General features: G+C 43.4%; 1 protein-coding gene across 2 annotated transcripts; it reads right to left on the bottom strand.

The window, feature by feature from the left end:
* Positions 1-18,040: 18,040 nt before the first annotated feature.
* On the bottom strand, positions 18,041-56,456 carry LOC139561340 (calsequestrin-1-like). 2 transcript variants are annotated; one of them, XM_071378364.1, is made up of 12 exons: positions 55,947-56,456; positions 36,309-36,341; positions 34,497-34,590; positions 29,811-29,911; positions 29,434-29,545; positions 29,080-29,153; positions 28,646-28,776; positions 28,354-28,399; positions 28,183-28,237; positions 26,254-26,354; positions 19,440-19,514; positions 18,041-19,148 (listed from the first exon to the last, which is right to left on the bottom strand). In XM_071378364.1, the coding sequence occupies exons 1-12, from the start codon at positions 56,181-56,183 to the stop codon at positions 18,900-18,902; spliced, it is 1,308 nt and encodes a 435-aa protein (XP_071234465.1). In that variant the 5' UTR covers positions 56,184-56,456; the 3' UTR covers positions 18,041-18,899. The 2 variants fall into 2 exon arrangements, with proteins under 2 accessions (XP_071234465.1, XP_071234466.1); XM_071378365.1 differs by lacking the exon at positions 36,309-36,341.
* Between the last annotated feature and the right edge of the window lie 9,878 nt (positions 56,457-66,334).

Consider the following 66,334-nt stretch of genomic DNA (forward strand, 5'->3'; position numbering starts at 1 on the left):
CCTGTTAAACATGAACTAATGAAAACGAAACCCAAACTCATTGACAGTCAAACGAAAACAATCCCGCACAAAATCCAAAAGGAAATGTCGAGATAAATACCCCCCCTAATTAACCAAAATGAAACCAGGTGAAACACAAAACAGACATAACCAAAAGAAAAGGAAAAAGGCTCGGTAGCTGCTAGTAGACCTGCAACGACGACCGCCGAGCGCCGCCCGAACAGGGAGAGGAGCCACCTTCGGTGGAAGTCGTGACAGTTATAAAAAAAAAAAAATCATAGAATCGCTTCATATAACAGACTGAATAAACTAAAATGTTGGTAGAAATATCTGTAATGATATGGTCTAACTAGATGTTGCACTGGACAAGTAGCTACAGGCGTCACTGGGTCAATATACATATTGTGTCAAGTATCTGTGTAACGATATTCCTCTTCGTCTGATGAAGAGTAGTCAAGATCGGACAAAAACGCAGCGTGGTATGTGTCCATGTTAAATTTATTTAACTCAGAACACTAAATAACAAAAACAACAAAAAGACGAACGAAACCGAAACAGTTCTGTCCCACAAAACACAGGTGGGATGAGGCTACCTAAGTATGGTTCTCAATCAGAGACAACGATAGACAGCTGCCTCTGATTGGGAACCATACCAGGCCAAGAAATACAAAACACATAGAAATACAAAACATAGAACAACACAGAACACCAGACATAGAATGCCCACCCAAACTCACGCCCTGACCAATCAAAATAGAGACATAAAAAGGATCTCTAAGGTCAGGGCGTGACAATCTGGCTAACCAGATTGCATTGTTGGTCATTGTTTAGATAATCAAGGTTTATGTGATGGATGATTACCAAACTTCTCAAAACAACTATATACAAGCCAGTAGATGGTAGTTGTTTCTTTCAATCCTAGTCATCAATAGATCTACAACCAGATACCAAATAAGAACTTGTATTTTTCACAAATCAACAAAAATGCATGTTTAATGTCACACACAAGACACTACTGAAATAATGAATGTCTAATATATTAATAAAGAAGATGAAACACAACGTTGATGCCTGGTTTGATGACAGCAAAGGATCATATGAATTAATCCACAATTCTTTATATTACTTAATCGAAAAGGATTCACATAGCTATATACCACAATAAGCTATTGACAAATAGGGTATGTGATGAATTATGTTTTTCTATGTTGCCGAGATGGGCAAAATTGTGATTGCATCTGCATCGTTGTTCCAGGGTGAGAAAAGTGGGCGGACATCATCCTGATAACTTGGTCCATTAATAAATGAGTAGATGAGTGAACCTTCTTCTCCACTAAAAAAAGTCACCTTCCTTTCCTGATAATCCAGATAGATACCAACTTTATCTGGAATACCTTTGTCAAGAACACATTCTTCATCCTCCATGGCTTTAAGTCTTTGCCCATTGGATAGTCTGATTACCCAGAATCCATTAGTTGGAGTGAAAGCCAACGGCCCCTTCCTGTTAGCCGTTGCCTTGGCAACGCCAAGCACCCAGTCATCCTTCTCCTTCACATTCACCTCCCAGTACGTCTTCAAAGGACTGCCCATTTTGCCCAACACAAAAGGCTCTTCATTAAAACAGTTCTCAATGTTAATGTTTCTCTGCTGTGATTCATTAGTCCACTGTAGTGATTTCCCATCTATCTTCAGTTTAGGGTGAGCTGTGTCCACATCCAGAGTAACATCCACTGTGGAGAATACGAAAACAAAATATTTATTTACTTACTATTTTCATTGTAATTTCATCTTCAGTGATTTAAAGCTTAGTTATACACGACAGAGAAAGTATTTTATTTTATTAGTTATTTAAATGAGTTGAAAAACAGATTCTGGTGTCACAGCCCATTACCTTCATGTGAGCGTGCCTGATTTATATCTGGAAAAAAATACATTTAAAAAAGTATAGCAATGAGAAATTCAATGTCTCACATGTCATATGAATATTTTCTGAAATTATATTGTATTTAAACGAGACGCATTACCGAACTTTGCTGTCTTCTTGCTGGATCTTGCTGATGCATCTACAATTGCAATGATAAACCAGAATGAGGTATGGAACACAAAGCTAATAACTGGGAAAGATAATGTGTAACTAACAAAAATATACTGACTTAATCTTGCGTAAGATGGTGCACTAGGGTAAGTTGGTGCAAAGTTGGTGCAAAGTTGGTGCATACCCAGAAGTTATACAGCATCCTCTGTATTAATGCACAATATCTCTCACCTTTCTTAGGAGATAGTTTGAGATGAGCATCTGTCTGTAAAGGGTTTTCTTGCTCTGCAGTTGAGTTATAACCTTCATATCACCAAAACAATAGAATAAAGTAAATTAACACTCTTCATGTGAAATAGTTTGTCAGACCCTATAACTGCACATGCTCCAAACCCCACCCCACCCCCACCCCACACAAACACTGCCTCCACTATTTATAACATCAAACACTAAAATATTAAGTCCTGAAGAGTCAGAGATCATGTCTTTAAATATACCAACTAATGATTGTCTTCTTTTGTAATAAGTATCCACTTAAAGTATTTACATGAAGAGATAAAAAGCTTATGTAACGGCTGTCGTAGTCGTTCTCCTCCTCAGACGAGGAGGAGCATGGATCGGACCAAGATGCAGAGTGGTTAGTGTTCATTATTGAATGAAAAATCAACAAAACACTTCAAAATACAAAACCAACAAACGTGACAAACCCGAAACAGTCCTGTGTGGCCCAAACACAGACACAGGAACATGACAGAACCTCCCCCTTAAGGTGCGAACTCCGGGCGCACCAGCACAAAGTCTAGGGGAGGGTATGGGTGGGCGTCTGTCCACGGTGGCGGCTCTGGTGCTGGTCGTGGTCCCCACCCCACCATAGTCAACCCCCGCTTCCGTGGCCTCCTCCCAATTGTAACGGCTGTCAATGTCGTTCTCCTCCTCAGACGAGGAGGAGCATGGATCGGACCAAGATGCGGAGTAGGAGGTATTCATGATTTTAATGGCAAACCAACAAACACTACAAATAAACAAAACAACAAACGTGACTAACCTGCAACAGTCCTGTGTGGCCCAAACGCTAACACAGGAAACAAACACCCACAAAACACCAGTGAAACCCTGGCTGCCTTAGTATGACTCTCAATCAGAGACAAACGATACACACCTGTCTCTAATTGAGAATCATACCAGGCCGAACACAAAACCCAACATAGAAATAGAAAACATAGACTGCCCACCCAACACTCACGCCCTGACCAATAAATACATATAAAACAAGAGAAAACAGGTCAGGAACGTGACACCAATATCCACCCTCCATGTCAATCCCACTATTCCAAAGGGCAGTAACGGACTGAGGGGCAGCACCTGACTGAGGGGTGGATCCTGGCTGGCTGGCTCTGGCGGATCCTGGCTGGCTGGCTCTGGCGGATCCTGGCTGGCTGGCTCTGGCGGATCCTGGCTGGCTGGCTCTGGCGGATCCTGGCTGGCTGGCTCTGGCGGATCCTGGCTGGCTGGCTCTGGCGGATCCTGGCTTGCGGAAGGCTCTGGCGGATCCTGGCTGGCGGAAGACTCTGGCGGATCCTGGCTGGCGGAAGGCTCTGGCGGATCCTGGCTGGCGGAAGGCTCTGGCGGATCCTGGCTGGCGGAAGGCTCTGGCGGATCCTGGCTGACGGCTGGCTCTGGCGGATCCTGGCTGGCTGGCTCTGGCGGATCCTGGCTGGCTGGCTCCGGCAGCTCCTGGCTGGCTGGCAGCTCCTGGCTGGCTGGCTCTGGCAGGTCCTGGCTGGACGGCTCTGGCTGGTCCTGGCTGGACGGCTCTGGCTGGTCCTGGCTGGACGGCTCTGGCTGGTACTGTCTGGTTGGCGGCTCTGGCAGATCCTGTCTGGTTGGCGGCTCTGGCAGATCCTGTCTGGTTGGCGGAACTGGCAGATCCTGACTGACGAACGGCTCTCACGGCTCGGGACAGACGGGCGGCTCTAATGGCTCGGGACAGACGGATGGCTCGATTGCGCTTGGTAGACAGATGGCTCAGATGGCGCTGGGTAGACGGATGGCTCAGATGGCGCTGGGTAGACGGATGGCTCAGATGGCACTGGGCAGACGGATGGCTCAGATGGCGCTGGGTAGACGGATGGCTCAGATGGCACTGGGTAGACGGATGGCTCAGATGGCGCTTGGCAGACGGGCAGCTCTGGCCGGATGAGGCGCACTGTAGGCCTGGTGCGTGGTGCCGGAACTGGAGGTACCGGGCTAAGGACACGCACCTTCAGGCTAGTGCGGGGAGCAGCAACAGGACACACTGGACTCTCAAGGCGTACTATAAGCCTGGTGCGTGGTACCGGCACTGAGGGCACGCACATCAGGGCGAGTACGGGGAGAAGGAACAGTGCGTACAGGACTCTGGAGACACACAGGAGGCTTGATGCGTGGTGCCGGAACTGGAGGCACTGGACTGGAGACACGCACCACAGGGAGAGTGCGTGGAGGAGGAACAGGGCTCTGGAGACGCACTGGAAGCCTGGTGCGTGGTGTAGGCACTGGTGGTACTGGGCTGGGGCGGGGAGGTGGCGCCGGAAATACCGGACCGTGCAGGCGTACTGGCTCCCTTGAGCACTGAGCCTGCCCAACCTTACCTGGTTGTATGCTCCCCGTCGCCCGACCAGTGCGGGGAGGTGGAATAACCCGCACCGGCCTATGTAGGCGAACCGGGGACACCATGCGTAAGGCTGGTGCCATGTAAGCCGGGCCCGAGGAGACGCACTGGTGGCCAGATGCGTTGGGCCGGCTTCATGACATCCGGCTCAACGCTCAATCTAGCCCGGCCGATACGTGGAGCTGGAATGTACCGAACCGGGCTATGCACGCGTACAGGAGACACCATGCGCTCTACTGCGTAACACGGTGTCTGCCCGTACTCTCGCTCTCCACGGTAAGTACAGGCAGTTGGAGCAGGTCTCCTACCTGACTTCGCCCCCCCCCCCCCCCCAAGAACATTTTGGGTTGTACTCGCGGGCTTCCAGCCTTGCTTCCGTGCTGCCTCCTCATATCGCCGCCTCTCTGCTTTCGCTGCCTCCAGCTCAGCTTTGGGGCGGCGATATTCTCCTGGTTGAGCCCAAGGTCCCTTACCATCCAATTCGTCCTCCCATGTCCAGAAATCCTGTGTAGGTGGGTCCTGTTGCCGCTTGACACGCCGCTTGGTCCGATTCTGGTGGGTAATTCTGTCACGGCTGTCGTAGTCGTTCTCCTCCTCAGACGAGGAGGAGCATGGATCGGACCAAGATGCAGAGTGGCTAGTGTTCATTATTGAATGAAAAATCAACAAAACACTTCAAAATACAAAACCAACAAACGTGACAAACCCGAAACAGTCCTGTGTGGCCCAAACACAGACACAGGAACATGACAGCTTACCCTTCTTTGTTGAATACGCTGGGATCTGTACTGTATAAAGTAACATGTCATTGAATAATACATTTTCTTCTTTTGAAAGACAAATATCCATATTTTTATGGCAAGGACAAGAAAACAAACTTACTCTGGTCTTCTGGTTTTGATCCAAAACATCCTGTAAAAGAAAGAAAGAGTTGTGGCTTATTTTGATCCAGTGGAATATGTACTATAGCTGTACTGAATATAGTAGTCAGGGGTAAATTCATGTATTTAGGGTAGTGATTTAGGTTTGTATGTGCAAGCAACTTTACCCATGGTGATGGTGGCTATTGCCATGGTGATGGTGGCTAAATGGTAACAGCTAACAATAAAATATTCCCCAGTACATCACATCATGTATTTAGGGTAATGATTTAGGTTTGTATATCCGAGCAGCTTTACCCATGGTGATGGTGGCTATTGCCATGGTGATGGTGGCTAAATGGTAACAGCTAACAGTCAAATATTCCCCAGTACATCACATCATGTATTTAGGGCTAATGATTGAGGGCTGGATTCAATCCATATTGCAGAAGTATTGCGGATCGGCATTATGGCTTGACTGAAATTTAACTGCAATGTTCCAGAATTTGTGGCGACTGCATTCACGGTAAATGTTGCATACCGTATGTTGGCTCAATCGGAAATTTGCTTTAAAATTTGACCGCGTATGGATTGAATCGAGCCGTTAAATATCTATATCCGGGCAGGTTTACCCATGGTGATGGTGGCTAAATGGTAATAGTTAACAGTCAATTAGTCCCAGAACACCTCTGTGTCTTGTCCTTCTCCAATACTCAGCCTCGGCACCTATAAAGAAATGATCAGCCTTATTTCACGTCTGCTAGACCTGATTCACATTGTTAACAAAAACTAAGAGACAAGTGTAAAGGAAACATGATGCCACCTTAACTTCTTAATTGGAGAAAGTAACTTGCAATGCCTCTGGCCAGTCTCGAATACAGACTTGTCATTGTGTTACCACCAAAAGAAGTTGGTGATGCTGAACGGTTTTGTGATACGCTCAACCCTGTGGTATTAAGTACATTCATAACTGTTTTATAGCACCTCAAATTAATGTCACTTTATTTAAAGTGTCTGTGCACACTCCATAACGGCATGTGACATGGCTATGACACCCATCATTCCAGTAATAATGTGACACAGAGTTTGGTCAATTAAATAACGCCGAATTACAACATCTGGTACGTAGACACTTATGTAGCATGTAATAACATATGAAATAAGTTGTCATGCAGACTGTGTAATAGCAGTTGTTATTAAAAGGTGACATAAGCGCATATGACAACAGGATGAACAGTCCTTTATAACACCCATTGTAACTTATAAAATCTTCTGCCCTTACTCATAACAATTTAAAACTACTCATTACAGTTTATGACAAATGTTATAATGTGTTATATAGCTGTTGTAAAGGCTTTTCTGAATGTATCAATAAGGACACCTACAGTAAACTGTTACCTTTGGGACTCATTGGATCAAGCACTAAAAAGCATTTGGTATCAGGTAGTTACCAATTGGGTACAATTATTTGAAATAAATACCAGAAAGTACCCATTGATACCATATAATGTCCTAGCAAATGTGTAATTTCTATACTGTAAAATAGAGTACTACCCATATCACTTCCTACTATGCTAGTTCAAATCCAGAGACATTTCAATAAAGCATAACATTCTAAAAGGGATTAGTTAGTTTTGTCTTTCAGGGATATTTCAAGATGTCTCAGATCAAAAGGATTATTGTTTAACCCACTAGCATAAAAGTTCAAAGATACAGTAATAAAACACTAACGCTGAATTGTTAGTCAGTGAGGTACAGAGAGAGAGAGAGAGAGAGAGAGAGAGAGAGAGAGAGAGAGAGAGAGAGAGAGAGAGAGACAGAGAGTGTGTCAAAGAAGATTGATTTCAGGACATTATGGTGAATATTTTCAGACACTTACCTTGTGTATAAATTAATGTTTTGTTATGTTGTATGTGTACCACTTATAGTCTCAAATATGATTCATACCAAGTACCCATTTACCAAATTGCTTATGCTAAATGCTAGAGAGTGGCCATAATTACGAGAACAGAAAGATGTGATAATGAGACAGCATGCTCCAGCTCCTTTGGTTAATGTGTAAGCAGTCAGTTGAACCTTCCAGCAAGTATCACGTAGGGAAACTGGGAGGGTCCAGGTTTTATCAAGACATCAATATCTTATTGGCTTCCTCATTACAGTACTTTGTAGGAAGCTGCCCCTCCCCATGGCCAGTTTAGTTACTGCAAGCATTATATTTACCAGGGGTTCCCAAACTTTTTTGTCCCACGACCCCATTATAGATACAGTGGGGCAAAAAAGTATTTAGTCAGCCACCAATTGTGCAAGTTCTCCCACTTAAAAAGATGAGAGAGGCCTGTAATTTTCAGCATAGGTACACTTCAACTATGACAGACAAAATGAGAAAAAAAATCCGAAAATCACATTGTAGGATTTTTTATGAATTTATTTGCAAATTATGGTGGAAAATAAGTATTTGGTCAATAACAAAAGTTTATCTCAATACTTTGTTATATACCCTTTGTTGGCAATGACAGAGGTCAAACGTTTTCTGTAAGTCTTCACAAGGTTTTCACACACTGTTGCTGGTATTTTGGCCCATTCCTCCATGCAGATCTCCTCTAGAGCAGTGATGTTTTGGGGCTGTTGCTGGGCAACACGGACTTTCAACTCCCTCCAAAGATTTTCTATGGGGTTGAGATCTGGAGACTGGCTAGGCCACTCCAGGACCTTGAAATGCTTCTTAGAAAGCCACTCCTTCGTTGCCCGGGCGGTGTGTTTGGGATCATTGTCATGCTGAAAGACCCAGCCACTTTCATCTTCAATGCCCTTGCTGATGGAAGGAGGTTTTCACTCAAAATCTCACGATACATGGCCCCATTCATTCTTTCCTTTACACGGATCAGTCATCCTGGTCCCTTTGCAGAAAAACAGCCCCAAAGCATGATGTTTCCAACCGCATGCTTCACAGTAGGTATGGTGTTCTTTGGATGCAACTCAGCATTCTTTGTCCTCCAAACACGACGAGTTGACTTTTTACCAAAAAGTTCTATTTTGGTTTCATCTGACCATATGACATTCTCCCAATCTTCTTCTGGATCATCCAAATGCTCTCTAGCAAACTTCAGACGGGCCTGGACATGTACTGGCTTAAGCAGGGGGACACGTCTGGCACTGCAGGATTTGAGTCCCTGGCGGCGTAGTGTGTTACTGATGGTAGGCTTTGTTACTTTGGTCCCAGCTCTCTGCAGGTCATTCACTAGGTCCCCCCGTGTGGTTCTGGGATTTTTGCTCACCGTTCTTGTGATCATTTTGACCCCACGGGGTGAGATCTTGCGTGGAGCCCCAGATCGAGGGAGATTATCAGTGGTCTTGTATGTCTTCCATTTCCTAATAATTGCTCCCACAGTTGATTTCTTCAAACCAAGCTGCTTACCTATTGCAGATTCAGTCTTCCCAGCCTGGTGCAGGTCTACAATTTTGTTTCTGGTGTCCTTTGACAGCTCTTTGGTCTTGGCCATAGTGGAGTTTGGAGTGTGACTGTTTGAGGTTGTGGACAGGTGTCTTTTATACTGATAACAAGTTCAAACAGGTGCCATTAATACAGGTAACGAGTGGAGGACAGAGGAGCCTCTTAAAGAAGAAGTTACAGGTCTGTGAGAGCCAGAAATCTTGCTTTTTTATAGGTGACCAAATACTTATTTTCCACCATAATTTGCAAATAAATTCATAAAAAATCCTACAATGTGATTTTCTGGATTTTTTCCCCTCATTTTGTCTGTCATAGTTGAAGTGTACCTGTGATGAAAGTTACAGGCCTCTCATCTTTTTAAGTGGGATAACTTGCACAATTGGTGGCTGACTAAATACTTTTTTGCCCCACTGTATCTGAAAATTGCAAATTAGTCTGACATGATGTATCTCTCCAACACTAATGAGATGGGTGTGTTTTATGCATGTTGCGCTGGAGCTTCTCAAAATCAGGAGGTGTGTTCGACAGTGCGGACCTCATCTCTGCTGTCACATCCAACCTGGATCGATATTTGGTTTTAATGCAGATGAGAGCACTGAATCAAGCATCACACAGATATGAACTGGCAAAGTGTACCATGTATTTTATTGTCCTTTCAAGACAACATGGACCTCGATACAGTAAGTTTAAAGATACAGTAATAAAACAATAACGCTAAATGGTTAGTCAGCGAGGAGAGAGAGAGAGAGAGAGAGAGAGAGAGAGAGAGAGAGAGAGAGAGAGAGAGAGAGAGAGAGAGAGAGAGAGAGAGAGAGAGAGAGAGAGAGAGAGAGAGAGAGAGAGAGAGAGAGAGAGAGAGGGAATTAAGGAAGATTCATTTCAGGACACTATGGTGATTAGTTTTCAGACACTTACCTTCTGTATATATGAATGGCCTGTTTTGTTGTATATGTACCACCTATAGTCTCAAATATGATTCATACCAAGTTCCCATTTACCAACTTACTCATGCTAAATACTAATGAGTGGCCATATGAGAACAGAAAGTTTTGATAAGGAGACAACATACTGCAGCTCCTCTTCTTAATGTGTAAGCAGTCAGTTGAACTTTCCGGCAAGAATCACGTAGGGAAACTGGGAGGGTCCAGGTTAAATCAACACAACAGCATCTTACTAGACTTTCTCAGTACAGTGCTTTATAGGAAAGCTGCCCCCCTACCTTCCAGGCCACTGCAAGCCACATATGTACTCTATCCAGTGATCCCCATGACCTCATTTTGATATCTAAAAATTATCATGACCCTAACCATGTAAATAATAATAATCATTAACAGCCATTGTTTACTTTTTTATTTGGGGCTATGACAGTCAAATGAAAAACATTCTAAAAGTGTTTCTGATTGTCTTCTCACTCACCATGATGTATCCCACCAGCACTAATGAGATGGGTGTGCTTGATGCATGTCGCGTTGGAGCTTCTCAAAATCAGGGGGTGTGGTCGACAGTGCGCACCTCATCTCAGCTGTCACATCCAACCTGAATCGATATTTGGTTTTAATGCAGACGAGAGCACTGAATCTAGCTTCACACAGATATGGGCTGGCGATGGGTACCATGAGTTTTATGGTGCTTTTAAGACAATATGGAACTCGAGGTCAAATCATATAAGGTCAAATCATGACGTCAGTGATTTTCAGGTCAGAAAGTCGGAGCTCTAGAAAGAGGACCGACTTCCTGAGTTGGAATTCCGAGTTGGATGACCATTCAAAACAATTTTTGAAGTTGGAGATTTCCAGTTCCAAGTTCCCAGCTGTTTTGAGCTCTCTATTAATGCTCAGAGGGAGACTGCAGGGTATTCCCTTTGAATCAAGTACCAAAACTCCTTCGTAGTGACCTGTGAATGCAGTCGGTCACATGAAAGCTCAATCAGCTGTTCAATTTCACTTACCAGCATGTTAACTGAGCCAGGATCGCAGTCAAATGGATTGGGAGGTAGGTCTCTCTCCAATTATAATGATTATTTCTGAATCCACTGATTCGTTCACTCATCTGTAGAATGTTTTTGTATTTCCCCTGCGTGCTTGCGTTCAATTCATTCAGTTTCCCAAATATGTCTGTTACATAGGCAAGGAGACACATTTTCTTTTCATTACACAGAAAATCAACCAAGTCAACCAAACAGTTCCTCTCTCAATGTGAAAAATCTTTCCAACACTCCCCTTCGAAAACCATCAAGCCTCGGTGTGTATTAGAACATCGTCATGCTCTGATCCCATATCTCCACATAGTTTTGCGAACAGGTGTGCGCACAGTGGATGTGGTTTGATGTAGTTTACAATCAAAGTTACCTGCTGCAGTATATCTCCGAGTTCTGTGCTCAGCTCTTTTGCCACCAGTTGCTCTTGGTGTATCATATAATGTGTCCATATGGCAGAGTGAGACACATTCATAACTAGAGTGCAGAGGCCTGCCTGCCGTCCCACCTTAGATGGAGCCCCATCTGTGCAAAAGCCCACCATTCGATCCCATGGAATCTGATTTTCATCAATATAGCCATGCAGCTGAACATACACTGAACACACACTGAACATCCACTGTGCTGTTTCATCCTCGGGAACCGTGAGACACAACAATATGTCCTCGTGAATACCATCCCTCGACATGTATAGTGAACAAACGTCAACGCATGGGCATCTCGGCCCTCAAAGCTAACGTCCATTTGGAGAGCATCAGGTGGGGAGTTGTTGAGTCGTTCAGGCAGTTTCCTCTTTCTTGCTAGCAACAGCATAAATGATTTGTTTAACAGTGTTACCTGACAAAGGTATTGATGTGAGTTTCTGTGCCTCTGCCTCCCCACACATTGTTTTTACCTTAGCATTTGCGGCCGGTAATATAAAAGTCTGTGCAGTAGTGTGTGGTTTCACAGTGTTGCGGACCTAGCCATTCACTGTGGGAATGATCCAAGTGTGGCCTTTTCCCATGATCTAAGGATGCTCTCTGTTTGAATTTGATCTTTTTGATTAGAATTATTTTCATTTAGATTTTTAAGGTTGACCACATTAAAATGATTTTGAGATACAAAGACGATATTATAATATACAGTTGAAGTCGGAAGTTTACATACACCTTAGCCAAATACATTTAAACTCAGTTTTTCACAATTCCTGACATTAAATCCTAGTAAAAATTCCGTCTTAGGTCAGTTAGCATCAACAATATATTTTAAGAATGTGAAAAGTCAGAATAATAGTAGAGAGAATTATTTATATCAGCTTTTATTTCTTTCATCACATTCCCAGTGGGTCAGAAGTTTACATACACGCAATTAGTATTTGGTAGCATTGCCTTTAAATTGTTTAACTTGGGTCAAACGTTTTGGGCTTCCACAAGCTTCCCACAATAAGTTGGGTGAATTTTGAGCAGTGGCTTATTCCTTGCTGAGCTGCCTTTCAGGTTATGTCGATATAGGACTCGTTTTACTGTGGAAATAGATACTTTTGTACTTTTTTCCTCCAGTATCTTCACAATATCCATTGCTGTTGTTCTGGAATTGATTTGCACTTTTCGCAACAAAGTACGTTCATCTCTAGGAGACAGAACGCGTCTCCTTCCTGAGCAGTATGACGGCTGCGTGGTCCCATGGAGTTTATACTTGCATACTATTGTTTGCACAGATGAACGTGGTACCTTCAGGTGTTTGGAAATTGCTCTCAAGGACGAACCAGACTTGTGGAGGTATTCAATTTGTTTTCTGAGGTCTTGGCTGATTTATTTTGATTTTCCCATGATGTCAAGCAAAGATGCACTGCGTTTGAAGGTAGGCCTTGAAATACATCCACAGGTACACCTCCAATTGACTCAAATGATGTCAATTTGCCTATCAGAAGCTTCTAAAGCCATGACATCATTTTCTGGAATTTCCCAAGCTGTTTAACGTCACAGTCAACATAGTGTATGTAACCTTCTGACACACTGGATTTGTGATACAGTGAATTATAAGTGAAATAAATTGTTGGAAAAATTACTTGTGTCATGCACAAAGTAGATGTCCTAACCGACTTGCCAAAACTATAGTTTGTTAACAAGAAATTTGTGGAGTGGTTGAAAAACGAGTTTTAATGACTTCAACCTAAGTGTATATAAACTTCCAACTTCAACTGTATATTTTGTTCTATATTTTGTTCTTCTGGATTTTGGACTTTCTCACGCAACACCATTTTAATATGGGGTTGCGACCCCTAGTTGGGGAACCACTTACTTAATGACGATTCAGGTATGCAGCTGAATGAGAAACAGTGTAAAATTTGGCTGGGTTGACTGCTTAATCAGCATGGCTACCACAGCATTCTATAGTGATACGCCATCCCATCTGGTTTGCGCGTAGTGAGACTATAATTTATATTTCAACAGGACAATGACCCAAAACTCACCTCCAGGATGTGTAAGGGCTATTTGACCAAGGAGAGTGATGGAGTCCTGCATTGGATGACCTGGCCTCCACAATCACCTGACCTCAACCCAATTGAGATAGTGTGGGATGAGTTTGACTGCGGAGTGAAGGAAATGCAGCCAACAAGTGATCAGTATTTGTGGGAACTCCTTCAAAACTGTTGGAAAAGCATTCCAGGTGAAGCTGATTGAGAGGAGTGTGCAAAGCTGTCATCAAGGCAAATGGTGGCTACTTTGAAGAATATATTTTGATTTGTTTAACGCTTTTTTGGTTGCTACATCATTCCATATGTGTTATTTCATAGATTTGATGTCTTCACTATTATTCTAGAATATAGAAAATAGTACAAATTAAGAAAAACCCTTGAATGAGTAGGTGTGTCCAAACTTTTGACTGGTACTGTATATATACAGTGGGGAGAACAAGTATTTGATACACTGCCGATTTTGAAGGTTTTCCTACTTACAAAGCATGTAGAGGTCTGTAATTTTTATCATAGGTACACTTCAACTGTGAGAGACGGAATCTAAAACAAAAATCCAAAAAATCACATTGTATGATTTTTAAGTAATTAATTCGCATTTTATTGCATGACATAAGTATTTGATCACCTACCAACCAGTAAGAATTCCGGCTCTCACAGACCTTATATATATATATATATATATATATATATATATATATATATACACTGCTCAAAAAATAAAGGGAACACTAAAATAACACATCCTAGATCTGAATGAATGAAATATTCTTATTAAATATTTTTTTCTTTAAATAGTTGAATGTGCTGACAACAAAATCACACAAAAATTATCATTGGAAATCAAATTTATCAACCCATGGAGGTCTGGATTTGGAGTCACACTCAAAATGAAAGTGGAAAACCACACTACAGGCTGATCCAACTTTGATGTAATGTCCTTAGAACAAGTCAAAATGAGGCTCAGTAGTGTGTGGCCTCCACGTGCCTGTATGACCTCCCTACAACGCCTGGGCATGCTCCTGGTGAGGTGGCGGATGGTCTCCTGAGGGATTTCCTCCCAGACCTGGACTAAAGCATCCGCCAACTCCTGGACAGTCTGTGGTGCAACGTGGCGTTGGTGGATGGAGCGAGACATGATGTCCCAGATGTGCTCAATTGGATTCAGGTCTGGGGAACGGGCGGGCCAGTCCATAGCATCAATGCCTTCCTCTTGCAGGAACTGCTGACACACTCCAGCCACATGAGGTCTAGCATTGTCTTGCATTAGGAGGAACCCAGGGCCAACCGCACCAGCATATGGTCTCACAAGGGGTCTGAGGATCTCATCTCGGTACCTAACGGCAGTCAGGCTACCTCTGGCGAGCACATGGAGGGCTGTGCGGCCCCCCAAAGAAATGCCACCCCACACCATGACTGACCCACCGCCAAACCGGTCATGCTGGAGGATGTTGCAGGCAGCAGAACGTTCTCCACGGCGTCTCCAGACTCTGTCACGTCTGTCACATGTGCGCGTGAATCTGCTTTCATCTGTGAAGAGCACAGTGGCGAATTTGCCAATCTTGGTGTTCTCTGGCAAATGCCAAACGTCCTGCACGGTGTTGGGCTGTAAGCACAACCCCCACCTGTGGACGTCGGGCCCTCATACCACCCTCATGGAGTCTGTTTCTGACCGTTTGAGCAGACACATGCACATTTGTGGCCTGCTGGAGGTCATTTTGCAGGGCTCTGGCAGTGCTCCTCCTTGCACAAAGGCGGAGGTAGCGGTCCTGCTGCTGGGTTGTTGCCCTCCTACGGCCTCCTCCACGTCTCCTGATGTACTGGCCTGTCTCCTGGTAGCGCTTCCATGCTCTGGACACTACGCTGACAGACACAGCAAACCTTCTTGCCACAGCTCGCATTGATGTGCCATCCTGGATGAGCTGCACTACCTGAGCCACTTGTGTGGGTTGTAGACTCCGTCTCATGCTACCACTAGAGTGAAAGCACCGCCAGCATTCAAAAGTGACCAAAACATCAGCCAGGAAGCATAGGAACTGAGAAGTGGTCTGTGGTCACCACCTGCAGAACCACTCCTTTATTGGGGGTGTCTTGCTAATTGCCTATAATTTCCACCTTTTGTCTATTCCATTTGCACAGCAGCATGTGAAATTTATTGTCAATCAGTGTTGCTTCCTAAGTGGACAGTTTGATTTCACAGAAGTGTGATTGACTTGGAGTTACATTGTGTTGTTTAAGTGTTCCCTTTATGTTTTTGAGCAGTGTATATATATATATATATTTATACAATTTGCTCTTTACTTGTCAGTGTTCCAAACTAGACATGATTTGTCTTTTTACCTACACAAGCAAACACCATCAGATGGAATTCATAGCAAGCAGTGGTTATGAAACAGAACAGAACAGATGAACTGGAATGATATTCACTCTCATGGGATGGGTTGCCAAAAATAACTTGTTGAAAGCCACACCCCCAATAAGCCACGAATATGACTGCATTGAGGCATAGAGTGCCGTCAGAAAGTATTCACACCCCTTGACCTTTTATAAATATTGTTGTGTTACAAAGTGTGATAAAAAAATGCTCTACTGTCAAAGTGGAAGAATATTATACATATTTTTTTAATTAATGGAAAACAAAACATTTATTTTGATTAGATTGGATAAGTATTCAACCCCCTGAGTCAATACATGTTAGAATCACCTTTGGCAGCCATTACAGCTGTGAGTCTTTCAGGGTAAGTCTCTAAGAGGTTTGCAGGCCTGGATTGTGCAATATTTGCCCATTATTCTTTTAAAAAATGTTAAAGCTCTGTCAAGTTGGTTGTTGATCATTGCTAGACAGCCATTTTCAAGTCTTGCCATAGATTTTCAAGCAGATATTGTCAAAATCGTAACCATGTAACTATTGAATATTTGGTGTTGTCTTGGTAAGCAACTCCAGTGTAGATTTGGCTTTGGGTTTTAGGGTATTTTCCAGCTGTAAGGTGAATTTGTCTTTTGGAGAACAGACTGAACCACTATTATGCTGTCTGTGCTTAGCTCCTTTCCATATATTTTTAACCTAAAAAAAGCATCTGGGGGCGGCAGGTAGCCTAGTGGTTAGAGCGTTGGGCCAGTAACTGAAAGGTTGCTAGATCGAATCCCTGAGCTGACAAGGTAAAAATCTGTTGTTCATTGGGTTAACTACAAGGTAGTTAACCCAATGTTCCTAGGCCGTCATTGTAAATGAGAATTTGTTCTTAAATGACTTGCCTAGGTAAATAAAGGTTAAATAAAAGAAAGCTGGTACTAGCCAATGAAAAGCATACCCATAACATGATGCAGACACCACCGTGCTTGAAAATATGAAGAGCGGTACTCAGTCATGTGTTGTGTTGAATTTGCCCCAAACATAATGCTTTTTATTCCAAACTAAAATGTAATTTCTTTACGACAGTTTTGCAGTATTAATTTAGTGCCTTTTTACAAATAGAATGCATGTTTGGAATATATTTATTCTGTCCAGCCTTCCGTCTTATCAATCTGCCATTTAAGGCAAGGGTTCTCAAACCTCTGCTCGGGGAGCCCAAGCCGTTCCAGGTATTTGAACTGTTCCACAGCTAGCACACCTGATTCAAATTGTTAAAAATCCTCAAGCCCTTGACTAGGTGAATCAGGCGAGTTAGTTCAGGGCTACTACAAAATTATGAAATGTTCTTGATCCATCCTGTTTTTTCCTATCATAGCCATTAAACTCTGTAAGTGTTTTAAAGTCACCTTTCTCTCCAGCAACTGCCTTAGGAAGGATGCCTGTGTCTTTGTAGTGACTGGGTGTATTGATACACCATCCAAAGTGTAATTAATAACTTTGTCATGCTCAAAGGGATGGATATTCATCAATCGGTGCCCTCCTTTGCGAGGCATTGAAAAACCTCCCTGGTCTTTGTAGTCAAATATGTGCTTGAAATGTACTACTCGACTGTGGGACCTCACAGATCATTGTATTTGTGGGGTCCAGAGATGGAGTAGTCATTGAAAAATCATGTTAACCTCTGTTATTGCACACAAAGTCCATGCAAAGTATTATGTGATTTGTTAATTACATTTGTAATCCTGAACTTATTTAGGCTGGCCATAACAAAGGGGTTGAATACTCAAGATATTCCAGCTTTTTCTTTTTTTCCATTTGTAAACCTTTCTTTAAAAAAAAAAAATTCTACTTTGAAGTTATGAGTAGATCAGTGACACAAACTGTAACAAAACAAAATGTGTCAAAAGTGAACAGTTATGAATACTTTCTGAAGGCACTGTATATCATGTTTTTTATGCCCCCTGTCATCAAGGCAGTAAAATACTCTCTGAGACAGATTTACGAAATGTTTGCTCCTGTGAGAATTTTGCACCTTATAGTTTTGCAGAACCATGAAGGTTGATGCAGTCTTGTCTCTGACATTCTCAAGAGTCTTGAATTAGATTATATTTGATGTGTAAAGCTTCACCATCGTCAAAATATGTACTGGTTCTTATAGGTTTCACAATTATATAGCTTTAGTTTGTAAAAATTGTGTCGTGTCACATACACACAAAGACACTTCCACATTCATATAGAAATTATGACAAACAACAACATTACATTTTTAAATGTTTTTTTTTCTATTTTTTTCCAATATCGGACCAGAAACAATCAAATTCTGTTGTCTTTTTGTGAATTCCAAGATATTCATAATCACTCTTTGAAACTGTTTTTCTTAAGACATTTCTTAAGACATTTCAGTGAGGTTAAGTTTCCTTCTCTTTAAAAAATAACACAATATAGTACAATATAGTACAATATAGTACAATGTTTCTTCTCTTTACCAGTAGAAAACATGTAGATGTTACAGAGTACAGAAAAATGGAACAAATGAGATAGGGGAAAGGGAGCATCCCTGATTGTGCAAAACGAGATTAAACTAGGTCAAACATACTAGTTTTCCTCAGATTTGTCCTCACATACACTCACAGTTACAACCCCATGAAGAGAGAGACAAACGTTTCATACTGAACAAGGAACACTGATCTTACATTTGAGCCGCAACCCATTTTCTTTTCACAGACAAAACTTTTCCCCTGCTTCCATGCATTTTCTTACCCAGTGAAATCAGTGGAGGCTGCTGAGGGGTGGGTGGCTCATAATAACAGCTGGAACGGAGCAAATGGAATGGCATCAAACCATGTGTTTGATGTATTTGATACTATTCCACCTAATCCGCTCCAGCAATTACCATGAGCCCGTCCTCCCCAATTAAGGTGAGTCAATTTGATTTAGGTGTTGCCCTTTGGGCATATTACCGGACTATCTGATCAGGGCTTTGAGAAAGAGATGCAGGAAGCAAACAGGAAGGGACACAACATGTGTTTGACGAGATGTTAGGAAACTGATGATTGGTGCCAGCTTTCGGCCACTGTTGGCTAAAGCCGAGCCAACCCAAGGATGGCAAGTAAGCTTTTATTCGTCATCATCATCATCGTCGTCATCTTCGTCGTCATCATCGTCATCATCATCGTCATCGTCATCATCATCATCATCATCATCATCATCGTCGTCGTCGTCGTCGTCGTCGTCGTCGTCGTCATCGTCGTCGTCATCATCATCTGGATCGATCTTTCCGGACAGCACATCCTCGATCCAGTCCTCAAGCTCATCAGCAGTGGGCATGTCCTCATCATCATCCATCTCCATCCACACACTGTCGGCCTATGAGGGAACACACACACAGTGAGATCTCGATTTGATGGTCACGAAACAAGATGGAGACTAAGTCGGCACAAGACAGAAAGACACTGAGATTCAAGAGAAGCTTGGATGAGAAGACAGTGAGAGTAGACCATCAAAAACCTGAGGTTCCCAGAGAAGATGGATGGATGGATGGATGGATGGACGGATGGATGGATGGGATGATAGATAGATAGATGGATGGATAGAAGAGAGAAGAGGATGACACAAAGGAGACGACAGAGACAAAGTAGGTGGGAAGATCAGACTTACATCTTCCACATCCACAACACCGATCTGAGGGGAACCGAGGTCAATGCCGAAGGTCTTCTCCCAGTAGGGCACAAGCTAAAAAGAGAGAGGGAGGTAGAGAGTGGGGAGATAGAGAGAGAAAATAAAAATATAAAAATACTACATCTAGGCTTAATCTGAGTCTTGGAAATCACAATTTAAAGTTCTGCTTTTCAAGTCCTAAGTGTATCTGTTGGACATTTCTAATATTCACTTGTTAGACTAGTCGATACACATACAGGTGCAGAATTAATCATCTTGATCACATAATGAGTAGTTATTTGGGATTACAACGTGATTGCAGGTGTCACGCCCTGGCCTTAGTATTCTTTGTTTTCTTTATTATTTTAGTTAGGTCAGGGTGTGACATGGGGAATGTTTGTGTTTTGTCTCGTTTTGGGTGGTTATATGGTAAAGGGGGTGTTGGGTTTAGTGTACAGCGCATTCGGAAAGTATTCAGACCCCTTGACTTTTCTCACACTTTGTTACGTTACAGCCTCATTCTAAAATGTATAAATAGTTTTCCCCCCTCAATCTACACACAATACCACATAATGACAAAGCAAAAACAGGTTTTTAGAGATTTTTTTAAATGTATAAAAAAAAATGAAATATCGTATTTACATAAGTATTCAGACCCTTTACTCAGTACTTTGTTGAAGCACCTTTGGCAGCGATTACAGCCTTGAGTATTCTTGGGTATACCTCCAGAGTGGCGCAGTGGTCTAAGGCACTGCATTGCAGTGCTAGATGCATCACTACAGAACCTGGTTCGTTCCCAAGCTGTGTCACAACCGGATGTGATTTGGAGTACCATAGGGTGGCGACAATTGGCCCAGCGTCATCCGGGTTAGGGGAGAGAATGGCCGTGGGTGTAGGCAGTCATTGTAAATAAGAATTTGTTCTTAACTGACTTGCCTAGTTAAAGAAATTATACTACAAGCTTGGCACACCTGTATTTGGGGAGTTTATCCCATTCTTCTCTGCAGATCCTCTCAAACTCTGTCAGGTTGGATGGGGAGTGTTGCCGCACAGCTATTTTCAGGTCTCTCCAGAGATGTTCGATCGGGTTCAAGTCCGGGCTCTGGCTGGGCCACTCAAGGACATTCAGAGACTTGTCCCGAAGCCACTCCTGTGTTGTCTTGGCTGTGTGTTTAGGGTTCTTATCCTTTTGGAAGGTGAAGCTTTGCCCCAGCCTGAGGTCCTTTGCGCTCTGGAGCAGGTTTTCATCAAGGATCTCTCTGTACTTTGCTCCGTTCATCTTTCCCTTGATCCTGACTAGTCTCCCAGTCCCTGCCGCTGAAAAACATCCCCACAGCATGATGTTCCCACCACCATGTATCATTGTAGGGATGGCGCCAGGTTTCCTTCAGACGTGACGCTTGGCATTGAGGCCAAAGGGTTGAATCTTGGTTTCATCAGACCAGAGAATCTTGTTTCTCATGGTCTGAAAGTCCTTTCGGTTCCTTTTGGCAAACTCCAAGTGGGCTGTCATGTGTCTTTTACTGTGGATTACCTTCCGTCCAGCCACTCTACCTTAAAGGCCTGATTGGTGGAGTGCTAAAGAGATGCTTGTCCTTCTGGAAGGGTCTCCCATCTCCATAGAGGAACTCTGGAGCTCTGTCAGAGTGACCATCGGGTTCTTGTTCACCTCCCTGACCAAGGCCCTTCTCTCCCGATTGCTCAGTTTGGCCGGGTGACCAGCTCTAGGAAGTGTCTTGGTGCTTCCAAACTTCTTTGATTTAAGAATGAGGGAGGCCACTGTGTTCTTGGGGATCTTCAACGCTGCAGACATTTTTTGGTACCCTTCCCAAAATCTGTGCCTCGACACAATCCTGTTTCGGAGCTCTATGGACAATTCCTTCGACCTCATGGCTTGGTTTTTGTACTGACATGCACTGTCAACTGTGGGAACTTATATAGACAGGTGTGTGCCTTTCCAAATCATGTCAAATCAATTGAATTTAACACAGGTGGACTCCAATAAAGTTGTAGAAACATCTCAAAGATAATCAATGGCAACAGGATGCACCAGAGCTCAATTTCGAGTCTGGGAGGAGGAGATGGGGGCTAGGGAGGAGATGGGGGCTATGGAGGAGATGGGGCTAGGGAAGGGATGGGGGCTAGAGAAGGGATGGGCTAGAGAAGGGATGGGGCTAGGAAAGGGATGGGGCTAGGTAAGAGATCGGGCTAGGGGCTTGGGAAGGGATGGGCTAGGGAAGGGGTGGGGTGGGGCTAGGGACGGGGTGGGGGCTAGGGAAGGGATGGGGCTAGGGAAGGGATGGGGATAAGGAAGGGATGGGGCTAGGGAAGGGGTGGGGATAGGGAAAGGATGGGGCTAGGTATAGGTAAGGGATGAGGCTAGGGAAGGGATGGGGCTAGGGAAGGGATGGGGCTAGGGAAGGGATGGGGCTAGGGAAGGGATGGGGCTAGGGAAGGGATGGGGATAAGGAAGGGATGGGGCTAGGGAAGGGATGGGGATAAGGAAGGGATGGGGCTAGGGAAGGGGTGGGGCTAGGGAAGGGATGGGGATAAGGAAGGGATTGGGCTAGGGAAAGGATGGGGCTAGGTATAGGTAAGGGATGAGGCTAGGGAAGGGATGAGGCTAGGGAAGGGATGGGGCTAGGGAAGGGGTGGGGCTAGGTATAGGTAAGGGATGGGGCTAGGGAAAGGATGGGGCTAGGTATAGGTAAGGGATGAGGCTAGGGAAGGGATGGGGCAGGTTAGAGACTCTGGGGACTAGGGTTTAGAGGACAGGTTAGGAACTCTACTTAGGGTTTAGGGGACATGCTAGGAACTCTGGTTAGGGGTTATGGTTTGGGGACAGGTTAGAAAATATACTTAGGTTCGAGGATTTAGGGGGACAGGTTAGAGACTCTGGCTAGGGGCTAGGGGCTAGGAGATAGGGGCTAGGAGATAGGGGCTAGGAGATAGGGGCTAGGGAAGGGATGGGCAAGTAAGTTGGTAACAAGACATTGTTCTCACCTGTAAAATAATGTATTATTTTATCTACACAGTATGAACATAAAGTGAGTTACTCCCTCTTGAAGTAGAATGCTTTAGTTGTTAAATTGCATCCCGGTGACTGACCCACTTAGACATTTTTTCCCCAGGGCAGTGACAGTACAAGATAAGGATAAGATCGGTATCAGATAGAGGGAGCTGCAAGTCAGTTAGAAAATGAAAGTATGAAATAATCAGATCTCCGCAAAGGAATGTTTTTTCAGTTAGAAACTGGGTGTGAAACTTATATCTCTGCAAGGAATGTTGTTGGACAACTACAGCTCTCTGGTGCCTGAATGATCTACTGAGGGTGCTACTGAAGCTTGTATGTGTCTAGACTGTAGAGCCCTGACTTCTTGCTGAACATGTAACATGACCATAATCTTTCCTAACCAGAACTAGGGCCATCAACTGGGGGCCAGATTTTATTCCTTGTTTGGAAAAACCCTTCCCTTCCCATATAATATGTTCCGTGTTACAAAGATATCTTACACAGCTACTAGATTGGGTCCAGAGTTATGCCCTACTGTAAATGCAATGGTTGTCTTTAGTTTAGCTCAGTGTTTCTTCAAGCCTGGTCCTGGGAAGACAAAGGAGTACAATGATATAGTTTTTGGCCCATCAGCAAACCTTTGATTAGTGGAATCAGGTGTGGAGGGACAGCATTTTAGACATGTATTTGTTCAAGGCAGTGACAGTATGAGATAAGGATAAGATTTATTGGACAATAAATATTACATGGTATTATAAGGACAAAGCTACAGAGAGCTGCAAGTCATGTAGAAACTGAAAGTGAGAGACTCAGATCTCTCTGTGAGGAATGTTTGTTGACCACTACAGCTCTCTGGTGGCTGAATGATGTACTGAGGGGGATACTGAAGCAATAAGGCCCGGGGGGGTGTGCTATATGGCCAATATACGACTGCTAGGGGCTGTTGTTAGGCACAATGCAAAGTGGGGTGCCAGGACACAGTCCTTAGCCATGGTATATTGGCCATATATCACAAACCCCCGAACTGTCGTATTGCTATTATAAACTTGTAACCAATGGAATTAGAGCAGTAAAAATACATGTTTTGTCATACCCGTGGTATACGATATGATATACCACGGCGGTCAGCCAATTGGCATTCAGGGCTCGAACCACCCAGTTTATAACGAAGCTTTTATGTGTCTGTAGGTCTACTACTGTAGGTATATTACTGTAAGTCTACTACTGTAAGTCTACTACTGTAGGTCTACTACTGTAGGTCTGCTTCTGTAAGTCTACTACTGTAGGTCTACTACTGTAGGTCTGCTACTGTAAGTCTACTATTGTAGGTCTGCTACTGTAAGTCTACTACTGTAAGTCTACTACTGTAGGTCTGATACTGTAGGTCTACTACTGTAGGTATATCACTGTAGGCTCTCTTCAGGTCATTGACCAGGTCCTGCCGTGTAGTTCTGGGCTGATCCCTCACCTTCCTCATGATCATTGATGCCCCACGAGGTGAGATCTTGCATGGAGCCCCAGACCGAGGGTGATTGACTGTCATCTTTAACTTCTTCCATTTTCTAATAATTGCGCCAACAGTTGTTGCCTTCTCACCAAGCTGCTTGCCTATTGTTCTGTAGCCCATCCTAGCCTTGTGCAGGTCTACAATTTTATCCCTGATGTCTTTACACAGCTCTCTGGTCTTGGCCATTGTGGAGAGGTTGGAGTCTGTTTGATTGAGTGTGTGGACAGGTGTCTTTTATACAGGTAATGAGTTCAAACAGGTGCAGTTAATACACGTAATGAGTGGAGAACAGGAGGGCTTCTTAAAGAAAAACTAACAGGTCTGTGAGAGCCGGAATTCTTACTGGTTGGTAGGTGATCAAATACTTATGTCATGCAATAAAATGCAAATGAATTACTTAAAAATCATACAACGTGATTTTCTGGATTTTTGTTTTAGATTCCGTCTCTCATAGTTGAAGTGTACCTATGATAAAAATTACAGACCTCTACATGCTTTGTAAGTAGGAAAACCTGCAAAATCGGCAGTGTATCAAATACTTGTTCTCCCCACTGTATATTTCTGTAGGTCTACTACTGTAGGTATATTACTGTAGGTCTGCTACTGTAAGTCTACTATTGTAGGTCTGCTACTGTAAGTCTACTACTGTAGGTCTGCTACTGTAGGTATATTACTGTAGGTATATCACTGTAGGTATATTTCTGTAGGTCTACTACTGTAGGTATATTACTGTAGGTCTACTACTGTAGGTATATTACTGTAGGTCTGCTACTGTAAGTCTACTATTGTAGGTCTGCTACTGTAAGTCTACTACTGTAGGTCTGCTACTGTAAGTCTACTACTGTAGGTCTACTACTGTAGGTCTACTACTGAAGGTCTACTACTGTAGGTATATTACTGTAGGTATATTTCTGTAGGTCTACTACTGTAGGTATATTACTGTAGGTCTGCTACTGTAGGTATTCTTGGGTATACCTCCAGAGTGGCACAGTGGTCTAAGGCACTGCATTGCATTGCAGCTATTTTCAGGTCTCTCCAGAGATGTTCGATCGGGTTCAAGTCCGGGCTCTGGCTGGGCCACTCAAGGACATTCAGAGACTTGTCCCGAAGCCACTCCTGTGTTGTCTTGGCTGTGTGTTTAGGGTTCTTATCCTTTTGGAAGGTGAAGCTTTGCCCCAGCCTGAGGTCCTTTGCGCTCTGGAGCAGGTTTTCATCAAGGATCTCTCTGTACTTTGCTCCGTTCATCTTTCCCTTGATCCTGACTAGTCTCCCAGTCCCTGCCGCTGAAAAACATCCCCACAGCATGATGTTCCCACCACCATGTATCATTGTAGGGATGGCGCCAGGTTTCCTTCAGACGTGACGCTTGGCATTGAGGCCAAAGGGTTGAATCTTGGTTTCATCAGACCAGAGAATCTTGTTTCTCATGGTCTGAAAGTCCTTTCGGTTCCTTTTGGCAAACTCCAAGTGGGCTGTCATGTGTCTTTTACTGTGGATTACCTTCCGTCCAGCCACTCTACCTTAAAGGCCTGATTGGTGGAGTGCTAAAGAGATGCTTGTCCTTCTGGAAGGGTCTCCCATCTCCATAGAGGAACTCTGGAGCTCTGTCAGAGTGACCATCGGGTTCTTGTTCACCTCCCTGACCAAGGCCCTTCTCTCCCGATTGCTCAGTTTGGCCGGGTGACCAGCTCTAGGAAGTGTCTTGGTGCTTCCAAACTTCTTTGATTTAAGAATGAGGGAGGCCACTGTGTTCTTGGGGATCTTCAACGCTGCAGACATTTTTTGGTACCCTTCCCAAAATCTGTGCCTCGACACAATCCTGTTTCGGAGCTCTATGGACAATTCCTTCGACCTCATGGCTTGGTTTTTGTACTGACATGCACTGTCAACTGTGGGAACTTATATAGACAGGTGTGTGCCTTTCCAAATCATGTCCAATCAATTGAATTTAACACAGGTGGACTCCAATCAAGTTGTAGAAACATCTCAAAGATAATCAATGGCAACAGGATGCACCAGAGCTCAATTTCGAGTCTCATAGAAAATGGCATGAATACTTATGTAAATAAGTTATTTCGATGTATTTATTTTAATTTGCAAACATTTCTAAAAAGCTGTTTTTGCTTTGTCATTATGGGTTATTGTGTGTAGATTGATTTAAAAAAAAATGTCATCCATTTTAAATACGGCTGTAATGTAACAAAATTAGGAAAAGGTCAAGGGGTCTGAATACTTTCCGAATGCACTGTACACAGTATGTTCAGCCAGTTCACATATCTTCAGCCTGTTCTTACCAGGGGGAAGTCGTCGGGGTCGATCCAGACAATGCTGAGGTCGGGGTTGTCAGTGTTTTCACGGGCCACCTCTTTCAGGATCTCCAGGAACTCAAAACCGTCTTGGAAAGGTCAAAGGTTAGATACTGTAGTCTTTTAGCCCCTTCTACACCCCCACATTGGAAGACAATTGTATTTTTATTATCTAAAATTTTAAAAAATTTATGACCAGATTTGTGAAAGAGCAGAGAATATATATATATATAGTGCATATATATAGTAAAACGTATATATAGCATATACAGTGGGGAGAACAAGTATTTGATACACTGCCGATTTTGCAGGTTTTCCTACTTACAAAGCATGTAGAGGTCTGTAATTTTTATCATAGGTACACTTCAACTATGAGAGACGGAATCTAAAACAAAAATCCAGAAAATCACATTGTATGATTTTTAAGTAATTAATTTGCATTTTATTGCATGACATAAGTATTTGATACATCAGAAAAGCAGAACTTAATATTTGGTACAGAAACCTTTGTTTGCAATTACAGAGATCATACGTTTCCTGTAGTTCTTGACTAGGTTTGCACACACTGCAGCAGGGATTTTGGCCCATTCCTCCCTACAGATCTTCTCCAGATCCTTCAGGTTTCGGGGCTGTCGCTGGGCAATACGGACTTTCGGCCCCCTCCAATGATTTTCTATTGGGTTCAGGTCTGGAGACTGGCTAGGCCACTCCAGGACCTTGAGATGCTTCTTACGGAGCCACTCCTTAGTTGCCCTGGCTGTGTGTTTCGGGTCGTTGTCATGCTGGAAGACCCAGCCACGACCCATCTTCAATGCTCTTACTGAGGGAAGGAGGTTGTTGGTCAAGATCTCGCGATACATGGCCCCATCCATCCTCCCTTCAATACGGTGCAGTCGTCCTGTCCCCTTTGCAGAAAAGCATCCCCAAAGAATGATGTTTCCACCTCCATGCTTCACGGTTGGGATGGTGTTCTTGGGGTTGTACTCATCCTTCTATTCCTCCAAACACGGCGAGTGGAGTTTAGAGCAAAAAGCTCTATTTTTGTCTCATCAGACCACATGACCTTCTCCCATTCCTCCTCTGGATCATCCAGATGGTCATTGGCAAACTTCAGACGGGCCTGGACATGCGCTGGCTTGAGCAGGGGGACCTTGCGTGCGCTGCAGGATTTTAATCCATGACGGCGTAGTGTGTTACTAATGGTTTTCTTTGAGACTGTGGTCCCAGCTCTCTTCAGGTCATTGACCAGGTCCTGCCATGTAGTTCTGGGCTGATCCCTCACCTTCCTCATGATCATTGATGCCCCACGAGGTGAAATCTTGCATGGAGCCCCAGACCGAGGGTGATTGACCGTCATCTTGAACTTCTTCCATTTTCTAATAATTGCGCCAACAGTTGTTTCCTTCTCACCAAGCTGCTTGCCTATTGTCCTGTAGCCCATCCCAGCCTTGTGCAGGTCTACAATTTTATCCCTGATGTCCTTACACAGCTCTCTGGTCTTGGCCATTGTGGAGAGGTTGGAATCTGTTTGATTGAGTGTGTGGACAGGTGTCTTTTATACAGGTAACGAGTTCAAACAGGTGCAGTTAATACAGGTAATGAGTGGAGAACAGGAGGGCTTCTTAAAGAAAAACTAACAGGTCTGTGAGAGCCGGAATTCTTACTGGTTGGTAGGTGATCAAATACTTATGTCATGCAATAAAATGCAAATTAATTATTTAAAAATCATACAATGTGATTTTCTGGATTTTTGTTTTAGATTCCGTCTCTCACAGTTGAAGTGTACCTATGATAAAAATTACAGACCTCTACATGCTTTGTAAGTAGGAAAACCTGCAAAATCGGCAGTGTATCAAATACTTGTTCTCCCCACTGTATATAGTAAAACGTTGCTTGGGACTAGTGCACTGTACATACCAGGGTCATCCTCCTCAGCGAAGGCAACAATGTGCTCTCCATCAATGTCATCTTCCTAAAGGAAGAAAGAAAGAAAGAACGCGACTCAGGCCTACTGTACATCTCCATGAGATATAGGCCCACTGGACAGTCGGTTTCTAGACGTTTCAATAGTGAGTGAATAAATCTTACCCAGGTCTCATACATGCTGTGGGGCTCCAGCTTCCTCAGAGTGGGCCTGGAATGAGAATGATATCAATCAATCACATTTAGATTATCAAGCCCTTTTTACATCGGCAGTCATAGAGTACATTCACAGTAACACGGCCTAGACCCAAAAGAGCAAACAAGGAAAGGCTGAAGCAAGAGCACAGTGGCTTGGAATAAAAATGAATGTAGTTTGAACCACACTTTGTCTACATAACATAGTATAGGCCTTCTGGTTTTGCATTGTAGGTCAGCTGATCTACAGGCCCTAACTCACCTGTCGTGCTCCTCAATGTAGTCTACAAGCTCAGCCTCAGTGTACGGCTTTCCTGGAATGGTCATTGGTTCCTCCATGAAGGGCTCGTAGAAGTCAACCTCGTTCAGTTTCATATTCAGCTTCTTGGCAATCTGGATATGGACAAAGAACATCAATTTGGCTATCAGAAAGCTGTTGTTTCAACATAAAAACATGAGTTAACATTTTGAATTAAAGTATTTGCAATGTAACTAATATTATGTTTTGTGGACTGAACTTGATTTCCTGAGTTGACTTAAGTTACTGCGCTACCTTGAAGTGTTATCTTTTCAAGTTAAGACTACTAAAAATGGTACAGCATACAGACAGTTCGTCTGCATTGGGGACAATGGAAATATTCCAGAATGGAGTTTAGAATACAGCCAACTCTAATTTTACCCTCTGTGGTTCCGTACCTTAGGGTCAAAAGTGGCGAAGAACTTGATGAATGGATGGAACTCCTCGGCAGCGTCGTCATACTCAATGAAGTCTGTAAAAGAGAAAAATAACATTAACCTAACGTGATATTCTCATTGACATACCTGACTGAGGAAATTGTCAGAATTCAGGCATTGAATACCTGCATGTGGTTCACAGAAATAGGCGTTGTGACTAGCAACCCACTAGCCTGATCCCAGATCTGTTTGTGCCAATTCAGGGACAATGACCATAGTAGTTAACATGACAGCACAAAGACATCTGGGACTAGGCTAGCAATTTCAGTCATGATTTCTCTGGTCTTTCCCACAGAGTGTGTTGGCTGTACTTACGGGGGGATTTTTCACTCTTGAAGTAGCCGACCAGCTTGATGTCCTCGTCAATGTTGTGGAAGCCCTTCAGCTCACGCTCATTATCAATTATCTCCACGGGGTCCTCAATCACCTGCAGAAAGATTGCGTGAGGGAGAAGAGATGTGGAGAGAAGTCTTTAGAAGTTAGAGGAAGATTTTACTGCCCTTATTTTTTCTATCCTTTTCAGAACAATATTTAGGAAACACAATGTAATCACCGATTAATACACTACATTATCAAGAGTGTTTACATAGTAATAAAAGCAAACTTAAGTTAAGTTACAACCAAAATGACTGTAACCAAAATGAGGTGGCACGACAACTAAATGACTGTATAATGTTATAACAGTTACTCACGTCGTAGAGGAACTCCACCAGGGTGTCAGCGGCCAGCTCACCGTCATACTCAATGATCTCATTATCAATAAAGATGTAGATGCTCTCCACCTCATCCAGACCTGAGGAGGGACGATGACAGGTTAGAGACACTGTTTAGGGGCTAGGGAAGCAATGGGGGTTAGGGAAGAGATGGGATGGGGCAAGGGAGGAGATGGGGGCTAGGGAGGAGATGGGGGCTAGGGAGGAGATGGGGCTAGGGAAGGGATGGGGGCCAGAGAAGGGATGGGCTAGGAAAGGGCTGGGGCTAGGAAAGGGATGGGGCTAGGTAAGAGATCGGGCTAGGGGCTTGGGAAGGGATGGGGCTAGGGAAGGGGTGGGGCTAGGGACGGGGTGGGGTGGGGGCTAGGGAAGGGATGGGGCTAGGGAAGGGATGGGGCTAGGGAAGGGATGGGGCTAGGTATAGGTAAGGGATGAGGCTAGGGAAGGGATGGGGCTAGGGAAGGGATGGGGCTAGGGAAGGGATGGGGCTAGGGAAGGGATGGGGCTAGGGAAGGGATGGGGATAAGGAAGGGATGGGGCTAGGGAAGGGATGGGGATAAGGAAGGGATGGGGCTAGGGAAGGGGTGGGGCTAGGGAAGGGATGGGGATAAGGAAGGGATTGGGCTAGGGAAAGGATGGGGCTAGGTATAGGTAAGGGATGAGGCTAGGGAAGGGATGAGGCTAGAGAAGGGATGGGGCTAGGGAAGGGGTGGGGCTAGGTATAGGTAAGGGATGAGGCTAGGGAAGGGATGAGGCTAGGGAAGGGATGGGGCAGGTTAGAGACTCTGGGGACTAGGGTTTAGAGGACAGGTTAGGAACTCTACTTAGGGTCTAGGGTTTAGGGGACATGCTAGGAACTCTGGTTAGGGGTTATGGTTTGGGGACAGGTTAGAAAATATACTTAGGGTCGAAGATTTAGGGGGACAGGTTAGAGACTCTGGCTAGGGGCTAGGAGATAGGGGCTAGGAGATAGGGGCTAGGAGATAGGGGCTAGGGAAGGGATGGGCAAGTAAGTTGGTAACAAGACATTGTTCGAACCTGTAAAATTATGTATTATTTTATCTACACAGTATGAACATAAAGTGAGTTACTACCTCTTGAAGTAGAATGCTTTAGTTGTTAAATTGCATCCCGGTGACTGACCCACTTAGACATTTTTCCCCCAGGGCAGTGACAGTACAAGATAAGGATAAGATCGGTATCAGATAGAGGGAGCTGCAAGTCAGTTAGAAAATGAAAGTATGAAATAATCAGATCTCCGCAAAGGAATGTTTTTTCAGTTAGAAACTGGGTGTGAAACTCATATCTCTGCAAGGAATGTTGTTGGACAACTACAGCTCTCTGGTGGCTGAATGATCTACTGAGGGTGCTACTGAAGCTTGTATGTGTCTAGACTGTAGAGCCCTGACTTCTTCCTGAACATGTAACATGACCATAATCTTTCCTAACCAGAACTAGGGCCATCAACTGGGGGCCAGATTTTATTCCTTGTTTGGAAAAACCCTTCCCTTCCCATATAATATGTTCCGTGTTACAAAGATATCTTACACAGCTACTAGATTGGGTCCAGAGTTATGCCCTACTGTAAATGCAATGGTTGTCTTTACTTTAGCTCAGTGTTTCTTCAAGCCTGGTTCTGGGAAGACAAAGGAGTACAATGATATAGTTTTTGGCCCATCAGCAAACCTTTGATTAGTGGAATCAGGTGTGTAGGGACAGCATTTTAGACATGTATTTGTTCAAGGCAGTGACAGTATGAGATAAGGATAGGATTTATTGGACAATAAATATTACATGGTATTATAAGGACAAAGATACAGAGAGCTGCAAGTCATTTAGAAACTGAAAGTGAGAGACTCAGATCTCTCTGTGAGGAATGTTTGTTGACCACTACAGCTCTCTGGTGGCTGAATGATGTACTGAGGGGGATACTGAAGCAATAAGGCCCGATATGCTATATGGCCAATATACGACTGCTAAGGGCTGTTGTTAGGAACAATGCAAAGTGGGGTGCCAGGACACAGTCCTTAGCCATGGTATATTGGCCATATATCACAAACCCCCGAGGTGTCGTATTGCTATTATAAACTTGTAACCAATGGAATTAGAGCAGTAAAAATAAATGTTTTGTCATACCCGTGGTATACGATATGATATACCACGGCGGTCAGCCAATTGGCATTCAGGGCTCGAACCACCCAGTTTATAACGAAGCTTTTATGTGTCTGTAGGTCTACTACTGTAGGTATATTACTGTAAGTCTACTACTGTAAGTCTACTACTGTAGGTCCACTACTGTAAGTTTACTACTGTAAGTCTACTACTGTAGGCCTGCTTCTGTAAGTCTACTACTGTAGGTCTACTACTGTAGGTCTGCTTCTGTAAGTCTACTACTGTAGGTCTACTACTGTAGGTCTGCTACTGTAAGTCTACTATTGTAGGTCTGCTACTGTAAGTCTACTACTGTAGGTCTACTACTGTAGGTCTGCTACTGTAAGTCTACTACTGTAGGTCTACTACTGTAGGTATATTACTGTAGGTATATTTCTGTAGGTCTACTACTGTAGGTATATTACTGTAGGTCTGCTACTGTAGGTATATTACTGTAGGTCTACTACTGTAGGAATATTACTGTAGGTCTGATACTATAGGTATATTACTGTATGTCTACTACTGTAGGTATATTACTGTAGGTCTACTACTGTAGGTCTACTACTGTAGGTATATTACTGTAGGTTTGATACTGTAGGTATATTACTGTAGGTCTACTACTGTAGGTCTACTACTGTAGGCATATTACTGTAGGTCTGATACTGTAGGTATATTACTGTAGGTCTACTACTGTAGGTATATTACTGTAGATCTACTACTGTAGGCCTACTACTGTAGGTCTACTACTGTAGGTATATTACTGTAGGTCTACTACTGTAGGTCTGATACTGTAGGTATATTACTGTAGGTCTACTACTGTAGGTATATTACTGTAGGTTTGATACTGTAGGTATATTACTGTAGGTCTACTACTGTAGGTCTACTACTGTAGGCATATTACTGTAGGTCTGATACTGTAGGTATATTACTGTAGGTCTACTACTGTAGGTATATTACTGTAGGTCTACTACTGTAGGTATATTACTGTAGGTCTGATACTGTAGGCCTACTACTGTAGGTCTACTACTGTAGGTATATTACTGTAGGTCTACTACTGTAGGTCTGATACTGTAGGTATATTACTGTAGGTCTACTACTGTAGGTATATTACTGTAGGTCTGATACTGTAGGCCTACTACTGTAGGTCTACTACTGTAGGTATATTACTGTAGGTCTACTACTGTAGGTCTGATACTGTAGGTATATTACTGTAGGTCTACTACTGTAGGTATATTACTGTAGGTCTGATACTGTAGGTATATTACTGTAGGTCTACTACTGTAGGTATATTACTGTAGGTCTACTACTGTAGGTCTGATACTGTAGGTATATTACTGTAGGTCTACTACTGTAGGTATATTACTGTAGATCTACTACTGTAGGTATATTACTGTAGATCTACTACTGTAGGTCTACTATTGTATTTTGTTAATCCTTGAACATACAGAGGATCAACAACATTACTTTCACTCCCCATTACTGGCTTGTATGAGTGAAAAAGAAGGAAGCCTGTGTTAAAATATCCACTCCAGATCATCCATTGTGTTTGCAAAAAGGCTGTTAGGTAATACTGCAAGACAAAACAAATAAATAAATCAACTTTGGCCTAAATGAAAAACTACAGGTTTGGGTCAAATCCAATACAACACTACACAGAGTGAAACCCTCTGTATTTTGAATGGTGGCAGCATCATATTATGGGTATGCTTGTCACTGGCAGGAGCTGGGGAGTTTGTCAGGATCAAAATAAAAATGAGCAAACCCCAGGTAAACGGTTGGAGGAAAACCTTCCTAAAATCTAACCCTGGGATGGAGTTTTATTTTTCAACAGGACAATTACACAACATTTTAATGTTAATGCCAAAGCTCCTGTGTTGAGTAATATGTGTTGAGTGTTTCTGAAGGGTCGAGTCATTCAGGAACTCAGAGACAAGGTTTGAATATTCCTGTCCATCCCAACCATTCCCAACCAAATTGTCTGAGCATGTTGCTTTAAGAGTTGTGCAAAGTTTGTAGAATCTTATTCAAAATGATTCACAGCTGTAATTGCCTGCCAAAGGTCCTTCCAACAAGTATTCACTTTGGGATGTGAAGACATACGCAATCAAAATATCTTCGATTTTTATTAATTAAGAACATTTTCTATAATTTTTCTTTCACTTCAAAATGTGGAGTAGGTTGTGTAGAACTGCAGGGGAAAAAATCGAATTGAATCCCTTTTTACATTTATTATTAAGACAGCAAAATGTGAAGACTGTGCAAGGGGTGTCAAGACTTTACTAGGCACTGCCTGTGAATCAGGTGAGTTAGTTCAGGGCTACAACAAAATTGTGAAATGTCTGGGGGTCCTGAGGAGAGGTTTGAAAACCACTGCTCTAATCTATTTCAACAGGAACGATACCACACCTCGGGCAGAAGAGGGCAGGAGAGATCAGGATTCTATGTGAAGTCAGACTGAACGACTGAGGTTTAATCGATGATGAAAAGGTGGTCAAGAGATGAGTGCGGTCTTACCCAGCTTCTTGGCGACAGAGAGGTCCTTCTTCTCATCCACAAGACCGAATCCAATGTCTTCATCATCGATATCATCCAGAACCTGGGCTGCAAGCTGCAGAGAAGAGAGAGAAGAGAGAAAGACAAAGGAAGAGTGTTAGAAATGGAGCTGTATCAGAGCACATGGACCCTAGCATCCTAACGTCTGTTTTACGCTCCATTTTTGGATCTCTAGATCTTGCTTATTTGAACAACCTTGAATGGATCTGACAGGTATCAGCAATATCGCTATAACTCAACCGTGTCCTCTGATAGGCTAGGTGACATTTTCAACATATTGCTCATACCTATCCAATAACTTCAGATCTACACAACTGCCTACAGGGACAGGGGGTTGACTTAGAACGGAATAGATATGTGTATGCCCCCCTTCCCCCCTATGTTAATAGATGTGCCGTCCCTCAGGAATGAGGTGCTCAGCACTCCAGTCCTAGACACATATGACCACATTGCACTCCAATGGACTGCATGGAAAATGTATTTCCCACATACTCTGTAAGCACTCCCACCCCCAACCACGGCATTTCCTCCCTCTTTCAAGGCCTTAAAAGCAAAAGCCTTAGAGTGCTACCTTGCACTTTCTAAATCTGTGTGAAACTGGACCTATTGATGGATAGTTAGCCCAGCAAATGAGAGGGCAGAGAGAGAAGAGGGGGGGGGGGGCATGGTCCTAGTGTTTCAACAGGAAGAGACGTGGTCACGACAGGTGCAGTGGACCGGTGGAAAAGGAGAAGGGCTCACGCTTTGTGAGAGTAAACTTACATACACACGCTCACTAACACCTACTTGCAAAGACATACAAACACACACACACAGATGCACAAACACACATACTTTGTTCTCATTTTAACCACCAGAGGCCACCAATCTATGGCAATACATGGAACAAAATATCAGTAGAGAAAACATTGTACTCCAAATGATATCTAAGAATCACATAATTACAAATGTCTTATTTACAAATGTATGCAGAATGGGTATCATTCAAAAGCAGGCAATTCAAGGAATATCCAGTGATATGTCCAGCCCACACAGTCAAGCTAGGCAACATCCACCCTAGCCAGGTCACGGTTCGGTCCAAGACTCCACCTCAGCCATAACAACAGCCCTGAGATCCATTTTGGTTTGGACTATGCTACCCGGTATCCTTGGGACGTCCTTATCCTAAACCCTGACCACAACTCTTACCTAACCCTAAACTTAAGCCTTACCTTACCCATTTAAATTTCAAATTCAAATGGGATTGGGAAGTCCCCAGGATCCCAGATAGCACGGACCATTCCCGGATAGCACCAAACCAAGATGGCCACCAAAACAAGAAGGCCAACATTATGTGGCTCAATCTGGTTTACAGTAAAGCCAGTGTGACAAGTACTGCTCTCGTGCCAAGCAATTCCTTTGGGCCAGCATCTATGTTTTGCATGAAATTGTTGAAAGGATGAATGAATGAATGAATGAATGAATGATTGAGTGAATGAATGAATGAATGAATGAATGAAAGGATAAAGGGGTTCGACCAACTGTAGACTGTTTCAGTTTGTTTTGTTATTTCGGTGACCTTTATTTGCAACATTACTTCCACTGCTGTGGTACAGAGGAGCAGTAATAGTCTGCTTCCCAAATAGCATCCTATTCCCTGTACAGTGCACTGCTTTTGAACAGAGCCCATAGGGGATATGGTGCCATTTGGGACGCTGCGATAGAGCAAGCTGCTGAGGGTTTTGCTGTAGGGCAGCAGCTTTGTTGAGGGCTGGTTCGAAGGCCTGGACATACCTGGAACGTCAGGGCAGCTGGACTGGTGAGTAACTGTAGAGAGAAGTTATGCTTTAGCACAGGACATTCACGTGTAGTCCAGGATTCAATCAAAGACGCATTGACGACAAGAGCACTGCTCTAGACTTGTTAAGGTCATTTACGCTTGAGCCAACATCCGCCGAGTTACCGGGAATGCGATCTCCACGAAAGTCTGAGAAATTGTCTTTGAAAGGTGCGTTGTTGACAATGCGTCTTTGATTGTATTTCGGCCATAACTACTACAAGACTGAGTAAACAAAGGACAGTAAACAAAGGACAGTAAACAAGGGACAGTAAACAAATGACAGTAAACCAAGGACAGTGAACAAAGCATAACATGTGTCCCAATATCCATATTCATGTAGAGTGCGTTGTCACTATATTACTTTTTACTTTATAGTAAATGTATATTAATCACTAATATCCCACCAGGCACAGTCTTCACTTTAACATCTATTCCATGTTGGTTCAACGTAATTTCGTTGAAATGACATGGCAACAACGTTGATTCAACCAGTGTGTGCCCAGTGGGATTACTTGTCGATTTCATTACATCATCATAAAACATATTATGTTAGTATCATGAATATGGATATTAAGACATATGGACAGAGTCATGACATCACAGGACAGTGAATAGAATGTAGAATACTTCCACTATACAGGACAGTGAATAGAATGTAGAATACTTCCACTATACAGGACAGTGAATAGAATGTAGAATACTTCCACTATACAGGACAGTGAATAGAATGTAGAATACTTCCACTATACAGGACAGTGAATAGAATGTAGAATACTTCCACTATACAGGACAGTGAATAGAATGTAGAATACTTCCACTATACAGGACAGTGAATCGAATGTAGAATACTTCCACTATACAGGACAGTGAATAGAATGTAGAATACTTCCACTATACAGGACAGTGAATAGAGTGTAGAATACTTCCACTATACAGGACAGTGAATAGAATGTAGAATACTTCCACTATACAGGACAGTGAATATAATGTAGAATACTTCCACTATACAGGACAGTGAATAGAATGTAGAATACTTCCACTATACAGGACAGTGAATAGAATGTAGAATACTTCCACTATACAGGACAGTGAATAGAGTGTAGAATACTTCCACTATACAGGACAGTGAATAGAATGTAGAATACTTCCACTATACAGGACAGTGAATAGAATGTAGAATACTTCCACTATACAGGACAGTGAATAGAGTGTAGAATACTTCCACTATACAGGACAGTGAATAGAATGTAGAATACTTCCACTATACAGGACAGTGAATAGAGTGTAGAATACTTCCACTATACAGGACAGTGAATAGAGTGTAGAATACTTCCACTATACAGGACAGTGAATAGAATGTAGAATACTTCCACTATACAGGACAGTGAATAGAATGTAGAATACTTCCACTATACAGGACAGTGAATCGAATGTAGAATACTTCCACTATACAGGACAGTGAATAGAATGTAGAATACTTCCACTATACAGGACAGTGAATAGAGTGTAGAATACTTCCACTATACAGGACAGTGAATAGAATGTAGAATACTTCCACTATACAGGACAGTGAATAGAATGTAGAATACTTCCACTATACAGGACAGTGAATAGAGTGTAGAATACTTCCACTATACAGGACAGTGAATAGAGTGTAGAATACTTCCACCATACAGGACAGTGAATAGAGTGTAGAATACTTCCACTATACAGGACAGTCCATAGAACACAGCGATGGTGACGGGTGAAGAGGCAGAGTACAGAACAATCTAACTTAAATGGAGGTCAGAGTTCAGACTTTAGAATAAGCACAAATGCTCTTTGAACCACAAAGGCAGTAGCTCAGGGCCCTTATTCATAAAGTAGGAGTACGGATTTAGAATCAGTTTGGCCTTTTAGATAATAATAAATAAGACAGGAGGGACCTGGTCTAAAAGCAGCACTCCTACTCTGAGACGCTATTTGAATAAACATTTTACTATGCAACATACCAATGATCCATTATAACAAACAGTTCTACTGTATAGTAAACTACTAGCCAGACCAGTTGTCCTCCCACAGCTTGACCATTTGATCTCCTAACTTTCTATCTAGCCATTTCTGATCATTTCCACCTATACCTCTGATTGACCACTGATAATAAAAATGTTTAACATGTTAAGTTAAATGCGGTAAGTCCTTTACCACATTTGCCAAGACATTACAGAGTGGGGGCAAAACTGGTCGCAATGACGTCTTCCAGCCAATATCTGTCGGCCGGTGTTATGCTTTTGAGAATGGAACCATCAGTACCCCCCCCTAACAGAAAAAAAACCACAGCCCCCTCCCACTTCTTCTTCTCCTCTGTCACAGGATGTAAATAGTCTGAGCAGAGGTATTTCTAAGAGAGACTGAACTGAACTGGACAGGCGTTAGGGTGGGGAGCTGGGCAAGACAGTCCTAGAGCTATATAAGGCCTTCTGGGCAGCCCATCTGAGAAGCTATGACTGGGGCAGAGACACCGGGGAAGACGTGAATGGCGGAGGGAGCGAAAGAGGGAGGAGAAGGGAGGGAAGGAGGGAAGAGAAGGGAAGGAAAGAGGGCGGAGAAGGTGGGAGGGAGGCAAGGAGGGAGCCTGAAGCAGATGAGAAGCTTTGATTATTAATTTAGGAGCGGGGAAGGAAGGGAAAGAAGGAAGGGGGAGGAGAATGGATGGAGAAGGATACCTAATACACTGGCTAACACTGTTAGACTATCAATCATCTCCTCACAGAGAAATCACTGTCACTTCTGTTTCTCTCTGACTTGCAGTTTCTATCTGATTCATTGTGTCTCTCTCTCTCTCTCTTTCTCTCTCTCTCTCTCTCTCTCTCTCTCTCTCTCTCTCTCTCTCTCTTTCTCTCTTTCTCTCTCTCTTTCTCTCTGTCTGTCTGTCTGTCTGTCTGTCTGTCTGTCTGTCTGTCTGTCTGTCTGTCTGTCTGTCTGTCTGTCTGTCTGTCTGTCTGTCTGTCTGTCTGTCTGTCGGTGGTCTGTCTCTCTCTCTCACTCTCTCTGTCTATCTCTCTCTCTCTCATCTAGCATGAGTCACTCTGACTGACTCAAATTAATAAATAAAAAAATATGGACTAAAGGGAAAGAAAAGGTTGGATCTGACGATGATAATAATATCAACAGTAACAATGACAGTAATAATAATAATAGCAATAATAATAACAGTAATAGTAATAATAGCAACAATAATAACAGTAATAATAACATTAATAATAATAACAGCAATAATACTAACAGTAATAATAGCAATAATAATAACATTAATAATAATAACAGCAATAATACTAACAGTAATAATAGCAATAATAATAACATTAATATTAATAACAGCAATAATAATAACAGTAATAATAACATTAATAATAATAACAGCAATAATAATAACAGTAATAATAATAACAGCAATAATAATAATAACTGTAGGGGGTGCGTACTGGCGGCAGAGAAGTCAGGCGCAGGAGAGCAAAAACTGTTTTACAATGGCGCAGTTTAATAAACAAAACCACCGTGAACAGAACAAATAAATCAATGGGTAGACAAAACCCATAAATCACCAGCATAACGTGCACAAGCACTACAATAAACAATTCCGGACAAGGACATGGGGGGGAAGCAGAGGGTTAAATACACAACATGTAATGATGGAATTGAAACCAGGTGTGTGGGAAGACAAGACAAAACAAATGGAAAATTAAAGGTGGATCGGCGATGGCTAGAAGACCGGTGACGTCGGCCACCGAATGCCGCCGGAACAAGGACAGGGACCGACTTCGGCGGAAGTCGTGACAATAACAGTAATAATAATAACAGTAATAATAATACTAGTAATGATAACAGTAATAATGATAATAACAGTAATAATGATAATAACAGTAAAAATAAAGACATTAATAATATTAACAATAATAATGATAACAGTAATAATGATATTACCAGTAATAATGATATTACCAGTAATAATAATACTAGTAATGATAATAACAGTAATAATAATAACAGTAATGATGATAATAACAGTAATAATAATGACATTAATAATGATATTACCAGTAATAATGATATTACCAGTAATAATAATACTAGTAATAATAATAACAGTAATAATAATAACAGTAATGATGATAATAACAGTAATAATAATGACATTAATAATAATAACATTAATAATAATAACAATAATAATGATAACAGTAATACTGATAATAACAGTAATAATAATGACATTAATAATAATAACAATAATAATGATAACAGTAATAATGATAATAACAGTAATAATGATATTACCAGTAATAATAATACTAGTAATGATAATAACAGTAATAATAATAACAGTAATAATGATAATAACAGTAATAATAATGACATGAATAATGATAACCTTAATAATAATAACATGAATAATGATAACAGTAATAATAATAACAATAATAATGATAACAGTAATAATAATAACATGAATAATAATAACAATACATTTGTAGAGGGCACTTCCCACACTCAATGTGATAATGTTGATGAATGATGGGGTACAATTCCTCCTAAAATCTTGGATCAGATTAACCAACCCTGAATCCTACCAATAGGGTGGAGAAATATCAGCCTCTGTTTCAATACTTAGAGGCATCCTCATTCATATTCTATGGGTGAATGAAGGACAGTCTAAGTGCAAACAGGGAAAACAAAGAGGTAGTACATCCCTAGTTTCCTGTAAATTGTGCATTAACGTCATGTCCATACATTAAAATAGTTCCATTGTTACAGTAAAGCGGTACTTCTAGCAGGTCACCTCAACCTTGCTGAAACTGATCTGAGAGCTGAATCGCTTATCTTCAACCTTGCTGTGTGGCTGACCTTTGATGTGAAGTAAAACTGATCTGGGAGCTGAAAGCTGCTCGTTGTTTGATGAGTCACAACACGTCTGTGTATGCGTCACATCTGGTTTGAGTGAGTCACTCACGGAGTGGAGCGGCTCATGAGACGTCTGACGGCCTCCATGATGTTATTATAGCATAATGTTTTGGTCTTAACAGCGGCAGTATATTGTGGTTGTCCTGATGTAATTAGGTTGGGCGAGGGAGGAGGGTGTGTTTATGACTGTGTGCATGCTTATTAAATCCATCCCTTCTACCTCTCCTTTCCGAAGGAAAGAAGAACACAAACTGATACAATTATTAACACAACAGACTTCTCATTTGTGTCAAAAGCCATTTTTTTCCTTGCACCAATGTTATGATTAAACCACTTAGTTTTGATGCAGAGAGATTTGAGTTCTGTATGAGACCCCAGGACACTGAAGAGTCACATTTCTACCCATAGCCACTGAATAACTGTTAGGAGTTCACAACTCAATCCCCGTATGCTAGTACGCAAAGAAACTCAATAATAAGAGATTTTCTCTCCCTTTTCAAGCCAGGAAACAAACTTTTCTGGAACAGGGTAAAAACTAAAGTGATGCAAAAACAGAACGTGTCACAGCGCCAGCAGGAACCGATCCTAGCAGGGGAGGTGGTGAACCCCTCACGACACGTGTGTGTGTGTGTGTGTGTGTGTGTGTGTGTGTGTGTGTGTGTGTGTGTGTGTGTGTGTGTGTGTGTGTGTGTGTGTGTGTGTGTGTGTGTGTGTGTGTGTGTGTGTGTGTGTGTGTGTGTGTGTGTGTGTGTGTGTGTGTGTGTGTGTGTGTGTGTGTGTGTGTGTGTGTGTGTGTGTGTGTGTGTGTGTGTTTGATGCTAAAACCAGTGTCAATTTTGGCAGTCTTTTTTTAGATTTAGTCTAGTCTTAGTCGTTTTGACTAAAATATCATTAAGTCTTAGTCACATTTTTGTAACTTAAATAATGATTTAGTCTAGTTATTGTCAAAATGTCGAAAACAGTGGGTCATTTTAGTCAACTAAGTGCTCTTTCATTTTAGTCACAACACATTTGTATTGCCTCATTAACCCATAGCAAACATAAATCACTGACTTCCACGTGAACAAACATACATAGCCTTGTCCTACCAACATATTTTTCTGTATAACATCCTGTACTCTTCCCAACAGCAGAAATATATTTAAGAATAATAATATTATATAGGAATTATCTGGCCATGTCAATTCCTAATTCAGCCTAAATAGATATTACACATTACTTAGAAAACAAAAAGACACACACAAGCAGAGAGAGAGTGAGCGAGAGAGAGAGAGAGAATCCCCAGATGGTGTCACAAAGTATTGGTAAAGTAGATTGTTGTTTTACTGTTAAACTTAATGCTGCTATTGTTTTTAATTTTGTAAAGCAGCTTGTGTTTCTAAACCAGGCAAAAGGTAGGTACCTACAAGGCTGGTGGTGACTGGTTAGCTAAGTTGAAATAAGAAAGTCGCCTGCGCGATGTGTATAATCGGAGGCGGAGCCGGAGTCTGATTTTAGTCACAGAGACAATTTAGTCTGTTCTTGTTTATGTCAGCTGAAATGAAAAATCTTTTAAGTTTAGTTATAGTTTTTCCTGGGTCTATTTAGTCAGTTGTAGTCTCGCCACTGAAAAAAAGGTGTTTGACTAATATTTTTGTGACAATTTTTGTTCACAAAATGAACACTGTGCTGGACACACCAGTACATCCCTAAGAGCCCAGGGATGCAGAAGGCCTTCCAGTTCTATCCCATCCACTCCCAGCTATAGTGAAAATAAGTAATGGATGTAGCTGTAAAATACCAGTGTGTGTGTGTGTCTGAATATGTGTGCGTGTGTGTGTGTGTGTGTGTGCGTATGTGTATGTGTGTGTGTGTGTGTGTGTGTGTGTGTGTGTGTGTGTGTGTGTGTGTGTGTGTGTGTGTGTGTGTGTGTGTGTGTGTGTGTGTGTGTGTGTGTGTGTGTGTGTGTGTGTGTGTGTGTGTGTGTACAGTATGTTTCATGCTGAACACATCCCTACAGCCTACAGCGACGTGTTACATAACAGTGCACTGGGTGGGCATTAAAGATTCAAACAACAGATTTAAACGTGCTGAGCAAAAGCAGCCAGCAGAGTTTTGTTTAAAGGCAACACGTGGGTGTGACTTGGTAAGTCAGTTTGAGTGGCAGTTTTGTCCACAGTTTGAAACAAAGTTTAAGTTGGTTTTACGTAACAGTTTGAATCAGAGTTTAAGTCAGTTTTAAGTCACAGTTTGAATCAGAGTTTAAGTAACAGTTTGAATCAGAGTTTAAGTCGGTTTTACGTCACAGTTTGAATCAGAGTATAAGTCGGTTTTACGTAACAGTTTGAATCAGAGTTTAAGTCGGTTTTACATCACAGTTTGAATCAGAGTTTAAGTCGGTTTTACGTCACAGTTTGAATCAGAGTTTAAGTCGGTTTTACGTCACAGTTTGAATCAGAGTTTAAGTCGGTTTTACGTCACAGTTTGAATCAGAGTTTAAGTCGGTTTTACGTCACAGTTTGAATCAGAGTTTAAGTCGGTTTTACCATGGTGCTTGCCTACGGAGCTGTGAGGGGAACGGCACCTCCGTACCTTCAGGCTCTGATCAGGCCCTACACCCAAACAAGGGCACTGCGTTCATCCACCTCTGGCCTGCTCGCCTCCCTACCTCTGAGGAAGTACAGTTCCCGCTCAGCCCAGTCAAAACTGTTCGCTGCTCTGGCACCCCAATGGTGGAACAAACTCCCTCACGAAGCCAGGTCAGCGGAGTCAATCACCACCTTCCGGAGACACCTGAAACCCCACCTCTTTAAGGGATACCTAGGATAGGATAAAGTAATCCTTCTAACCCCCCCCCCCCCTTAAAAGAGTTCGATGCACTATTGTAAAGTGGTTGTTCCACTGGATATCATAAGGTGAATGCACCAATTTGTAAGTCGCTCTGGATAAGAGCGTCTGCTAAATGACTTAAATGTAAATGTAAATGACTTAAATGTAACAGTTTGAATCAGAGTTTAAGTCAGTTTTAAGTCACAGTTTGAATCAGAGTTTAAGTCAGTTTTAAGTCACAGTTTGAATCAGAGTTTAAGTCAGTTTTCAGTCACAGCTTAAGTTTAATTCCACTGGGGGAATCAAATTAATTGAAAGTTACAGAATGCACATTTAATAGCCTAGCTTTGCATGCCATTGAATATCCATTCTAAATCATATCAGACTTAACACCAACACAACTACAGTGTCAGTATTGGGCTCTGGGGTTAAGGTTCCTCTAGGTACAGATCTAAGGTCAGCTTCCCCTCCCTCAATCCTACGATGAACCATTAGAAGAGAAAATGCAAAACTGACCCAAGATCAGCGTCTGGGGCAGCTTCACCCTACACCGTCTTGAGGAGTGTTAAGGAGCTCTGTTTGTCACCATCGGTGAGTGACTCATGCTCACTACATGAGCTCCATCGCAGCTTTGTCACACACCAAACCAGCCAACCAGCCAATACCCTCCTAGCATCACACATCACTCTGCAGTCATCAGGTGTTGGTTAGCCAAGCAGGATAGATCTATCAAAGAGAGGCCTTGCGGCAAAGCTTTATCAAACACTGTCTATTCTCCTGGAGTACCTCATTCTGGCTATTCTGCCTGTATTTAAGAGGCAGAACACAGGCCTAAGATGCACAATAACACACAGTAAACCATACTACAATACTAGGAGTTTTTTCCTGACCACATGACCTTAACCGGCAATACAATACTACTAAGTATATAACTACAGCTCCTATTAGTAGCCATGGTACAGTAGTATACTGTTTATCTCTAAAAATGTGTCAATACCGTGTAAATATTAGGCCCAAGACGTTACAACATGATACTCCAATAAACAGGTGTTTATATATGTTTACACTTCAGAGTAACCATGACAACAGCAAGTGAAAACCATGACAACGTACGCTTTTCCACTTTTGCCTCTCCCTCAAGTTCCGATCTACAAAGCAAGAAATAAAATAAAAATCTATATTCAGATTTTAAACTTTAACCAGGCTTTTTGCTCCCCTGTCTTTCAGTGTGTGTGTGTGTGTGTGTGTGTGTGTGTGTGTGTGTGTGTGTGTGTGTGTGTGTGTGTGTGTGTGTGTGTGTGTGTGTGTGTGTGTGTGTGTGTGTGTGTGTGTGTGTGTGTGTGTGTGTGTGTGTGTGTGTGTGTGTGTGTGTGTGTGTGTGTGTGTGTGTGTGTGTGTGTGTGTGTGTGTGTGTGTGTGTGTGTGTGTGTGTGTGTGTGTGTGTGCTTTCCCGGCCCTAACATTACCTCTCCTATGAATAAGATATAAAAATACATTCCAACATTCAGTACGCCTACAGCGAGGGAGGAGGGTCATTCATTAATCATTAGGCACAACACGAAGTACAGACTATTATAACACAACAGCAACGTGTGTGTATGCGTCTTCTCTAAGCCTCCCAGTAGAAACACAATGCAACAACAGTGTGTCACGTTGCCTGTCGCTTGTGACTAAATCTGGGAACGACAACCTCAACGAGGTCAAATCCACCTCAAAGGAACACAACAGTGATCATCCACCTCATAGGAGCACAATAACAGAAATGTATTCTCTTTGAGACATTAAAGAGATTCCAAGGCTTTGATGTCCCACATTCTTCTGAATTCTACCTCCGATTCTACATATGATGTTCAGACAGCAATGATGAGGCCCAAAAATTTCCTGAATGATTCTAGAATGAAGAGCTCAGCAACCTAGTAGTCACAACTATCAACTGCACCATACTGTAATCTCCAGAAGGGGGCAGATTCAGTGCAAACCCACACAGGAAATAGTGAGAAACAAGAAGGGGATGTAATAGAACTAAAAGACAGTGACAGCACCCAAATCATCTCTGATACAAGACCACTCAGAAGAAATTCCTAGCTTAAATACGTCGGCCTAAACAGATTAGGTAGGCTAGATTGAGGGAAGCATTAAAGGGTGAAATGTCAGTGTCATGGAGGGTTGGGTAAATTTAGCCCGACATAGACAGAGAGAGAGCAGCCGGCCGGCCGCTTCAACAGGGACTATTTTGGCAAGGCTTTGGGGACTTGCTGACAAGTACAGTATCAAACCCCCATAGCTGTCTGCTACAGGCTGCAGCTGGCCAAAGCTGCAGAATCAGTGAGTGTGTGTGTGTGTGTGTGTGTGTGTGCGTGTGTGTGTGTGTGTGTGTGTGTGTGTGTGTGTGTGTGTGTGTGTGTGTGTGTGTGTGTGTGTGTGTGTGTGTGTGTGTGTGTGTGTGTGTGTGTGTGTGTGTGTGTGTGTGTGTGTGTGTGTGTGTGTGTGTGTGTGTGTGTGCGTGCGCGCGTGCGTGCGTGTGTTTTTGCCAGAATCTGGGGATAGGAGTCTGATTATCTGATAGGTTAGAAAACTGCTGTGTGCTGTAGTGTAGGGGGAAAACAGACTGTTGCTGGGATGGAAGAAGATGGAGACTGCGTAAGGGCCTGACACCAATATCCTGTTGTTTTTTGTAGCAATGACCAAATAAATCGCTAGGACTGGGGTGTAGCCAAGAGGGTTCTATCTGGAACCAAAAAGGGTTATCCTGTGGGAACAGCCGAAGAACCCTTTTGGAGCCTTTTTTTCTAACTTCTCTAGGATAGGGGACAGCATTTTCACTTTGGATGAATAGCGTGCCCAGAGTGAACTGCCTCCTACTCTGTCCCAGATGCTAATATATGCATATTATTTAAAACTGTATTCTCTAAAACGGTTTGAATGATGTCTGTAAGTATAACAGAACTCATATGGCAGGCAAAAACCTGAGAAAAAATCCAAACAGGAAGTGAGAGGCTGGTCGATTTTCAACTCATCGCCTATTCAAATCCCAGTAAGATATGGCTATGTTTGCACTTCCTACGCCTTCCACTAGATGTCAACAGTCTGTAGAACGTTGAATGAAGCCTCTACTGTGATGTGGGGCCGGATAGGAGGTGTTTCAGTCAGGGGTCTGACAGAATGCCAGTTCCTGGTCACGCGCATTGCACATGATATCATCTTGCGTTCCATTACTTATACAGACATGAAGGAATTCTCCGGTTGGAACGTTATTGAATATTTATGTCAACAACATCCTGAAGATTGATTCTCTACTTAGTTTGAAGAGTTTATTCGACCTGTAATATAACTTTTTGAAGTTTTCGTCCGATGTTCGCCTAGATCTGCGCGAGCGTTTGGACATGTGTACTAAACGTGCTAGCAAAAGTAGCTACTTGGACATAAATAATGGACATTATCAACAAAACAACAATTTATTGTGGAACTAGGATTCCTGGGAGTGCATTCTGTTGAAGATCATCCAAGGTAAGGGGATATTTATGATGTAATTTCGTATTTCTGTTGACTCCAACATGGCGGAGAAATGTTGTTTATATCTGAGCGCCGTCTCAGATTATTGCATGGTGTGCTTTCTCCGTAAAGTTTTTTTGAAATCTGACACAGCGGTTGCATTAAGAACAAGTGTATCTTTAATTATATGTAAAACATGTATCTTTCATCATAGTGTATGATGAGTATTTCTGTTATTAGATGTGGCTCTCTGCAATTTCTCTGGATGTTTTGGAGGCATTTCTGAAGATGGCGCCAATGTAAACTAAGATTTTTGGATATAAATATGCACATTATCGAACAAAACATACATGTATTGTGTAACATGATGTCCTATGAGTGTCATCTGATGAAGATCATCAAAGGTTAGTGATTAATTGTATCTCTATTTCTGCTTTTTGTGACTCCTATCTTTGGCTGGGAAAATGGCTGTGCTTTTCTGTGGCTATGTACTGACCTAACATAATCGTTTGGTGTGCTTTCGCCGTAAATCCTTTTTGAAATCAGACATGTTGGTTGGATTCACAACATGTGTATCTTTAATTTGGTGTCTTTCATGTGTAATTTCATGAAAGATAGATTTTTATAGTAATATATTTGAATTTGGTGCGCTGCATTTTTTCTGGCTTTTGGCCAAGTGGGACGTTAGCGTCCCACATATCCCAGAGAAGAGGATCTGCAGAGAAGAATGGAAGAAACTCCCCAAATACAGGTGTGCCAGGCTTGTAGAGTCATACCCAAGAAGACTTGAGGCTGTAATCGCTGCCAAAGGTCATTCAATAAAGTACTGAGTAAAGGGTCTGAATACTTATGAAAATGTGATATTTCAGTTTTTTATTTTTAATACATTTGCAAAAATTTCTAGAAACCTGTTTTTGCTATGTCACTATGGGGTAGTATGTGTAGATTGATGAGGGGAAAAACCTATTTAATAAATTTTAGAATAAGTCTGTAACGTGACAAAATGTGGAAAAAGTTAAGGGGTCTGAATACTTTCCGAATGCACCGTAAACACATCTTTCTATGACTCACAGTAACCTCCTATACCATGTAACCTATTTAGGTCAGACTTTATTTAGATAGTCCCCCATAGATGATCTACAGACGTTCATACCATCAACAAACTGACAAACTGCATATCTACTGTTAGGGCCGTGTTCACAGTTAGAGTAAACACACATACCTTTTTATGACTCATAGGCTGCGTTTACACAGGAAGCCCAATTCTGATGTTAATTTTTCATCAATTCGTCTTTTGACCAATCAGATCAGCTCTGAAAAAAGATCTGATGTAAAACGATCAGTTGTGATTGGTCAAAAGACCAATTAGTAGAAAGAAATATCAGAATTGGGCTGCCTGTGTTAACGCAGGCATAGTAACCTATGCCATGTAGAGTACCTACTTATTCCTAGATATTTTGGACGCAGCCTGACTCTCTCCTGACCATGCAAAAGTATATTCATATCATATTAAATGTCTCTGACATCATATGCTGTACACATTACAAATACCCACGCAAATGCATAGTCATCCTAATGATTGATGTGCAATAAGTCTCTCTAGTGCAGAGTCCATCTTGCTCAGAAAGGTGTACAGTAACAGCATCAAAGGTAGGATATTTGTCAATATGTATTCCCATACCTCTCCTGTATATTACACATTTCTAGACCTGGGTTCAAATACTATTTTAAATCTTTTCAACTACTTTAGCTGCACTTGATTGAGCATGATTGAGCTTGCCTGTCGCAGAGGAACCAATAGAATAGTCAAACACTCAATGTTTTTGATTTTGAATAGTTTTTGAACCCACGTCTGGAAATTATTCATATCCTAGAAAGGTGTGGAAACGCAGTAGAATCAACATTTGGTAATAGTTGTCTCACACACACACACACACACACACACACACACACACACACACACACACACACACACACACACACACACACACACACACACACACACACACACACACACACACACACACACACACACACACACACACACACACACACACACACACACACTGAGAAAAAGAAAGGAATCTCTGTGTGAGTGTATTCTTCAATCCCCGTGGCATCATACCCCAACCATTGGAGCTGTGAGATGATGACGGAATGTGTCCTCCTAACTTGGGATGTGTCTCAATAACTTAAATAGCTTCCTCTGCTCGTGCCCTTTCCTCGAAGACTAGGGCGGGACAGGTAGGAGCAAGGGTAGAATTCTATCCTGCCCTGCCATCTTTAGAACCAGGAGTTTGTCATAACCAGAATAAACTCTACAGGATATAGCCTAGCATTTCCCCCTCAGTTCATGCCTGATGACACTGCACACTGGGCACAGATGTCATTTCAACGTCTAGTTTTGATTTACATTTGGTTGAGTTGTCAACTAACGTGAATTCAACGTGAAATCAACAACAATTTGTATTTTTTATGTTGGGTAAAAAAAAAATGAAATTCATTTATGTTGATGACTTCTTGCAAATCCAATCAGTTTTCAATGTTGATTCAATGTCATCACATAGCTTATTTTGGTTGAAATGACATCATGGAAACAACATTGATTCAGCCAATTTTTGCCCAGTGGGTCTGTTGCAGTCACGGTCAGAGTTAAAGAGGCTATGGTCTTCTAGCTGGCTGGCTGTGGCCTCCAGGCTGGCTGACTGGCACAGAGTCGCCAGGCTTTGGAAAATCCTTTCAACGAGCTCCTAATTCATTCACTCATTAACTAAGATTATGATCTGGACCTGGTCCACGTTGTGCTGTTGATTTGTTCATTCCAAAGTGTCATCAGAGGAAAGGCATGTATGGACTGTAACAGTCAGGAAATAGAGAGCAGGACTGAAAGAATAGTTTGATTATCACATTTTAGAACGAGGAACAGAGTATAGAAAAATGCAAACTATGACACACAAGAACACTGCACAACTTAACCATAGGCTACTTCATCCTTTGTAGCATTTTAATCATCCCCAAATGTTCTACTCAGTTCTAAAACTTTTAAAATGTCTTAGTTAGTAGCAGTAAGGCTTGCATAACATCGTTACTCTCGTTGTAAGTACATTACTCGCAGTAATCAAAGTCTGAAGCTTGTTGTTGTTCCCGCTGCTGCCTAATGAACAAGCAGTGATTACATTATTTTGCATAAACGGCATGGCCCCCCATGATGAGTGACACGGTTGCCATGATGACAGTCTGACCTTTCAGCTCAATATGACAGAGATCAACTACTCCACAAGGTACTGTAGAAGATGTGGCTAGTCATGCAAGGAAGATGTGTAGGCGAACAAGGTAATGTGGTATTGTCCATAGGAAGCTCCATGGGTGGTCGATAGTGGCTATGGATGTCCACTGTGTGTTCAACTAGTACAACTGATCTAGACAATAATTAGTTGAACTAAATATGTTTGCGCTGTGCTGGAGCAAAAGCCTGCACTCACTGCAGCCTGTTGATGCCGCAATACTCTACTAATGTTTGCAGAGTAGGGACTGTGAGCTCACTGTTTGCAGGGTAGGTGCTGTGAGATTACTGTTTGCAGGGCAGGTACTGTGAGTTCACTCTTTCCATAGTAGGGTCTGTGAGCTTACTGTTTGCAGGGTAGAGACTGTGAGCTCACTGTTTACAGGGTAGGGACTGTGAGCTCACTGTTTATAGGGTAGGGACTGTGAGCTCACTGTTTACAGGGTAGGGACTGTGAGCTCACTGTTTACAGGGTAGGGACTGTAAGCTCACTGTTTGCAGGCTATCTCAGTCCATATCTCAATCCATGTCCCAAAGGAGGGTTAAAACTACACTGCAGTTTGACCCAGAGACAAAGTTAAATACAGTATCATGTGTGAACTCATGTACTTTCATACAGACTATAAAGTACATTTATCTTTTCAAAGACATAGACTCATAAAACCTGCCCGCTGCCCCTTAGTGTCCCACTTCATGTTAGGCCAGGTCAGTCCTGTCCCATAGAAGAGTTAAAACTATACCCTAATTTGACCCAAGGAAACTTCAGTATCATGTGGACCTTACTACAGTGGATGTATCTCTTGTTCACTCTATTCCCCTATTTTCAAAGCCATTGAGCCATAAAGGCCTAACTGCCCACTGTCCCCCTTCTATGACATGAAGGACCAGATGTCCTGCTGCCCCCTTTAGCCAGTATCCCATTCAGCCTATGAGGTTGACCCTTGACCTTTCTGCTTAGAGTACATTCCTAGATGCATAAATCAAGGCACTCCTCAGGCTTTGGGTTACAGTATTCCTTTACTGACCAGACCTCGACCACTATCTGTCTCCCTACCTTAGATACATGGTATAGACCTAGCTCACAGTCCCTACCCTGCAAACAGTGGTAGAGCAATGGTGCCCAATATTGGCTAAGTAGGTCCAAGGAGCGTTAGTCAGACAACGACTGAAAAGTCATTGTAAAGTTTGTTGCAGAGTTATCTGATGTCTGGTATACCAACATTCTTCATGTTCTTCTTCTTGGTTATAACCCTGAGGTCTGGTCAACATAAAGGCTTTAGAGTCCCATAGTGAAACTGAAAGTACAGTGCAAAACCATGTTGTAGGCTACTTAGGTACTTTACTATGCTTAGGTGCCTTGGGCGATACTTAGCGAGGACTCAGCATATTAAGTCTTTAACTTTTGATGCAATCCTGTGAGACTTGGATGTGTATACCCAGTAGACATATTGCACCATTAAAATACCCTGACAGGCAGACATAGATACTTTCAGGGTAGAATGTTACAAATTCAAGTACAGCTACACATAACCTAACCACTGGGTAAAAACTGGTTAAATCAACGGTGTTTCCACGTCCTTTCAACCAAATAAATCAATGTGACGACGTTGACTCAACGTGGCATTTCGTCTTTTCTTTACCCAACGTTTAACCTAAATTCAATGACATGGTGCATTTCTTTTTTTTCACGTTAGCTGCAACTCAAACAAACGTTCAATAAAACTCACGTCTGTGCCCAGTGGGTAGATGCTACTCATAGCCTAAATTTACACAGAACCCACCATAGTGTAGTGTGCTAAGCTAGCATGATATTCTCTATAGAATACCACATAGCTAACCACTTCCCTAGGCATAATGTAGTGTAGAAATGCTAGCTCACCAGTACTACACATAGTGCAGCAATGCTACACATTCTCAATAGAATCCACCATAGAGCCAACCAGTTCCCTATGACTTAAGGTAGTAATGCTAGCTTAGCTTATATTAGTCATTGTTGTTCGAGCCTAGTAAAGTACAGCAATGCTAGCTAGCATGAGTCACTGTTGTTAGGCCTGGTGCAGCAATGCTAGCTAGCATGAGTCACTGTCGTTATGCCTAGTGCAGCAATGCTAGCTTTTGCTAGCATGAGTCATTGGCGTTTGAGCCATTTCTCAATCAGGATGGTTATAATCACACCTCATGAACACAAACTGCACAGGCATGAACACTGATACTCTCCCACACCAAAATCATCCTCAAGCAACATCATATACTCCTCAATGTCACATGAACCCAAAAACCGATACGCCCAACCACATTTAGATATAGCATCTTCCTCTCAGTGATCTTGTTTTTCAACCCAGAGATACACTATAACCTGACTCCAGCAGGGTTAGAGGGGTGACAGACTGGGATGACTCTCGCTAGCGTTTTGACCTTTGATCTCTCCGAGAAGAAGATGCTGAAGGTGTCGTCCGCGACAACAGAGCAACGTGTTACCACAGCCACGCTTAGACGAGGAGAGTTCAGTCTCGGGCGGCAGTAAAACCAGGGGTCCTATTTGCTATGGACACAAGAGAACATATTTGCGATCTCGTACACATGGAGAGTCACACTACCTGTCTTAACTGTCAGTGTTTATGGTGTGTCTGCATTCTCTCTCTCTCTATCTCTCACTCAGCAGTCTTAAATCAAATCAAATCAAGTTTATTTTATATAACCCTTCGTACATCAGCTGATATCTCAAAGTGCTGTACAGAAACCCAGCCTAAAACCCCAAACAGCAAGCAATGCAGGTGTAGAAGCACTTAACAGTTAACCTCTAGACTACCAATTCAATAAGCTTTTCACATCAACACTGCTTTTTAATCCAGACACTGTCACAACCTCAACAACAACGCTCAATCTAAAGAAAGAAACAAGCCTCAACAAAAATGACGTCATGTGGCTTGACTGCTGTGATTTGTATCTAATGGTTAAATCAATCCACGCTGAGCCTCTTTATGGTTTTGGGATTTCCATGAGGAGACAGCAGTTTCAGAAGTCTGATCAACACAGTTAGAGCTAGAGAACATTAGATTACACATCTTATGCTACTCATCTGTCCAATAGCATTACAGGACATCACACAGATGAAGAGAAAACATATGAAATGTTCCCAGCTGTGAAATGCGTCAGAGCATGTCACACAACCTAAACCATTCCTCTGATCAATATCTTGAGATTTAAGGGTCAAAACCAATAACATATTTTTGTATTGCATGTTTATTGGGTCCATCATTTAATAATGAATGAATCCCATTTGGTAGTAATGACCTGCTATTTTCAGTATGTATTTTAGACCCCTGAGAGCTAGTTACCAATTGGCTAGGAGTCAGCAGGATGAAAATAGGGGTCTAGCTCCTCAACAACTCCTCCGCACCCTGCTCAACTCAGGAACATTCATCCAGTCCACCGATCATATCCAAAGCATCATAAACAATGATTTAATACACTGACCTGAGACCAAGCATTGTGTGTTATGGTACATAGAGAGCAGTTAATTTAAACTAGGCAAGTCAGTTAAGAACAAATTATTGTTTACAATGACAGCCTAGGAACAGTAGGTTAACTGCCCTGTTCAGGGGCAGAACAAGACATTTTCACCTTGGGGATTTGATCCACCAACCTTCCGGTTATTGGCCCAACACTCTAACCACTAGGCTACCTGCCACCCTACAGTTTGAGCTGTGAGATATGGCCTCATGCTCTCTCTCTCTCCCCAGAGTGCTTCCTCCTAACCACGCCACCCCTGTCCAGAGCTATTTACAGTCGTGGCTTACAGATAGCCCTACTCTAGACCTGGAAGAAGACACTGTCAGTCTCAGAGTATGAGTGCAGATCTAGTATCAGTGTTTTCCTTTTCATTACAATGAATAAGATTAAATGGATGGGGGGGGGGGTTCCCGATCCTAGATCAGCAATACTACTCTGACGATTGATACATACAGCCCCAGGTCCCTCGTGTCCATGTAATTGATTAGGATCTAAAAAACTGACCCTAGATCAACACTCCAACTCTGAGACGACTGATGCATACAGCCCCAGGTTTAGCCTGGTATGCTGTGCGCTTGTAGGGAGGGCAGTGTGAAGAAGAACATATCGGTTGTTGTTATGATGACATAGTCTATTTCCGACCCATTACCGATTCATCAGTTTGGCCGTTCGTCCACTGTAGCCGCATACTATACTTGCATACACACACAAGCCGCTTGGACACCATCAACCAGGACCAAATAACCTAGAGAAGCCCAAAGCAAAAACCTATGTATTTAGGACTCAGCAATGCAGACCAGACCAGCTTCAACTCTGTTAACAACAACCAATAACATGACGTGACCGAGGCCCACTCATTTGGAGCACTCCATATCCTAGCTAAGTCTAACCAGGTTAGACTGACTTGGGACAGACAATAGACTTGGTAAAGACTGATCGACGCAGCTATTAAGGTGTTTTTTTCAGCATCTCTCAGCATTTAGTCTTCTCCCCTGCCATCTTGTCTCCCCTCTCTCTCATCCTCTCTCCCTCCATTTCTTCTGGTTTGATGATGCTGGCTTCCTGGGATGTACCTACAGCTCCACTGATGCTGTGTGTCTCTCCCTCATTGTTGCCCCTCCCTCCATTCTCTCGTTCCTCGGCTTCCTTACATCCACTCGCCCACCTTTCACCTTCTTCTCTGCACCTCGGGGTTCATCCTCTTTAGGTCCGACCTCCGGGACCATCTCCTGCATCTCCCTCATTCCTCCACCCTCAACCCTTCATCCCTCCATACCCCTTTCCCCTCATCCCTCCGCTTCGTCATTCTGTCCCAACACCCACCTACAGGGTCATGTCCTCCATCTCCCTCATCCTCGCATCCCTCAATCCACTCTTTGCCTCTACAACCCTTATTCCCCTCATCCCTCCGATCGTTCATGCTCCTTGGGACACACCTTGAGGGCCAGCTCCATCTCAAAGACTCTTAACTGTGCCCTCCCTACCTCACTCATCGTCTCAATCCACCCACCCACCCACCCTCCATCCCTCCATTCATTCCCTTTATAGGACCTACCTCCAGGGCGAGTTCCTCCATCTCAAAAGTTTTCTGGGCATTTTTGTTGTTCTCTACATGTGCATGGTAGTAGATCACCATCACATCGTACTTCTTCATCACAGATTTGTAATTCTTAGCGTTGAGATCATGGACGCGGTCTTTCCCATCATACTCAGGGATCTCCAGACCCTTCTCCCCCCAGGAGAGGGTACCCAAGGAGAACAGGGCCCCCAGAAACACCCAACCCCACTTCATGGTTCCAGGTTATTGTTGGTTCCCAACACTCAAGTCTCCCACAACTCGGACGTCAATGGATGAATTGTTTAAAGTTTCGTAAAAAAATATATATATGTTTTACGTTGTTCATAAAATACACAAAACACTACACTTAGGAACAAGGTCCACTTCGTTTCGACGCCGGCCAGAGAAGAGCAGGTCGGAGTGTTGAATCCCCCCTTTTAAAAAAATGGCACGTGGGCTCAGACGCTACTGGCCAGGGGGGTGAGGGAGGGGAGGGGTTCCAATAACGAGAGTGAGTTGGAGGGAGAGAGAAGCAGGCTGAAGACCCAGGGGGAGTTGACCGCTGAAAAAGTAGGGAGAGAAAGTAGAAGGGGGGTCTTAATGACGAGGGGTTTGGGGGGGTTAGAAATAGAAAATGGGTGGGAACGTGGGAGGGGCTATCTTAGGGCCACCTGTTGGATGCCATGGCTACGGAAAGAGGGAGAAGAGAGAGAGACATACCTAGCGTCAGGGAGGGGAGAAAGTATGGGTGACAGAGAGAGGGAGTGAGAGAGGGAGGATTCCATTCCCATATTAAGTTTTGTAGAGGTCCCTGACCATGTCTAAAATACTGACACCGAAGGTGTGAGCATTTACAAGATGGCCACCATGGAATTCTGAGGGTTGATGAGCTATGAGATTGGGTTGATGGAGGTGTACTGTAGAGAGAGACATATTGAGAGCGTCATATAATCATCAACATGCGTAATTATTTCTATCTTTACCTTTATTTAACTAGGCAATACAGTTTAAGAACAAATTCTTATTTACAATGACGGCAGGGGCAGAACAACAGATTTTTACCTTGTCAGCTCAGGGATTCGATCCTGCAACCTTTCAGTAACTGGCCCAATGCTATAAACACTAGGCTACCTGTCACCCCTGATAATATCCTGATACTAACACTCTGTGCCATAGAACCTGTTGAAATAGATACTGTTGCCTGCCTATTGTTGCCTGCCTACTGATGCCTGCCTACACTGTTGCTTGCCAAATGTTGCCTACATACTGTTGCCTGCATACTGTGTTCTGCCTACTGTTGCCTTTCTACTGTTGCCTGCCTACTGTAGCCAGCCTACTGTTGCCTGCCAGTGCAGTCCTTAGCTGACAGACAGACAGACAGACAGACAGACAGGCAGAAAGACAGGCAGACAGACAGACAGACAGTCAGTCAGTCAGACAGACACATATTCAGGGCACAGATTCTATAGAACAGAGCACAGGGCATATATTTATAGTTATGGTGATATCCCCTATGAACAATTTTAAGAATATCAATAACCCAATATCCCTTGATGGACTACAAGATAAATATATTGTTATTACATTATTATATTATTATTACATTTGCAAACACCTGTCAGACCTGTCAGTGAATAAAGGTACTAAAAGAGCCAGAGAGAGAGAGAGAGAGAGAGAGACAAAGAGAGAGAGAGAGAGAGAGAGAGAGAGAGAGAGAGAGAGAGAGAGAGAGAGAGAGAGAGAGAGAGAGAGAGAGAGAGAGAGAGAGAGAGAGAGAGAGAGAGAGAGAGAGACAGAGACAGAGACAGAGACAGAGACAGAGACAGAGACAGAGACAGAGACAGAGACAGAGACAGAGACAGAGACAGAGAGAGAACTGAGAGGAACTGAGTAACATTAAGAAATGCTATAGATGGAAGGAATGCAGTTTGGAAACCTACCAAAAAAAAATTAGGCAACAGCAAATTCAATCCCTTTTAGACAACTTCCTGGGTAAAATGTTCCACTGCAATAGTGAAGGTGTAAACTTGGCAGTAGAAAATCTTAACAGTATATTTGACCTCTCAGCTTCCCTATCAAATCTAAAAATCTCAAATAGAAAACCGAAGAAAATGAACAACAATGACAAATGGTTTGATAAAGAATGCAAAAATCTAAGAAATAAATTGAGAAACCTGTCCAACCAAAAACATAGAGACCCGGAAAACCTGAGTCTACGCCTTCACTATGGTGAATCACTAAAACAATACAGAAATACACTACGGAAAAAGAAGGAACAGCACGTCAGAAATCAGCTCAATGTAATTGAAGACTCCATAGACTCTAACCAATTCTGGGAAAATTGGAAAACACTAAACAAACAACAACACGAAGAATTATCTATCCAAAATGGAGGTGTATGGGTAAACCACTTCTCCAATATTTTTGGCTCTATAACAAAGAATAAAGAGCAAAAACATATACATGATCAAATACAAATCCTAGAATCAACTATTAAAGACTACCAGAACCCACTGGATTCTCCAATTACCTTGAATGAGTTACAGGACAAAATAAAAACCCTCCAACCCAAAAAGGCCTGTGGTGTTGATGGTATCCTTAATGAAATGATCAAATATACAGACAACAAATTCCAATTGGCTATACTAAAACTCTTTAACATCGTCCTTAGCTCTGGCATCTTCCCCAATATTTGGAACCAAGGACTGATCACCCCAATCCACAAAAGTGGAGACAAATTTGACCCCAATAACTACCGTGGAATATGCGTCAACAGTAACCTTGGGAAAATCCTCTGCATTATCATTAACAGCAGACTCGTACATTTCCTCAATGAAAACAATGTACTGAGCAAATGTCAAATTGGCTTTTTACCAAATTACCGTACAACAGACCATGTATTCACCCTACACACCCTAATTGACAACCAAACAAACCAAAACAAAGGCAAAGTCTTCTCATGCTTTGTTGATTTCAAAAAAGCCTTCGACTCAATTTGGCATGAGGGTCTGCTATACAAATTGATGGAAAGTGGTGTTGGGGGTAAAACATACGACATTATAAAATCCATGTACACAAACAACAAGTGTGCGGTTAAAATTGGCAAAAAACACACACATTTCTTCACACAGGGTCGTGGGGTGAGACAGGGATGCAGCTTAAGCCCCACCCTCTTCAACATATATATCAACGAATTGGCGCGGGCACTAGAACAGTCTGCAGCACCCGGTCTCACCCTACTAGAATCCGAAGTCAAATGTCTACTGTTTGCTGATGATCTGGTGCTTCTGTCACCAACCAAGGAGGGCCTACAGCAGCACCTAGATCTTCTGCACAGATTCTGTCAGACCTGGGCCCTGACAGTAAATCTCAGTAAGACCAAAATAATGTTGTTCCAAAAAAGGTCCAGTCACCAGGACCACAAATTCCATCTAGACACCGTTGCCCTAGAGCACACAAAAAACTATACATACCTCGGCCTAAACATCAGCACCACAGGTAACTTCCACAAAGCTGTGAACGATCTGAGAGACAAGGCAAGAAGGGCCTTCTATGCCATCAAAAGGAACATAAATTTCAACATACCAATTAGGATCTGGCTAAAAATACTTGAATCAGTCATAGAGCCCATTGCCCTTTATGGTTGTGAGGTCTGGGGTCCGCTCACCAACCAAGATTTCACAAAATGGGACAAACACCAAATTGAGACTCTGCATGCAGAATTCTGCAAAAATATCCTCCGTGTACAACGTAGATGTTATGCTGGTGAATGAGGACCCAAAAGCGACGTAATAGAAACAGAGTCTTTATTCCAGTAACAAACAAACAATGATTCTCCTGGATATATCAAAGGCAAATCCAAAACAGGAAACTGAAATCCTCTCGTCAGTAGAGAGGAACGACTGGAGACGCGACCACAGACTGCAGGTCGCTTCAGGAAGGCACAGGCCGTAGCTGACATAGACACCTGCTCACACGCAGCATCTGAAGAAGGCAAAAACACGACAGGGCGGAACAAGGACACAGGACAGCAAACATCAAACAAGAATCCGACAAGGACAGAAGCGGAAAACAGAGGGAGAAATAGGGACTCTAATCAGAGGGCAAAATAGGGGACAGGTGTGAAAGAGTAAATGAGGTCGTTAGGAGAATGAGAAACAGCTGGGAGCAGGAACGGAACGATAGAGAGAGAGAGCGGGAGAGGGAGAGAGGGAGGAGGAGAGAGAGGGATAGAAAGAGGGAAAGAACCTAATAACCAGCAGAGGGAAGCACAGGGACAAGACATGATGATCAAAGACAAAACATGACAGTACCCCCCCACTCACCGAGCGCCTCCTGGCGCACTCGAGGAGGAACCCTGGCGGCAACGAAGGAAATCATCAATCAACGAACGGTCCAGCACGTCCCGAGATGGAACCCAACTCCTCTCCTCAGGACCGTAACCCTCCCAATCCACTAAGTACTGGTGACCACGTCCCCGAGAACGCATGTCCATGATCTTCCGTACCTTGTAAATAGGAGCGCCCTCGACAAGGACGGGGGGGGGGGGAGGGAAGACGAACGGGGGCGCGAAGAAAAGGCTTGACACAAGAGACATGGAAGACAGGGTGGACGCGACGAAGATGTCGCGGAAGAAGCAGTCGCACAGCGACAGGATTGACGACCTGAGAGACACGGAACGGACCAATGAACCGCGGAGTCAACTTGCGAGAAGCTGTCGTAAGGGGAAGGTTACGAGTGGAAAGCCACACTCTCTGACCGCGACAATACCTAGGACTCTTAATCCTACGTTTATTGGCGGCTCTCACAGTCTGCGCCCTGTAACGGCAAAGTGCAGACCTGACCCTCCTCCAGGTGCGCTCACAACGTTGGACAAAAGCCTGAGCGGAGGGAACGCTGGACTCGGCGAGCTGGGACGAGAACAGAGGAGGCTGGTACCCAAGACTACTCTGAAACGGAGATAGCCCGGTAGCAGACGAAGGAAGCGAGTTGTGAGCGTACTCAGCCCAGGGGAGCTGTTCTGCCCAAGACGCAGGGTTTCGAAACGAAAGGCTGCGTAATATGCGACCAATCGACTGATTGGCCCTTTCTGCTTGACCGTTAGACTGGGGATGAAACCCGGAAGAGAGACTGACGGAAGCACCAATCAAACGACAGAACTCCCTCCAAAACTGTGACGTGAATTGCGGGCCTCTGTCTGAAACGGCGTCTAACGGAAGGCCATGAATTCTGAACACATTCTCAATGATGATTTGTGCCGTCTCCTTAGCGGAAGGAAGCTTAGCGAGGGGAATGAAATGTGCCGCCTTAGAGAACCTATCGATAACCGTAAGAATCACAGTCTTCCCCTCAGACGAAGGCAGACCGGTAATAAAGTCTAAGGCGATGTGAGACCATGGTCGAGAAGGAATGGGAAGCGGTCTGAGACGACCGGCAGGAGGAGAGTTACCTGACTTAGTCTGCGCGCAGTCCGAACAAGCAGCCACGAAACGGCGCGTGTCCCGCTCCTGAGTAGGCCACCAAAACCGCTGGCGAATAGAAGCAAGCGTACCCCGAACGCCGGGGTGGCCAGCTAACTTGGCAGAATGAGCCCACTGAAGAACAGCCAGACGAGTAGAGACAGGAACGAACAGAAGGTTACTAGGACAAGCGCGCGGCGACGCAGTGTGAGTGAGTGCTTGCTTTACCTGTCTCTCAATTCCCCAGACAGTCAACCCGACAACACGCCCTTCAGGGAGAATCCCCTCGGGGTCGGTAGAAACCACAGAAGAACTAAAGAGACGGGATAAGGCATCAGGCTTGGTGTTCTTATTTCCCGGGCGATAGGAAATCACGAACTCGAAACGAGCGAAAAACAACGCCCAACGAGCTTGACGTGCATTAAGTCGTTTGGCAGAACGGATGTACTCAAGGTTCTTATGGTCAGTCCAAACGACAAAAGGAACGGTCGCCCCCTCCAACCACTGTCGCCATTCGCCTATGGCTAAGCGGATGGCGAGCAGTTCGCGGTTACCCACATCATAGTTGCGTTCCGATGGCGACAGGCGATGAGAAAAGTAAGCGCAAGGATGGACCTTATCGTCAGACTGGAAGCGCTGGGACAGAATGGCTCCCACGCCCACCTCTGAAGCGTCAACCTCGACAATGAATTGTTTAGTGACGTCAGGGGTAACAAGGATAGGGGCGGATGTAAAACGCTTCTTGAGGAGATCAAAAGCTCCCTGGGCGGAACCGGACCACTTAAAGCAAGTCTTGACAGAAGTCAGAGCTGTGAGAGGGGCAGCCACTTGACCGAAATTACGAATGAAACGCCGATAGAAATTAGCGAAACCGAGAAAGCGCTGCAACTCGACACGTGACTTAGGAACGGGCCAATCGCTGACAGCCTGGACCTTAGCGGGATCCATCAGAATGCCTTCAGCGGAAATAACAGAACCGAGAAATGTGACAGAGGAGACATGAAAGGCGCACTTCTCAGCCTTCACGTAGAGACAATTCTCTAAAAGGCGCTGGAGTACACGTCGAACGTGCTGAACATGAATCTCGAGTGACGGTGAAAAAATCAGGATATCGTCAAGGTAAACGAAAACAAAGATGTTCAGCATGTCTCTCAGTACATCATTAACTAATGCCTGAAAGACAGCTGGAGCATTAGCGAGACCGAACGGCAGAACCCGGTATTCAAAATGCCCTAACGGAGTGTTAAACGCCGTCTTCCACTCGTCCCCCTCTCTGATGCGTACGAGATGGTAAGCGTTACGAAGGTCCAACTTAGTAAAGCACCTGGCTCCCTGCAGAATCTCGAAGGCTGACGACATAAGGGGAAGCGGATAACGATTCTTAACCGTTATGTCATTCAGCCCTCGATAATCCACGCAGGGGCGCAGAGTACCGTCCTTCTTCTTAACAAAGAAAAACCCCGCTCCGGCGGGAGAGGAAGAAGGCACCACGGTACCGGCGTCGAGAGAAACAGACAGATAATCCTCGAGAGCCTTACGTTCGGGAGCCGACAGAGAGTATAGTCTACCCCGAGGGGGAGTCGTCCCCGGAAGGAGATCAATACAACAATCATACGACCGGTGAGGAGGAAGAGAGTTGGCTCTGGACCGACTGAAGACCGTGCGTAGATCATGATATTCCTCCGGCACTCCTGTCAAATCACCAGGTTCCTCCTGAGTAGAAGGGACAGAAGAAACAGGAGGGATAGCAGACATTAAACACTTCACATGACAAGAAACGTTCCAGGATAGGATAGAATTACTAGACCAATTAATAGAAGGATTATGACATACTAGCCAGGGATGACCCAAAACAACAGGTGTAAAAGGTGAACGAAGAATCAAAAAGGAAATGGTCTCACTGTGGTTACCAGATACTGTGAGGGTTAAAGGTAGTGTCTCACATCTGATACTGGGGAGAAGACTACCATCTAAGGCGAACATGGGCGTGGGCTTCCCTAACTGTCTGAGAGGAATGTCATGTTTCCGAGCCCATGCTTCGTCCATAAAACAACCCTCAGCCCCAGAGTCTATCAAAGCACTGCAGGAAGCAGCCGAACCGGTCCAGCGTAGATGGACCGACAAGGTAGTACAGGATCTTGATGGAGAGACTTGAGTAGTAGCGCTCACCAGTAGCCCTCCGCTTACTGATGAGCTCTGGCTTTTACTGGACATGACATGACAAAATGTCCAGCAGAACCGCAATAGAGGCAAAGGCGGTTGGTGATTCTCCGTTCCCTCTCCTTAGTCGAGATGCGAATACCTCCCAGCTGCATGGGCTCAGTCTCTGAGCCGGTGGGAGGAGATGGTTGAGATGCGGAGAGGGGAAGCACCGTTAACGCGAGCTCTCTTCCACGAGCTCGATGACGAAGATCTATCCGTCGTTCTATGCGGATGGCGAGTGCAATCAAAGAGTCCACGCTGGAAGGAACCTCCCGGGAGAGAATCTCATCCTTAACCTCAGCGTGAAGTCCCTCCAGAAAACGAGCGAGCAACGCCGGCTCGTTCCAGTCACTGGAGGCAGCAAGAGTGCGAAACTCTATAGAGTAATCCGTTATGGAACGATCACCTTGACATAGGGAAGCCAGGGCCCTGGAAGCCTCCTTCCCAAAAACTGAACGATCAAAAACCCGTATCATCTCCTCTTTAAAGTTCTGATAATCGTTAGAACACTCAGCCCTTGCCTCCCAGATAGCTGTGCCCCACTCCCGAGCCCGACCAGTAAGGAGTGATATGACGTAAGCGATCCGAGCTCTCTCTCTTGAGTACGTGTTGGGCTGGAGAGAGAACACAATATCACACTGGGTGAGAAAGGAGCGACACTCAGTGGGCTGCCCAGAGTAACATGGTGGGTTATTAACCCTAGGTTCCGGAGACTCGGAAGACCAGGAAGTAGCTGGTGGCACGAGACGAAGACTCTGAAACTGTCCAGAGAGATCGGAGACCTGAGCGGCCAGGGTCTCAACGGCATGACGAGCAGCAAACAATTCCTGCTCGTGTCTGCCGAGCATTGCTCCCTGGAACTCGACGGCAGTGTTGAGAGAATCCATAGTCGCTGGGTCCATCTTGGTCGGATTCTTCTGTTATGCTGGTGAATGAGGACCCAAAAGCGACGTAATAGAAACAGAGTCTTTATTCCAGTAACAAACAAACAATGATTCTCCTGGATATATCAAAGGCAAATCCAAAACAGGAAACTGAAATCCTCTCGTCAGTAGAGAGGAACGACTGGAGACGCGACCACAGACTGCAGGTCGCTTCAGGAAGGCACAGGCCGTAGCTGACATAGACACCTGCTCACACGCAGCATCTGAAGAAGGCAAAAACACGACAGGGCGGAACAAGGACACAGGACAGCAAACATCAAACAAGAATCCGACAAGGACAGAAGCGGAAAACAGAGGGAGAAATAGGGACTCTAATCAGAGGGCAAAATAGGGGACAGGTGTGAAAGAGTAAATGAGGTCGTTAGGAGAATGAGAAACAGCTGGGAGCAGGAACGGAACGATAGAGAGAGAGAGCGGGAGAGGGAGAGAGGGAGGAGGAGAGAGAGGGATAGAAAGAGGGAAAGAACCTAATAACCAGCAGAGGGAAGCACAGGGACAAGACATGATGATCAAAGACAAAACATGACAGTAGAACACCAAATAATGCATGCAGAGCAGAATTAGGCCGATACCCACTAATTATCATAATCCAGAAAAGAGCCGTTAAATTCTACAACCACCTAAAAGGAAGCGATTCCCAAACCTTCCATAACAAAGCCATCACCTACAGAGAGATGAACCTGGAGAAGAGTCCCCTAAGCAAGCTGGTCCTAGGGCTCTGTTCACAAACACAAACACACCCCACAGAGCCCCAGGACAACAGCACAATTAGACCCAACCAAATCATGAGAAAACAAAAAGATAATTACTTGACACATTGGAAAGAATTAACAAAAAAACAGAGCAAACTAGAATGCTATTTGGCCCTAAACAGAGAGTACACAGTGGCAGAATACCTGACCACTGTGACTGACCCAAACTTAAGGAAAGCTTTGACTATGTACAGACTCAGTGAGCATAGCCTTGCTATTGAGAAAGGCCGCCGTAGGCAGACATGGCTCTCAAGAGAAGACAGGCTATGTGCTCACTGCCCACAAAATGAGGTGGAAACTGAGCTGCACTTCCTAACCTCCTGCCCAATGTATGACCATATTAGAGAGACATATTTCCCTCAGATTACACAGATCCACAAAGAATTTGAAAACAAATCCAATTTTGATAAACTCCCATATCTACTGGGAGAAATTCCACAGTGTGCCATCACAGCAGCAAGATTTGTGACCTGTTGCCACAAGAAAAGGGCAACCAGTGAAGAACAAACACCATTGTAAATACAACCCATATTTATGCTTATTTATTTTAACTTGTGTGCTTTAACCATTTGTACATTGTTACAACACTGTATATATATAATATAACATTTGTAATGTCTTTATTGTTTTGAAACTTCTGTATGTGTAATGTTTACTGTTAATTTGTATTGTTTATTTCACTTTTGTATAATATCTACCTCACTTGCATTGGCAATGTTAACACATGTTTCCCATGCCAATAAAGCAAATTGAATTGAATTGAATTGAATTGAATTGAGAGACAGAGAGAGAGACAGAGAGGGAGAGAGAGACAGAGAGAGAGAGAGAGAGAGAGACAGAGAGAGAGACAGAGAGAGACAGAGAGAGAGACAGAGAGAGAGACAGAGAGAGAGAGACAGAGAGAGAGAGAGAGAGAGAGAGAGAGAGACAGAGAGAGAAAGACAGAGAGAGAGAGAGAGAGAGAGACAGAGAGAGAAAGACAGAAAGAGACAGAGAGAGAGAGAGAGACAGAGAGAGAAAGACAGAGA

The sequence above is a fragment of the Salvelinus alpinus genome, chromosome 31, assembly GCF_045679555.1.
Source record: "Salvelinus alpinus chromosome 31, SLU_Salpinus.1, whole genome shotgun sequence".
NCBI lineage: Eukaryota > Metazoa > Chordata > Actinopteri > Salmoniformes > Salmonidae > Salvelinus > Salvelinus alpinus.

What these genes read in the sequence shown, in the direction of transcription:
- LOC139561340 (XM_071378364.1), bottom strand. Translation starts at nt 56,183, where the DNA reads ATGAAGTGGGGTTGGGTGTTTCTGGGGGCCCTGTTCTCCTTGGGTACC. An exon ending in ACAGCATGTATGAGACCTGG is followed by an intron (nt 28,238 to 28,353) that starts GTAAGATTTATT and finishes TTCTTCCTTTAG; the next exon opens with GAAGATGACATTGATGGAGA. An exon ending in GTGTTGTGGATGTGGAAGAT is followed by an intron (nt 19,149 to 19,439) that starts GTAAGTCTGATC and finishes GTTCCCTCATAG; the next exon opens with GCCGACAGTGTGTGGATGGA.